General features: G+C 38.9%; 3 protein-coding genes across 7 annotated transcripts in view; 2 read left to right on the forward strand and 1 right to left on the reverse strand.

Moving 5' to 3' along the window:
- LOC122846008 (sphingosine-1-phosphate phosphatase 1-like) overlaps nt 1–1,629 on the forward strand; it is an 11,750-nt gene extending 10,121 nt beyond the window's left edge. Inside the window, exon 3 of the mRNA XM_044142649.1 lies at nt 1,078–1,629. Within this exon, the coding sequence (XP_043998584.1) occupies nt 1,078–1,629 (552 nt within the window). The remainder of the gene's footprint in view (nt 1–1,077) is intronic.
- Nucleotides 1,630–14,223: 12,594 nt separating this feature from the next.
- LOC122846009 (serine/threonine-protein phosphatase 2A 56 kDa regulatory subunit epsilon isoform) lies at nt 14,224–49,558 on the forward strand. Of its 5 annotated transcripts, none has more exons than XM_044142650.1 (14): nt 14,224–14,868; nt 25,610–25,773; nt 36,290–36,486; nt 37,968–38,069; nt 38,420–38,512; nt 38,624–38,754; nt 39,443–39,502; nt 42,751–42,859; nt 43,333–43,386; nt 44,216–44,266; nt 44,346–44,465; nt 44,547–44,674; nt 45,602–45,703; nt 47,126–49,558. In XM_044142650.1, exons 1-14 carry the CDS (start codon nt 14,840–14,842, stop codon nt 47,223–47,225), a joined length of 1,440 nt encoding a protein of 479 aa, XP_043998585.1. In that variant the 5' UTR covers nt 14,224–14,839; the 3' UTR covers nt 47,226–49,558. The 5 variants fall into 5 exon arrangements, with proteins under 5 accessions (XP_043998585.1, XP_043998586.1, XP_043998588.1 ...); XM_044142651.1 differs by having other exon boundaries at nt 25,613–25,773; XM_044142653.1 differs by having other exon boundaries at nt 14,224–14,749.
- Nucleotides 48,685–57,214, reverse strand: LOC122846011 (snRNA-activating protein complex subunit 1-like). Its single transcript, XM_044142655.1, has 10 exons — nt 56,826–57,214; nt 56,447–56,597; nt 56,216–56,356; nt 56,032–56,136; nt 55,496–55,654; nt 54,691–54,744; nt 54,142–54,204; nt 53,714–53,852; nt 53,377–53,448; nt 48,685–53,295 (listed from the first exon to the last, which is right to left on the reverse strand). The coding sequence occupies exons 1-10, from the start codon at nt 56,954–56,956 to the stop codon at nt 53,219–53,221; spliced, it is 1,092 nt and encodes a 363-aa protein (XP_043998590.1). The 5' UTR covers nt 56,957–57,214; the 3' UTR covers nt 48,685–53,218.
- Between the last annotated feature and the right edge of the window lie 3,734 nt (nt 57,215–60,948).

Below are 60,948 nucleotides of genomic sequence, written 5' to 3' on the forward strand. Positions count from 1 at the left end.
TCGTGGGAAGTCCGGTGGGTGGCGACGGAGCAGCTTGGGCCCGTGATGGTGGTAGACCCCTTGGAGGAGGTCCTGCAGGCGACGATGGAGCAGCTTGGGTCTAGGAAGGCGGACTGGAGGCCGCCGGGACTTGGTAGAGGGCTTGAAGGGGGCCCTGGAAGGCAGAGACTCAGAGGGAGCACTGGGGGTTGAGGCCACTAGGGGTCAACTAGGGGCCATAGGGAGAGGGCGACGAAGAGCCACAGGGACAGGGGGAGCACCCACTAACAGGGTTGGACCATGTCAGAAGCCTTGCCGCCTGTCAATCAGGTGCTAGCCTGGCCAACAGGAACCCCATGATCATAGGAACTGTGGCTGGAAGTGCGGAGACAGCGGCGGCTGAAGGCGGAGAGGCTGCAGCGGCGACAAGAGGCAAAGATCCTGCAGCACCGGCAAGAGGAGTAGTGTCTTCAGGAGCAGCCAGAGGTGTGGTGGGCGCAGGAGACGTAGCCAGAGCTGCGGCTGGAGGTGGTGCTGGTCCCGGAGATTCTGGAGCTGGGTTGATGGAGCGGAAGAATGGGATGTCTGGCTTAGGAGGCTTAGGATCTGCTAATGGAAAATGAATCTGGCCCGGGCGGACTGGGACCGAACTGGTTAGAGGCGGTGTAGTAGAAAACCGCCGTTGACTCATATTTTAACCACCTCTGATTCTCTAAGAACTCGGACACATTAAAGAAAATACATGTGCTACAAGTTCTTTGATAGCTGTAAAAGCTATCGAAGAAGCTACTACTAATGTTGGCTTTTTAGTCCAACAGAAAATGATTTATTAAATTACCTCCTTTAATGTACCAAAGCACATGTTTCTAAGTTTGGTCTGACTCTTATGAAAACCATAAAAGATGCATTACAGTAGCTGTTTATGCAGTTATAAGCTGAAAATGTTGGAAGGTCATTTTATGATTTGGAGGATTTTAGTAGAAGTTCTAATCAAGGGAAAATTTTCAGATTCCCATTCCAGTATGTTTTCTCTGCCTCATGGAGAAAGCAGCCATGCTGTGGATTCACAGATTCTGTTTCTGTGCTTCTACCCTGCAGGACGTCATCGCTGGTATCCTGTACAGCATTCTCATCCTCTTCTTCTTTCTTCCTGCGTTGGACATGATTGACAACTTCAACCTGAGCTGCCGCTACGCTCCGCTGGTCATCGTTTTCATCCCCCTGGCCCTGGCCCTCTTCTCATTCACCCTGGACACCTGGAGCACTTCTCGAGGTGACACAGCTCAGATCCTGGGTGTGGGTGCTGGTGTGGCCCTGGCGTCTCATGTAAACCAGCTCCTAGGTTTGATGCCAGACCTGACGGCTGATCAGCTACCTCTCATGGTGCCTACTGTAAGTGGCGGCCTGGTGTGTGGAGCTATGCTGCGGTTGGTTTTGGGAGTGATAGTCCTCGTGGCAATACGGACCCTGATGAAGGCCGTCACCATCCCACTGGTGTGCTGGCTGTTCAAGGTGCCCAGCTCAGACGTGAGGAAGGCCCGTCAGCATGTGGAGGTAGAACTCCCATACCGCTACATTGTTTATGGGACCATGGGCTTTAGTGTGCTCTTCCTGGTTCCACTGCTCTTCACCTATGTAGAGAACTCATAAAAGGATGTAACTTCAGTGCACGGTCAGTCTCCAGTCAGGAATTGGAGAACCAGCATTTCAATACTGTTTTGGCATCTCCATGTAAACCAGACTTTTTCTTCTTCAACAGAAAGTTAGGGCCAGAACTGACTGAGATGCATTAAAGCCTGAACACTGAGTTCCTTCCTCACTTTCTTTACCTTTATGCTCTTTTTTCCAACAGACTCAGGTTAGCTCTGGAGCAGGATGAGGGCGAGGGAGTATTTCCTTTAAGTGGCACTGTCTTTTATAAGATTAACCTTTGGAAAGACAGACCTATGTATGTTTGTGTTTTTTACACTAAATATCCACACTGTTGCCTTTTTAAAGACATAGTTCAAGAATTTTAATGTGAGGTTTTACTAAAAGGTTATAAGCAAGTAATATCTAACCTGTAATAGATTGCCTCTGATTATGCCTTTACCTAGTGCTTTCACAGTCATATTGACCATTCAAACTGCTTCAACATTACAGTCACAGTCTCCTTGCAGCGCTCCCACATTAACACACCCAACTCTGGATCAGTAGGTAACTTGGGGTGAAGTGCTTCCTCCTACGGTCCAGGTGGGGGAACTGTCTTCAAATACAAGCATACAGTCCTAACCTTAGCCACTATGATTAGATCAAAGGCAGACCATGCATCTTAGCCACATTTATTTTAACACCTTGTATAATCAAGCAAGAATGCTTTCGGCATTCTCACTTCCTAAGATTGTGTTTCTCTTTATTATTATTTATCAATGTTCCATACATTTTTCTGCACTCAACTAATTCTGCACTTAACTATTTCTGCCATTGTTTATATACATTCTGCTTCTTCTGGAGCATTGTGCTATGACTTTTGGTAATTTCAACTATAATATTTTTGAAATACAATTACAATTTCTTTGCAGATTTTAACCGCATTGAAATGCATTAGATTTCTTCAGAATGTCACAAAATTCAGCAAAAACATTTGCACTTTTATGGGTCACAACTTCTGCCTTAAAAGCTCCTTTCAATATTAAGCAAGACACAATATATTAACATGTCTTCAGATGATCTACCTTTCTGATACCGCTTATGCTTTTTCTAAAATTCCAATTTAAGTTTTATGCAGATTTTTGGCCATTGACAGGACTTGGTCAAAAGGGGGGATTTTTCTGCCATAATCCAAGAGCACATATTTTCATTCTGAAAGCAATATTTCATGTCTTTTGTTCGCAAAACCTGTAACACTTTTGCTTACATTTTCATTTTGAAAGCAGAACTTAATGTCTTTCTTAAAACTTGTAATGGTTGTACTCAAAACATTTCCATGCTCTCACACTTAGTCTCTGCTCAGATCTCCGCTTGCAAAACTCTGTTCGCTAGGTGGAATTTTCCTGCCATAATCCTAGAGCACACATATGCAGTCTGAAAACAGGTTTTTGTGTCTTTTGTTCTCAAAACTTTTAATACTTTTGCTTACATTCTGCTACTGATCGCTAACAGTTACTGATCTTAGGCAGGATTTTGTTCACCCAACCAAAGACAACATAGTCACGACATGATATCTATCATGTCTTTACTCCACTGCATTCAAAGCTTTGCATTACACTTGGTGATGTTTGGCTTGGCTGCAGCTGGTTACCATGGAAGCCCATTCCATGAAGCTTTCTGCCCACCCTTCTTGAGCTAATCTGAAGGCCACGTGAAGTTTGTGGCTGACTCTGCAGAAAGTTGGTGACCTCTTCGCACTACGTGCTTCAGTATCCGCTGAACCTGCTCCATCGGTCTACGTGGCCTACAGCTTGGTGGCTGAGTTGCTGTTGTTCCCAAACACTTCCATTTTCTTATAATTCAGCGCACAGTTGACTGTGAAATATTTAGGTGTGAGGAAATTTCACCACTGGATTTGTTGCACAGGTGACATCCTATCACAGTTCCACACTGGAGTTCATTAAGCTCCTAAGAGCGAACCATTCTGTTTGTAAAAACAGTCTGCATGCCTAGGTGCTTCATTTTATACACCTGTGGCTATGGAAGTGATTGGAACTCCTGACTCCCATAATTTGGATGGTGGAGCAAATGCTTTTGGTAATATAGTGTATGTACTGCAGGGATTGTGAGTTTGATCCCAGACCATGTTAGTTTTTGTTTGGTTTGTTTAGATTGTGCTTCAGAATATTTTAAACAAACCAAACAAAAGCCATCATGCTCAGTTTTTTGTTAAACCAGAGCATGGGTAGCACAATCTAAACAGATGTTCACTATATTTAGACTTCTGATAATGCTGTAAAAATAGTGAAAGTTTTTTTTATTCTTTAGAACAACTTTATGAAAATATAACCCTAGTTTTACCTAACATATCTTGTGAAAATGTCAAACGTTTTAACATATCTTCAACCATAAAATGCTAAGTTTATAACTTTCTTGTCACAATCATTTTTAAAAGCCCAGATTAGTTTTACTGGAGTCTGAGGCTAATGAACAGTCTGAAGGGTACATACTGTAAGTTTAATCAGTCTCTGTTTAACATCCTTATAATTATAGATTTTTGTTAACATGAATTGCTTTACTAGTTTTTAGATGGTAGAATTCTGCTTGACTAGCATTTAGCTTCACCCTTTGGGTCCAGATACTGTAGATTTACACTAAATTAAACCCCAAAAAATCATCTACCACAGGTAAGATACTGACTGTTAACAGAACCTCACATTAAAAATACTGAACTGTCCCTTTAATACCCCCCAACTCTGTAAAGCTAAATTATCCCTGAAGGTTATTTTATAAAGATGTTAAAATTAGTATTTCTTTAAATGAAACAAAGGCACTTTTAGAAAACTTCCTCATGAATTTCACATGCAATAAAATCCAATTGAAAAGTAAAAATAACAGATTAAAAACAAATGAGAAAATGACCTTCTCAGACAGGAGAAGCTAAAACTATTTTGTTAATCCACTGAATGTTCAGATGTGGTTCTTTGTTCCAAAGAGTTTCCTTTAACACCTTCTACTCCTTTGACTGAAAACGTTCATAATTGTTTAAGCCCCAACACCTTTTGTGTAGTGTGTTTAAAGATGGTGATCTTGTTTGTCTTACAGAACCTCACATTAAAAATTCTGAACTGTCCCTGGTATATATGAAACTGATATATTTAGGGTTCCCTTTAATTGCACATGTGCAGTGGAATCCACCATACAAACTACTGAAGGGCTTTTCTTATTGTTTTGACTTTTATAGACAACAACCTTCCAGTTTATCACTCTGAGGGAAACTATTACTTCACCTCCAGCACAGTAAAATGTTTCTCCTTAGCAGTTCACTCCTTCGCCAAGTTTTCCCTCGCTTCATTCTTGTGCATAACCACTTTGTCCCTTCCTTCTTCTACTACGTCTCCTTAAACTAATTATTTTCTAACTAAGTTAGAAAATAACTTAGTAAAAATGTTAGTTTAGAAAATAAACTGACATTTTCATATCAGTTTATTTAGCTTAGACACTTCTCCTGAATTTAAATTCAGTTATGTGTATAATTCAACTGGACACACTCATGAGCCGCCAGGTTTTCTGAAGAGACGTAGGAGGCTCTGAAAATAAATTTTAGATTCCATATTTTAGGGATACCCCATTAGGGACAAGGGTGAACAGAAAATGGATGGATGGATATTTTAGGGACATACAGAAAAATTGACCAATATGTAAAAAATATTTACGGTAGTGTTTGAAAGTTTGACTAAAACCAAAATGAATACAGCAAACTAAATTCTGCCTAAAAAAATAAAAATAATTACGTCTTGCTGATAGATCACCTGTATTTGAGTGATCCAGTAGGTCTGTCAAAGTGACCAATTTAGCAGTTAGGGTACGTTTTTTGACACATTGCTCCTTTTGTACCTCAAAAAGTAGGTATGAATGGCACAGTAGTACAATAGTATTAAACGGCGAAGGGGTGAGCTGAGCAGCTCTTGCGGAAAAGGTTTGGAAAGTCTCTGTTTTCATATTTGGCATTTTGATGATTGCTTTTTGCTTTTTCCTGTTAGTGTGAACCCTCATGTCCTGTCTAGATCATTTGTGATGAAATACATATCCTGCTTGTATTGAAGATTGGTTCTGCCATAGCTTGAATATAACCTTATATTTCAAATATGAAGAGGGAGATTTGTACAAAAATATTACTGTATATAAGTCTATTGATGGGACTGCAACCCAAAAGAGTGAAATTTTTGTACGGCCACAGTCAGTTCAACGTGAAAATGTAACCTATGCATACAGGACTTGAGTATGCCACACTGCAAGCTCAGACATATTAGTCAATCAATAAATGGAATCCAAGTTCCAGGAATTTATCTTCCTGTTAGTGTCAGAATCTAAGATAATGGAGAGAAGGAGAAGGAGACAGCAACACATAGCTGAAAAAGGAGGACAAAAACCAGATAGGGTACCTTGCAACATTTCCATTTTCCCAGGTAACATCAGACTGATATCTGTCAAAGGTCATCTTTGTTTGAGAAACAACAGAATTGGTGTATTTGTCACACTGAACAACCACTAATATTGGCTTTACAACCTGACTTTTCTTCTAATGTCATTTATTTGAAAGTTTGTCAAAAAGGCACACGTGGTATAAGCCTGACTTTAATAAACAGTTTCTCAGAGCACATTTAGCTAACGGGTTGTCTGCTGGTTGGCTAACTGCTAATTGGCTGCTGGTGCAGGAAGCTGGGCTAGTTAGCCCCCTGATATCAGCTTGTGGTATTCTGTGAAGAGCAGAGCAGCAAAAAGGCTGAATATTCTGGACAAAATGAATGTGAAACATCAGCTAATTTTATGAGTGTTGATTCAAAGTTTTACTTAACTGTGTTTAAGTTAAAAAAAATTATAGACGACATTGTTATAACTTTAATAATCTGTGTTATTTTAGCAGCAGAAAGAATATTTGTTGGGTATGTATGTGGATTGCAAGCAATCAGTCAGCAATCAATATCTGCAAGCAGTCATTATTTAATTGTAAAGTGATTGTATACAATGTCCTTTCATAACAAGAGCAGCAATTGACCACTTAAGTGTTAATTATGTGTTTCCATGTTCCAAAGGTTGCATACATATTTTTATATGAATCTGTAAAATTTCAGAAAGTGTCCTACAATCAATTGCTCATTGTCTTTGTTTATTGTAAATGTTATTTTTTAATGAAATTATTTAGTTATCAAGGCAGAGCCCAAAACATTTCTTAGATATACTGAGCAGATTGTCATACAGAATTTTTTTAATAATCTATGTCCTCAATTTTAAAATCTTATTATAATGTTTGATCTTTTATTCTGCATTGCACTGTTTAATTTGTTCTTAAATCAGTAAAACATTCCTGTCATTGAATGGCATTTTGGGTTTTCCCTGTACATTTATGAGGCTCCCAGATAAACATGTCATGGGTTGATTCTGTTTTATTTTTATTTTTTTCAATAAAAATTTTTGAAAAATAAAAATATGTTTTTCCTAGCCTCATTACATACCTTCCAGTTTAAGAAAACATCCAGAGCAACCAGAGGGCTAAAGAGTTCCCAGCAGAATGTTTCCATGTCTGTGTCCTTTGTGTTCCAACCAACATCGTATTATAAAACTGTGCTATAGTTATATAAATGTTTGTTACAAATAGTTTAGTTTAGAAAATTCTGTTGCTATAATAATGTTTGAAATAATTTACTTAAAACGTGTTCTAACACATCGGTTTATGGTGATGATCAGATGTACCTACCTCCATTTAATATTTTTGGCTACAAATAACAAAATAATAATCTTTACCATCATTATAGAAACATAAAACAAAAATTACATGCGCTATAACAAAATTGGGTGATAAATGGCACAAGGTGGCATTTAAAGCCCATATAGGTATTGGGTATGAACTGTTCTTCAGTCTGTTTGTCCCTGTTTTAATGCTCCTGTATCTGCAGCCAGATGGCAGCAGTTGGAATAAATTGTATCAAGGATGTGAAGAGGCTTTTAAAATGTTCCCGGTTTTCCTGAGACAGTGGGATCTATGGAGTTCTTCAAGAGATGGCAGAGAGCAGCCAATGGTCTTCTGGGCAGATTTTATGATTCTCCGAAGAGTCTTCCTCTGTGCTACTGTGCAGCTGGAGAACCACACACAGAGACAATACCAGATGATGCTTTCAAAAGAGTATCAATAAAAGGACACCAGCAGGTTTTGAGAAATATTGTTTCTCCTGAGGACTCTCAGAAAATAGAGTCTCTGCTGGGCCTTCTTTGCCAGTTCTGCTGTGTTTACATCACAGGCCAGATTATCCATGGTACAAACTCCCAGGAAACAGAAGTTTGACACCCTCTCCACCTTGTCTCTTCAGATGTATAGTGGCTGAATGTCTCCTTCTAAAATCCAGTATGATATCCTTGGTCTTGGCTGTGTTTTGGATCAAGTTGTTATCTGCACCACACTGTAAGTTGCTCCCCCTTGTTCCTGTAGGCAGATTCATCACCCACTACAGTTATGTCGTCTGCAAATTTCAACAAGGGTGCCATTTTTGTGGACTTATACATAATCATGTGTATGGTGTGGCAGCATCATCCTCTGGATATTTATGGAGCTAAATACAGAACAATCCTGGAGGAAAACCTATTAGAAACTAGAGACTGGCATGGAGGTTCTCCTTCCAGGAAAACAATGACCCTAAGCATACAGAGAAGGCTATAATAGAATGAAACATTGTACTATAGAATAAAAGCATATTTATACATTAGAATGGTCAAATTAAAATAATCAAAAATAATAGATATTTTTCCATCTTTTTCTTTCTTATAGCACCTGCTATCTTTCAGGCTGAAGAAAAAGCAGATCGTGATGCAAAAATAGTTGGCATCTGTTCGTGGGTCAATTTGACCCGGGGAGTGTTTAATCATGCAACAGTGTCAGAAACCAAAAAATTCCTGCAAAACATTTTTGTATCTGATTATTAACTCCAATACTAACCATTTCAATCAATATTTGCGCAATGATGTTTTTTTATTTCTCAGAAAATAAGGCTCAATGACGACAATTTACTCATTTACTCATTTGGACATAAAAAATGGAATTTACATTATTTTATGTCCACTGAAAAAAAGCTAGACACAAAAAGCAATAATTTCCTTGAAATTAATCTTTGGTAATTTTTTTTTATATTACAATTTATTTAATTTTTGTCAATGGGTGATCTTTATAATTGAACTTCAGGCACACATACTGTTTAGGGTCAAATTGACCCACTGATTGAAATCAGGACATATTAGTCATGCAGAGAGTATATTTTTTATTGTTTTACCCTTCCAGGGGGTCTGCGAGTCAAACCCACAGCTGCCGCTTCGAGGACTCAAGGCCTCCAAACGTGGGTCGCACTATCCCCTACGTCACCACGGCACGCCTCATGCAGAGAGTATTTATGTTTCCCCCCCCCCTTCTGCTTAGTGTCAGAGTGGGTGGAGTTTGTCCATGGGAACAAAAAAGATTCCCGTCAAAAGTTATATTTACACCTGCTTTCTCGCAATTTCCTAGTGAAGTAAAGGGAATAGTGAGAAAGTGCGTTTGCGTGTATCTGCGTGTGCATGTATGTGTGTGGTGTGTTCTGTTTGTGTGTTTTTGGTGAAATATGGCTCATTCACCTTGTGTTACTAACCTTCTTTGCTCTCCTTTTTCCTGAGACTTACCTTAAAGGTCACTCCTGATGAAACTCTGGATTCTGTTGCAGTTCATTCCCCAGCTGACTCAGTCCCCTGCAAACTTCCAGCCAATTCAAAGTCAAGACCTAAATCCAACAGAGAATCTGTGGCGAGACTTGAAAACTAATGTTCACACTCTACATCCACTTAGACTGAGCTTGAACTATTGTGCAAAGAATAATAGGCCAAATAGACACTATAATTCAGCTGTACATTTAAAGTGAACATATTGAGCAAATGTTTATTGCAAAGCTCCCTGTAAATAAAAAAAATCAATATAAATACAATTTTAAAAAATGTATGTGAGGCATGAAGCTGTTGTGGGATCTGGTTGTTCTGCATTTGAAGCTGCTGAATCTTTTCCCAGATGGCAGCAGGAAGAACAAGCCATACTGAGGGTGGCTGAGCCCTGGACAGGCAGCAACTGAACGGTGTCCAGGATGGAAGGAAACTCAGTCCTGATGATTCTCTCATCTGTCCTCGCCACTGTCTTTACATTGCCAGTCAGAGGTGATAAGGTGGTATATGCCCCAAACCAGACTGAGATATCGCTGTCTGTTGTCTCTCTGACAAAAGGGATGAGGATGGGAGAGAGGAAGTTTGATCTTCTCATCTGATATAAAAAGTGCCGACATTGCAGAGCTCTCTTGACAGGCCAGAGATTTGGAGTGATCAAGTTAAAGTGTCAGTGATCTGTATCCTCAGAAATTTAATGCTGCTGACCTACTCCACTGCAGCATCATTGATGAGGAGGGGGAACTTCATGCTTATCGCATGTCCCCTATCCAGTGTTTGGTCCTCAAGGCACACTGCTTTGCATGTTTTAGGTATTTCCTTGCTTCAGTCCAGCTGATTTCAATTGATAACTGATTAACAGCCGTTTGTTGAACTGGAATCAGTTGAATCAGGCACATTAAAGCAGGGAAACCACTAAAGCATGTAGGACAGTGTGCCTTGAGGACCAGGATTGTGAAACACTGTCCTAATCAATGGACTGTGTTGTGTGACACCAGTATCTCCACCCTAACCAGCGTGGTACGGTACATGCTTTAAGCATGTATGCTGAAGTATTCCTGATTCTCTGAAGACCAGGTTCATACTTGCAGCTCCTTCATCTTATAGAACCAAGGACTTTCCTGGAGAAAGATTACAAAGCCAACTGTTCCATTCATTCTGGATATGTCATTTGCTGTATAATTAAGATAAAATGCTCCCCATCTCCCCCCCGATTATGTTTACTTCAGATTCATTGAGAAAATAGAACAGTCGTAAACTTGAATCTAAACCACCCCATGCATAGTTTGTTTTATACCAAGACTGAAAGAAGTTCAAAGTTATTATTATAAAGTAAAATGTACCGTACTCACTTTGTTACTATGTCATATTTTATTAAGTCCTACTTTGAGATCATTTACAGTTACTTTCCCAGTTTTAGGGTCACAAACTGAAATGTATGTGAACTGTTCTTCATAAAACTGTACAGCAGGTGCTGTTCTGTTAGCATTTTTGGACCATCATGCATGACTGAAGGGTGCTGAAGCAGTTCTTTGGTGAATATGATGTTGCCGGGAATAGAGTCAGCTGCTCTACAGTAACGTAGATAAGGCTCCAGATCTTCCGGATGACTATCCTTCTTGGACTCCATATTGGTGTTAGTGATTCTGCAGGTGCAGCATAGCCACCTTGCTCTTCTTGAAGGAGGATTTAATGGTACTTTCCCGCTTTACAGTGGTTTAGTGGACCAGTTCCCCTCTCGCTACTGATTACTTTCAAACTAACAAACAAATAAAAAAAGAGCAATGCGACTTGGATGTAACGTGTAATGCTTTATAGAAATGTAGTGAAGTAGAAAGTACAGATACATACTGTAAAATTTAGTAAGTATTATGCAGACTCACTTGTGGAAAGTATCCATGATTGAATCTTCTTAAGTAAAGTACAGATACATGAGAAATGTACATAAGTACAATAACATCCCACCACTGATCAAAGTAGGCAGCAAAATCCTTATACCTGGTTAATCTGCAGTTGGTGAGGATCTGGTCACCATAGTGATGCCTCCCTTCACTATGGACTCAGAGCCTAGGAGTGTCTGACAAGATTTATGTCTCTGATTTGGGCACCGCAGCCTTCCAAAGTAATGAAACACAACCCAAGCTGTTGCAAATAATACAGACATTTGCTGCAGTGTACTTCTTTGTCTCTCTGCATGTTCCATCTGTAGGCTTGGCTTCTCAATGGAAACCTCAAAGCAGTCTAGAATCTATGGAACTTAGACATTAGGAACATTTGTTCCTAATGTCAATTGAGATTGTCTTGAAGAGGTTCTTCCTTTGCAGCTTGGCAGACATTCTGGTTTCTTCATGCTGTACAGATTAGCGACTGTCAAACTTGTGCTTTGTTTCAAATGTAGTGTGAAACAATACAAATCTGTTGGATGGGATGTTTGCTTTACAGACTTGACATCTGTAAATCAAACATCTACACCTGTGTAATATTTCGATTTAATCTCATCTCCATTTCTTATGGTGTCACTGGGATGTGCAGGGTCCAGTTGTCTGTGCAGTCTTCATCCCAACCATGTTTTTTTTTTTTTCTTGACTCTGGATTAAACCATCTCTGACACCCAATATCTTGTATACTCAGAATTCAGCTTAATTCAGTTCAGCCTAAACTGTATATTAGCTTCTAACACAAGTGAAACCCAGAGTGCTGAAAAAGCACATCCTTGAGTTTAGTGCTCATGTTGAGTGGTAAGCAATAAGCAGTGTTGGGTAAGTTACTTTAAAAATGTAATCCGTTACAGTTACAAGTTACCTTGTTTAAAATGTAATTGTAGTGTAACTTTTTTGATTACTTTTAAAAAGTAATGTAACTAATTACTTTTGATTACTTTTTGATTACTTTGAGATTTTAATGAGTATTGACCCATGTTCAACATTTAATTTTTGAGAACTGAGTGGGAACCTTAAAAGAGCACTAAGCTGAGAGGAAATTGATGACAGGCAATCACAGGAGGTCCACAAGAAGAGATGCCAGCACCAGGCATGTAAGATTTTCTCAGACTCTTCTCATCGGGCCATACTGGAGGCAGTTGACCAAAATCCCGGACGATTTTTAAATTTCCCCCCGGACATTTTTTTAGGTCTGAAAAGTAGGACATGTCCGGGAAAAAGAGGACGTCTGGTCACCCTATGTTGCATACAATGTCTCATGGGAAAGAATAGATTCCAACGTTTGTCATGCATCAAATATTCGTAAAACATTTTTATATTCACAGATGTAAATGTAAAGCAGTGCATAAATGTTACAGAAGAGGGTACTATTGTTTTATGTAATTGCTGGTATTATCACAATTCCGAGATGTTTGTCCTATCGGGGACACCGTAGTGCAGGGGATTTTTGCGGGCGAGCTGCTGTATTCCTTACAGTGTGTTTACTGCCTGTAGGTAAGCAGCAGCTCCGCTAGCCCGGTGTAAAATATACATTGCGTTGGTATGGCGATCGTTTTTTCTGTTTGTTCAGTGTGCCAGTTGGCTGCAGATTGCATCTTGTTTTGATGAGGTTTGATTGTTTTGTAAAGGGAAAATTGTTAAATCCTGACAGTCTGTTTACTGCCTGTGGATGAAATAAAGGCGCTAAAGTCTCCCCTCCACGAAGAGCCCTGTGTCCGATTCCTCTCCTGCACCGAACACACCCCACTTTTACGAAAAGAAACACAACGCAGAGCCCATAGGGTGTCTTCCACCAGCACAGGATGGAACATCAGAGTGGCATTGCGGCTGTGATAGAGACAAGGAGCCGTAGCGGGAAACGGCGATAAAGAGCGCAAAGCAATAAAAATATCATTACATATTTCGCAAAGGTTTTTGTTTATATTTTTAAAAAAAATGTAACTAAACTTGTAATTCTTAATATTTTCGGAAGTAACTGTAACTGGATTACATATTTTCTCATTGTAACTGTAACGAATTACAGTTACTCTTATTTTGTAATTAAATTACGTAACGTCGTTACATGTAATCCGTTACTACCCAACACTGGCAATAAGTCAGTCTTAAATAAGTTGTTGATGGTTTTGTTTGTCATCAGAAGTACTTTGTACAGAATTCTGACTTTTACAGAAAGCCACAGTCACAAAAGGACCTAAATAGAACTTTTTGGACCTAACCCCAACCCAGCTATAATTGCATTGTAGAAATTGAGTTTACAGGTTAAAAATGCATACACTAGGTTAAAACTGCGTCAGCTGATGAGGCGACTCATTTTTGAAATACAGTCAAAGGAGGCAATTTTGGAGACAAGTTTAATAGATTTGTCATAGGAAATCAATTAATATGGTAACTCCAAGATTACTAGTAGAAGCTATTATAAAACCTTCACATGTAAGCACTACTTAATAAAGTTATCAAATAGAAAATCAGTCAGTTTGTTTTCCTTAAATCTTGTTTTCTTATCTATGAAGGGGTGTCCACATTTTTTGCTTGTATATAACAGCTGAAGCCAAGTGGTTACAATGGATTTCATTTCAGTGAGGCAGAATTTAGAGGTTTTAATACAAACGCACGCCACACTTTTCAGATCTTTGGTGTTAAAAAAGGAGAAACAAAATATAAATGTTCTTCCACTCTACAATTATGCATTTTTTATATTGTCACATAAAATTCTTACAATTTTTTGTCATTTGTGACTTGATTAAAAATGAATAAGTTTGACAAATATTAATGAATAGTTTTGCGGGACATGTATAAGCGACCTTATGCAGAGCGGTTGACTATTCGCTCTCTCCACACTCCTTTCAGCCCCGGTCTTTTTCGTGTCCCTTCTCCTCCACCTAACCAGCGGGATTCGGAGATTCTCTCCCTCTTCCTTTATTGGCAAGCTCGTTGGACCAATCATAAGATTGGACACTGCGCAGTGTAGCCAATCGTCGTCGTCTGCTGTCCTACACCCGTCTAGCACGTTCATGTGCATTTATGTAATGTGTGCCATGGTTTGGACCCAGTAGTGTTGACAATAGGCTGAGAAGAAACAACCCTGAATCGACAACGAGCAACGGAAAACACGACAATTTCAGGGTGTTGTTTGAGACGTAGAGTTCAACCGGTAACGGGAATGTTTTAGCGTTAATCTAATCGTTGCGTAGACCCGTGTTTTATTCTTATCGGTAGTTAAAGGATTTTCCAGTTGGATGGAAAACTGCTTGTGGGTTTGGCTGTTTTAGGCCGAGATTTTGCTGCTGGGGAGAGGCTGTTTGCACCGAGCTGGAGGCAGCCGCACAGTTAGCCTGACAGTTATCCCGACACAGGACAAGTCTCCGCCACAGTCTTCACTGCAAGCTGTGGAGGATCAAGACGAAGTAGAACGACGGAAGAGGTTCCAACCAGTCTTGCTCAGGTCGGGACTCGGGTCAGGACTCGGAACGGTGTGTGTCTTCCAGCCCGGTCACTCTGTCAGTGTGTGAGCTGTAGCTAACATTTGCATCATTAGCTCTGTCCCTGTATTTACATCCGGGATGATGGGTGATCGCCCGAGCCCGCCCAGGTAATGTTATCTCACCAACACACATTTATATTCAGATTTGATATAGTTCCTGTTTTGAGCCTGTCCGTTGTGTTCCTTTAGCTGGCTTCTCACAAAGCTAGCTGCCGCTGCTCGCGTTTAAAACTACAACTACACGCTCAACTTCGGCTAGCTCCCGGTAGCTGGCGTGCTAACTGTGGCTAATGACCTAAGATATCTTTTTATTAAGCGAGCCTTTTCATTAATATGCTACTCTGTATGAATATGTAAAACATTAAAATGTGGCTCTGCTCTGGTCCACGTTAAAGCAGTTTACGGGCACTTATGTGATTCTCTGTGCAAGGTAAATTTTAAGCTAACGTTCATAGCGAGCTAACACTTCGCTAATGCGCTGTCAAGTTTGCTCCTGCAGGCCCAACACGGCCAAACTGACGCCTGGTATCTAACGGCTTAATTTCTGACCCCGTATACAACACGAAGTACTTTGCTGTTCCAGCTCTAGATGGAAGATGTACATTCTTGCTGCTGTTTGGATCGGTTTTACGTTACATTTTGGGCTTTCCCGTAAGGCTGTTCTCGGAACAACATTCTGTTATCTGACCAAGTCCTCAAGCTGCATTGTTCAAAGGTTCAAGCATAATTTCTAGATGAGATCAAGACACCAGAACTTCTAGTTTTAAGCATTTTAGCAACATTTTCGAGAGGTAGTTTTTTATTATTATGATTTCTATACGAGCAATTTCATGTGGAAGAACAATGAATGGAAGTTTGAAGGATACAGAGATTTACTGATTAACAAGCTGAAATTTTTTTTCTGAAATTTGTTGTTAATTTTACATTGAAATTTGTAAATAGTTATCAAGATTCACCGTTTTAAATTTTTCCACACATCACCATGAACAATTGAAAAACCTTTGATTAAAAAAAATGCCAGTTAGCTGTCTTTTACATGCCACATTAGACCAAACCTCAGTTACAGTGCTACAAAAAAGTATTTTCTCTCTTAGAACTTTTATGTTTTTATTTTCCATAAGGAAATCTTAACTAGTAAACAGGATCCATGCAAACCCTGGCCTAAGTTAAAATGTAAAAGTTGTGGGACACCTGTGGCTCAGTTGGAAGAGTAGTCGGGACCAAAATTTAGTGATCTTGATTCTAGCTTCTTTCATCACTTGTCAGTGTGCTCTTGGTTAAAACACGTGTAACTTGCTGAACTGTGTATGCTGTATGATTCTGAGGCAGGCAACAGAATTGTGAGTGTAAGCAAAAGCAAAACATTGCTCCATCTGTCTAGGAAAAAACACAATGAAAGTTCAGTTTATAATTTTTTTTAGTGGAATCATGATTTAGCTGATCAGCTGTATACGTTGCAAAAAACACAAAATCTTACTAAGTATTTTTGGTTTGTTTTTAGTGCACATATGTTGGCACCCTTGAATTAAGACAAAACTAACTTGCAAGTAACTTTTCAGAAAGCTATCAGAGCTTGTTTTAAGTAAAAATGAAAAAAAATAAATAAATTGATGAAGTACTAATTTCACTGACAGATTATATAATTTCTAATAAGATATTTTCTAGGGATGCTCCAATCAGATTTTTTGCTGCTGATTACAATCACTGCCAATCACTTGGATTGGTTGTTGTTTTTTTCTTTTGCTTTAAGTGTAAATGCTACTATCTGATCTGGCAAAATCAAAAAATGATTTGGTAATAAATTCACCTATTTTAGGCTTAGAACATGCAAAATACTTACAGGAACAATACAGCAGCTATTCAGTCAAAAGGACATCTGAAAAACCTGGAATAAGTAATCAGTCTTTAACAGTAAGGTTCACGTACCCAAAATTCTACATGAGTCAAATAAATCTCAATACTACCTGTATAAAATAATGTTGAGTAAAAAAGGAAATATTCATTCAAAGTCAAATGCAGGTTGCATCAAAATAATTACTACATCAAAACTTCCTGAGAACATTGCTAGCTGATGAATGTTGATTCTGATTGTCTGTTTCTGACTGAGTGGAGTAATTCTGCAGAATGAGGAGACTGATTATTTTCAGAAATTATCTGTCTTATGTTAGAACATAGCGAAAGTTTTAATGTGTATCTAAAATCTTTTGTTTAATTTAATGCTGCAGCTTTAAGTAGATGTTTGGTGTGAGAGTTCACTGCCGGATGTAGCTTGAATGGAACTCCATCTGTGAAATATTACTACATGTAGAGGTGGTCCCACTGTGAGAGCAGAAGCAGCGTCTTACACTGCTAGCTTGTTGACTTAAATCATTTTCTGGGTTATTTGTTTAGCTTTTTGACAGTCATTCTAATCTGGGTGAATGTTAATAGATGTGCGCAGCTTTACCTGCTGACTGACCGATCCAAATGTTTGGGTTTTTTTGTTTGTTTTTTTTTCCTGCAGTGAGCCTCAATATACCCATACTCTGTCAAGTGGTATTTTTTTAAAATGTCATATTAGATTCGGTGTGTTGATGCAGGTGTGAGGTAATTTTCCGCCGGAACACACAAACTTCCCCCATTTACTCTCAGAGCGTTAGGATTTGCTGCTGTGCGCTTGTGCAGTGTAAAAGAAAGGGGGCACACGCAGACTGCGAAGTGAGATATAGGCGATTTGTTTTGTAATCGGCAACAAGAGACTGTGATTGGCGATCACCTATCATACATTTTTTATGATGATTTTTCAGAGCCAATCATAATTGGCTCTGAAATCGGCTAATTATGATCGGTGGCCGATTGACTGGCTCACCTCTAATATTTTCCCAATCTTGGAAGCAAAATAATCAGTCAGTGGAACTAGTACTTTTTCATCAATATTGAGTAATTTTTGACTTAAAACAAGCTCCAATATCAAAATGTTACCTGTAAGCTAGCCTGGTAAAAAACAGCCCTTCCTACACATTGCCTCTTCCAGAGGGTCTGGGCTCTACGCTTCTGAGAAATGATTGGTTCCTGGAAGAGTGGACTGTGTTGAGGTTTTAAATCTTACACAATTGTTTATGTTTGCCTGTGATGTATGTAATGCGCCAGTTTGCCACTATGAAGCTTACTGGAAGTTGCCTACGCTGTAAACAACCATCCTCCACTGTGAAGAGAGAAGAGCAAATTCAAACGAGACGGCTGTCGATGTTCATTCAGTATCTGGAAGTGTGGCCAACATGAAGTGAACATCTCCTGTGGTGGATCTGGTCTTTGAGCGTAGGCCTTTGTTCACTTCCTCTGCTGCCATTTCTAAAATAATATAATATAATATAATTGATAATATAATGTGGGAACACATTTTCAAGTATCAATAAACTTAAAATTAATGAACATTTATCATTGAAACTGAAAGAAATTTTAAATACCCCAAATAAACAAAACAGGGCAAATTGAAAAGTGTCAACTGTCACCCAGTTCTTGGAAGAGAAAAAAAGAGAAAATATTTCATGCAAATAGAAGTTTTAATTTAGCATTTGATAAATTGATTTATTGCTTACTGTGACAGGATTGAGTCTGGTCTAGGTTGGATCTGGTCTGGTCTGGGTCTGGGCCGTCTCATGTGGTGGATCTGGCCTATGAGAGCATGTCTGAAAGCAGATGCTGTTTATTTGTTGGGTGCTGCAGAAGCCTTTAACCTGACTCACAGTTAAGTTCAGATTTGATGTCAAGACTGTAGCTTCTCAAATAATCTGATGTGAACTTTGGCTCTTGTGATAGAAACCAGGCTATCGGACTGTGGACCCTGCAGTGCACTATATTGGCTGTATTCCCATTCTGGTTCCTTTTTATTTCCTCGTTGTGCCCCCAAGCCCCACCCCCAACCCACCTACCAGTTGTTTTATTGGTCAGTGTGTGTATAACATGTAATAGACACCATAATAATTGATATAGACAGTCTACAGTGGGAACACCTTTTGCCCCTGACTGCTAGACTTCAAACTTCAGAGGGTTGAGTTGTTCCTGTAGAGGGATTGCTAAGGGGCGTGGTCTCTTCACCCTTAAAATCTAAAGTTTAGTCATTCTTTTTTTGGGGGGTTTCACTTGGAAACAAAGTGGAGGAGCTACACTGGTAAATCCATCCACAAATGTGTTGGGTTTTTTTTCTCAATTGATTTTCTATTTAATTCCATAGTGGCTAAGTAATGTGTAGTTTGAACTTTTGCTCTATTAGTTTTGAATTATTTGATTAATTACAACCATGTCACAACCATTGCGTCAAGCATATCTACATTAACACTAGTACAAGTCTATGCATCCATACATGTACATACTTGCATACACATAAACATATATACATACACACAGAATTAAACGTATATTAAAGAAAAAGTAAAAATAACCTGTTGTAAATAATTATTTATATATATATATATATATAAATAAATCAGAATGCACACACTTCTAAAAATAAAAAGTAAGAATATACCCAATGTGTACATATCTATCCATACATGTATATTTACACACAGGCATATTTAGATATTTAACATTTAACAGCAAATGTTAGGCATGCCTCTTTAGCCATTAACTGGTGCTTGATGACAGTCAGTATATGTTATATAAGTTTTCTTCTAACAGAAGGAAAATAGTGTATTTCTAATTTAAAATATTAGTAGGATCAAAATATTAAAATTGTTATGTCTAGTATATTGTGGAAATTAAAATCCCTAACGGTATTGGTTAATTTGACGTCTATGGACTGGTATAATGTCTTGTAGTGTTATTAACTTAAAAAAAAAGCTTTATGATGCCACTGAAAAAGAAAAGTAGTGATTTTTTTGAAGTCATGTCAGGACTCCCTTATAAAACAGATTTTTGATTTCAATGAGTTTTCATCCTGGTAAAATAAAAAAAAATCACATTGATCATTGCAGTTCTAATAATGCGTTGTGCCTGACAGTTGGTGGGGGAGGGTGGGCATGCTACTACTTGCTTCGAACAGCTAGAATAAACAAGAGCCATATCAGAGGTTGTGCTAGATTTTTTCATTCCCCGTCATTTTGACCGACAGCATTGAAAAATAAACACCGGTCATTATTTTTACCTGTCAAATTGTAATCCTATTAACATATGTTATTTAGCCGCATTTTTATGCGGTTTAGTAAATATTCACCTAGTTGAACCATGAATCGAGATCCCATCACACATAAAGCAGATAAACACATCTAACTTTTTTTGGTAGTGACCAAAACCACCAACCCCAATAACTTATAATAAATTAAATGAAACGACTCCACTTAAATTACAATCACTTCACCTGCTGCGGTCTGAACTCACAGCTTCACAAGTTCCTCCTGGTCTTCATCTGCAGAGTAATCTGCACCATTTCATCAGTCATTTGGATCTGTCTGATCCAAACCGATCAATTGAACTCTGTAAACTTTTTACCCTGCGCGGTCGGGCGTGCGCTTTTATGAGGATCTTTTTGAGCGGTTTCGCTTCTCCGAAACGGACAGATGTTGCATCTCCTGAGCATTCCCGGGAGGAATGCTCAGTTCTCGAGTTTTGGAGAAGCTTCATTTGTATTTTTAATGGCCAAAGTACTAATTTAGAGGGTAATTTAGAATTCATTTCATTCAATGAAAAGTTTGTTTCTGAGTGAAAGGGAGACCACGTCTCAGAATAATAATATAACAGTGAAAAATAAAAATAAAAATGCTTAAAAGAAGCAGCAAGGATCTCCTTCAACAGTCTTTAAAGGTACATCTTTAAAAAAAATAGAATGTCATAAAGTTCAGCATTTCATCACTCACTTCAGAAAGCAAAACTCATATATTCACAAGAGTGAAATATTTAAATGTTTTTTGATAATTGTTTAAAGATGACAGAAACCCAAATTTGGTGACTCAAATGATTTTGAAGGGGTTAAATATTGTAAAGTCATGGTGTCACATCCTAATCAGCTGATTACCTTTAAACACCTGCAGAGGTTTACTGACAAACTGATGCTCTGTCAGGGTCAACAGGAAGACCAGAAAACGGTCATTGATGCTAGTTGTCACTCAACTTGTCATTCAACAAGTGACCGAAAAAAGTTGAATGGAAGGAAACAGTTGATAGGAAAAGTGTATCAGCAAAAGGAATTACTGCTGCCTGAGAGGATTGTTAAACAGAATCCATGTTCTGTTGTTCTGTTGGCATCTCTAACCCATCAAAGTATTGTCAAATTCAAGAAATGTTGAATTTTTAAAGATGCATTTTGGGAAACGGAATCTTATAAAATGAGCCCACAATTCTGAAACATGTCTTCTACAAGTAACCCTTAAAAACATTGAAGAAAATGCTCTATGATTCTGTTTTAGAAATTGGCTCATAGGCTAAAACCTGCAGTTTCAGCCTATGAGCAGAAGTGATGCCAAGATGTACGATGGAAACGGAATAAATGTTGTGTTTAGGTCATCCAAAATACCTTAGCTTGCTTGCATGGGTTTTGTCATCCAAGATATTTACTTTGACTTGTCAGGAGCCAGGTTCTGTTTAACCTGTAACAGGGTGGATTAGCACTGCCTGTGTAATTTAAAAGAAAAAGTGCTTCTGGTTCTGCTCTTGGTTGCCTAACCCTGCCAAAGTCTGCTACTTGAAGCCCTATATGATATTGCATTCTTTAAAGATGCAATATCTTTGGTTGAATTTTTTTTTTTTTTCATTGGTTAAATCTGATCAGAATGAAGTGTTTTACAATGTAGATGCATTTTTTTCAGAAGTATCTTTTAAAATGTGAAATGTGTACTATTTTTAGCTTTTCATTCAATTCAGAATATTACATTAAATAAGGAAACAACAATATTTGTGTAGCAGCCAGAACATTCAAAGTTATTTGATAAGTGTTTAAAATCTCTCAAAGTGTCATATAAAATGTAATTAAGAAAAAAAAAGAGGAGCTTGCATGTGTTGCACATGATAGTGAACACATGCGAAGGCAAGTGATTTATATATAACAGAGCCCTATCAAACAGGCATTTTTTGAACAGAGAGGTTTGTAATTATTATCACAGGTTGACCTAAAGTGTGAGGAAATAAATCTAAAGAAAAATAAATCCAGAAAATCACATTCTATGACTACTAAATTTATTAGAAATGTATTTCTTAAATATTTGATACTAAGCAGTAGGGCGTTGTAATTTTAACGATTCCGCGATATTCATCAATATATTTTTTTTCTCAAAATGTATCAATTTTTCATTTGCGAGTTTTAATACATTAAATCATATTTTGAGTTTTATGTCAAATCCACATGAATTAAATGAGAGCTATCACAGATGACATTTTTTACTCAGTTGCACATAGGGCTGTAGCGATACAATAATCTCACAATGTGATATATTTTGCTCATGATACAATATATATCACAATATTCAGCAAACGATACAGTTTGTTACAATGCAATACATTTTTAAGATTTTCTGAAAGGTTTTAGAGGGAAAATGATTTTGGTGACATTTTGTGACTGTTCCATTGACTTGAGTTGAATTAATTGAACTGATGGTGTAATATTGGCATAATAAATGTTGTTTTTTGTTGTATATTTGTTACACATTTGCTTTGTTTAAATGTTAATTGTGTTGTTTTGTGTATTTGGTTATGAAGCAAAGGAACCTTTTTGTCTTATTCACTTGTATTAGATACTGTAATTTATTTCATTTCATTATTTAGTTAATTCTAACTGGTTGTTTAATTATATGTAATTCTTAATGCACAAGTTGCAATTTGCAACTTGTGTATTAAAACTAACATGGAAGAGTCAGAAAATGTCACCAAAATCACTCTGTCCCTCTAAAACAGGGGTGGGCACTCCTGGTGCTCAAAGCCTGTGTCCTGTAACTCTTAGATGTCTCCCTGGTCCAACACACCTGAATCCAACAGCTGAATCACCTCCCAAGTGCAGTCAGGTTCTCCAGAGTCCTGCTAATGACTTCATTATTGAACTCAGGTGTGTTGAAATAGAGATGCATCTAAAGGTTGCAGGAGATGGGCCCTCCAGGACCAGGAGTACCCATAAAATCTAAAAAGTGTATTGAATCATATCGGTTGCTGAATATTGTGAGCAGAATATCGCATAGTGTATTGTGAGATTAGTGTATCACTACAGCCCTACTAACCAGCTGTAATTCTGGCTTTCTGACTGGTCGGAAGTCCTGCTCTCTTTTAAAAGGACACTTGTCCTCACACTCAAACAATTAGACCAAAGAACTGTCTAAGGTTGCCACGGACAACACTGTGGTCCTCCAGCTGAATGGGTTTCAGGTGAATAGCTTGGTGAGAAAACGGCAGCTGTTGGTGCGACTATTAGAAAATGGAAGAAATTCCAAATGACTGCAGTCTACATCAGACTGGGCTCCATGCTTGATCTAGCCTCAACGAATCAATAATCATGAAAGTTGAAGGATCAGCCCAGAAGTACATGAGACCTGACGTAACCTTGGAAACTACAGTCTCAAAGTTTACCAAAGGAACACACCTGCAGCATCTGAAGGTCCTAATAAAGGCAGCAGATGTTCAGGTCACAATGTGATTTTATTCTTTTTTTTTTTTTTTTTTTGTGGATTTTTTTCAGATTTTTAAAGTTTCTGAAAAACCTGAAAAGTGTAGTAATCAGTAGCTAATGACTACACCTCAGTAATTGGGTCCTGAGGTGTAGCTATTATTACAGGGCTTTGGAAACCTGGTGGATTGGTGTATCAAAACCTCATTTTGGAGGAGAAACTCCAGCTTTACAAACGGCCAAATGCACTGGACTGGAGCTTCTGATGAGTTAGGTCAGCTGAGAGCAAGGGAACTGAGCTATGTGCACTGGACATTACTGAGCTGTTCAATTTGAGTCCTAAATAAGATCGTCTCCTGTCACGTTGTCCTTATACAGTTTCAATTCAATTTATTTATTTAAAATAAAGTTCACAACAAACGTTGTCTCAAGGCACTTTACAAAAAACAATAAAGTGCTGTACAAGCGCAGGCCATCTACCATTTACTGTGCTAAATATTTTTTAAACTTTTGTTTTATGTGTGTCATAATAAATTCCAAATAATGATGATTAAAAACCCACAAGACCATGTTCGGGAGTGTTAGCTTTACTATTTTCTCTAGTTTGCTCACTGAGAGCATCAACAAATTAAAAAGTATGATTAAATGTGTGTAGTTTAGTGATGAATATTACAGGTGACTAGTATCCTAAAGAGATGCATCATAAATGGGCATATATTTGTTTGAGGCCATGACAGCTGTATTATGCAGTCACAGACATAGTAGCCTAATAAAGACGTAATACACAGTTATCACTTATTATCACAATAGTAGGACAAAAAAAACTTCAAGTCTATATTCTGCACCTGTATTGTATTGTATACCATTCCAAATCATTCCACCATGTTTGATGTATTTTCATGTGCTCAGCCAGTGATGCTTTTTTGCATTTTCTTGTGCTTGCCATTCAGTTTTAGTTTTCTAATGACATGAGGACAGAAATACCATTTTGGCTGCTGCAGGTTCCATTCTGTCTGTGACCTTTGTGCTGAGATCTTAGCGTAGGAAGAGCTGTGCAAAGTGCAACTGAAGTGTCAGTTAAGTTTTATAGTATTCAAAGAAAGTTCATAAAGCACCATAACTATGGTTTCTGTAAGGTATGGTTAACACTTGTTTAACTGTAAATCATTAAGTCAAATCAAAGTTTTGTTTTTGAACTCTCGAGATCTAGTTCACCCATATTGGAGCAGCATAAGGCATTCATTTTATGAAATGTGATATCGGCCTATTTCTTAATATAGTGTTTTGGTGGGGACTAACTGGTCATCAGTCTAGGAAGTGGAGTTTTTTATTTGATTGTCTTCTCTTCACATCACATGTTTCCTTGGAGTTTGCAGCACCTTCAGTCAGTGAGCAACAGTAAAGGTCATTGACTTTTTACGTCTTAGTCAGTCTATATTTGTAATTTGCTACTAACATTTTTCAACATATTTTGAAAACATTAGATTTATTTTACATTTGAACAAAACACAAGTTGTTCTAGATTTAAAAATCTGTAGCTTTAGGACCTCTGGCAACATCACCTTACTGCATTTCAGTAACACAATTTGACCTTTTTTTGCAGCTTAGTGAGTCTTGTCAACATGCATCTGTAAGGCGTGTTCAGCGTGTGTGTTCTTGATAACGTTCATGTCAGGAAAGGCTTATTTCTTTTACCAAAACGGCAACCAACAGTCGCCCTCACACAGCTCATTAATCACTCAAAGAACATAAAACGGATGAAATGCATTCCCTCTGTAGAGTGATGAGCTCCTGTATATGTGACGGCTGCTGCTCCTCTGGACTAAAAGGACTCGGCTGGGCTCCACCTTAGCGGTTTTCCGTGCCTTATTGCCCTTTTATTTATTTTTATTTTTTATGAATGTTGTTGGGGGAAGGAGTCAGTCTGTTCATGAAATCGATTAACTCCACCGCACATTTTACAGCAGGTAATGCCAGATTCAATCTTTTCACATTTCTAGATTCCTCTCTGGAGAAAAGCTTTGGGCCCTAATGTCAAACTGACTTTTCATTGTATTTTTTTTGGATTAAAACTGGCACCTAGCTGTAGTTTAACATATTGTAAATGTTTGCCTTGATCTACTTACGGCAAGTTGTTGCTGTGCTTTGGAAAAGTTACTTTCTGTCGATGAAAGTAAAGATGAAATGTGAATGAGAATATAATAGGAACACTCTTTATTGTCCTGCAAAGGGAAAATTCAGGTGCAACATCAAATATGTAACCTCCCGCCCCCATGTTTCTCCCAGCAGGGCTATGTCCTCGGCACCCACCTCATCGCCGTCGGTGGACAAAGTGGACGGATTTTCTCGGAAGTCTGTAAGGAAGGCCAAGCAGAAGCGATCACAGAGTTCGTCCCAGTTCCGCTCTCAAGGCAAACCCATCGAGCTCACGCCTTTGCCACTGCTCAAAGGTGAGACTGACCATGTGTCAATGTTAAGCTGAAACAGGATATTAATTGCAGCAAATTCTTCATTTATCTAGAGCTAGCTATTAAAACCAAGTTCTTCTGTTTAGAATTGCTTGTAAAAATAGCTCTAAGAAGGCCTGCTGTAAATGGCTTTCTATGTCTTCTCGGATATATTCTGATTGAAGTCATCAGTGACCTCACTGAACATTGTTACACATTCTTATCGAAAGTCATTTAAGGACTAATGACTTAGATGATTTAATCCACACATGGACTGTAAAAAGTGTCCACTGGTAATCTTTCCAGAAGGAAAATCTTTTCTGTTTCTTTTATAGTCCCAAACCTCCAGCAGTGTGAGACTTTTATCTCCCATCTTTCTCTGAAAGTGTGTTGTGCCACTGCAATAACTGACATAATCCGATTGTTGGGAGTCGGAACTCTGGAAACCAAAATGTTGTACCAATCTCATGTGGTGTCATCAAAGTTGTTGGGAATCAGAATTTGCCTCGATATTTGGCTTTTGTAATTATTAATTGTATCCAATAATTAATTATTAAATCATTAATAAAATAAGATATTGATGGAATTGGGGCACCATCCCGTATCTCTGGAGTCACATGGCTAACTTAGTCTGTCATGAAGCAATAAATTCAGACCACTGGCAGAAGAAACTCTTCATACAACAAGGAATGATCACTGACACACTTATTTCTAATCAAGTCTGAGAACAAAATAGCCAAACTTTACAGATTAATTATTCTGTTAATGTCCTCTTTCCTGAGCTACTGGCAGGCAATTTAACTACACACAAAAACAAAAAGGAATACACTAATTAAACAAGAAAACATAGAAAAAGAAAATCAGATTTACAAAACTTTAAAGGCATTACAACAGTTTTATAGAACAGAGTAGCATCACACTTTAGGAAGGAAGTATCGAGTCCAAAGAAAATGGTGAGGAGGTTAGGTCACTGTCCAGAATCAGACCTGCCCACCACGTTGAGACAATAGGTCATAAAACTCAATTCACTCTTGAGTCTTAGTGGGGGTGGGTGATCTCGCCCACCTCCACTATGACCTACTTTGATATCACAGTAAATTTTTAAGTAAGTCAATAAAGATATCACAGACTATAGTCTACATTCTTTTTCTTTTTTGTGAAGGGGCATTTTTTTTTTTTTTTACTTTATAAAGTCACTATATTTAAAAAAATTAATGCAAAATCACACAATGTTTAATGAGTCAAAGAAAATGCAGAATACATAAATGAAAATTTAAGCTAACAAAAAACTGCCTGAAATCAGGTGTCCAATGGAAATACTTAATTAAATATACAAATTAAACAAATGGTTGTGGTTAAACAGAACATTAGTTTTACTAGATGTTAATGTGGTTTCCCCTCATGTTTCTTTTTTAAAATGCAAACATTGTGTGCAAAACTAAAAATCTTTTTTAATGCAAAATAAAATCTTTGTCTTAATTGAGAATGCTTGACACCAAAATATGTCATAAAAACGCTGCAAACAGTACAAGCTTTAGCACATTTCTTAATTATCTGGAACTTTATTCATTTTCATTTCTTTCATCTGTCCTGGACATCTCAATGAGGTAGTGACCGTCAGTCACTGTTTGATTTAGTTTTCTGATAAATTTTTAAAGAAATATCTTGATTCAAGACATGGAGCAATAAGGACTTTCAGCTCTCGCTTCCACTGATTTGTTTAAATGTTCAGGAGTTAGCAGAACTGACTAGCTGCAGCTGCCTAGTTTCTTCTCTGTTTCTCCATCTTATCCTTGCGCCTCCAGTCAACCAAAACTGACAAAACAGTCAGGAAATATTTCTCCTGTTTCATTTATCCCGGTGGTCCTGAGCCTCATGCTAAGCTTTGAGTTATTTGTTTTTAGATCTGTGTTTCAGAAAGTCTTTTTGTCGTGGCGGATTGATTCATTCTTTGCGCTGAAGGGAGAGGTGAGCAGATGCTGAACTGATCTTTATGTAATTGGGTAACTGTGAGTATGGGAGCTGCAGCTGCAGAAATCTGCTACTTCTGTTGAATTCAGTTGAGTTCAGACTGTAAACCAGCTGACTAGCTCCTGCTTTTGTTTCATGACTACAGTACAGACCAAAGGTTTGGACACACTTTCTAATTGAGACCAATTAGAAAGTGTGTCCAAACATTTGCATAAAATCTATTTTCCTGTGCAAGTTTTTTTTTTTTTTTTTTTTTTTTTTTTTAACCAGTATTATCATGAATAATATGAAATGGCCAAGCCCTAGGTCATAGCAATGTTCCAAAAATTGCTGAAACTGAAAAAAAGTTGTACACTTCTGGCAGGCATAAAGTTAGCTGGCTTTCTAGAAGTTCTCTAGTGAACATTTGAAGGTTTTGAAATAAATTTGCTTTCAGGCCAGCAGGTTAGAAGAAAAATGTTCTGAGCTGTTGTGTCTCTGTGGGAGGCCAAAGGTAAAGATGAGACTTTGGGATTCAGGTTTTGCTTTTCTAGTGGGGATCAGATCTTATCTGATTTTTTTTTTTAATGGGGGAGTTTTGGCAGTGATGCCTCCACCAGCACAAGGAATGCTTAGGAATTAGTTCTAATCCGTTTGTGAATTAAAAGTGAAATCAAATGTGATGTGTATGGAAATCTTTGTGACTGCTGTGGTGTAAAATAAACAAAGCTTGATCACAATGGAATAGCGATAGAATATAATTTCAAAATAGTCAAGCAGGATTCCGAGTTCTCATTCCTCATCAGCATATTGCTTCTGATGCTCCACATAATCTGACTGTGCTCTAGGCTTGAAGCAATGTAATTACAATAATAAATCCAATGAGGAGCCGTGGATTGCCGTCAATAAACAGTTTAATATGGGGCAAAGTGCTCATTTCCCAGCAGCAGAGTCTGCGTTTTCCATTCTACCTTTTATTTACTTTGAGTTATCATAAGCTGACCTGCTCATCGTTTATGGTCTGCCCTGTGTTCTCTACTCATATCTGTTACGACAGTTGTCAGTTGCGCATACCTTTAACAAAAGGAAGAATCGTGGAACTGATTTGCTAATTTTATGATGATTGATTGGATAAATAGTTAGGTCATTTAATGTGACTACTTGCATCATATGTGGTTATTTAAGGGGATGTAAGTGAAATGTAAAACAAAAACTCCAACTTATAACGCCTTTCAAAAGTATTCTATCTGAAGACATGTCCTTTATTCCACAAGGAGTGTAAATATTGTAACTGATACAGATTTCTTCAGAGTTGTTGATCCTGATGCTGTAGGCCAGACCTCCTGTAGAGGTCAGTGTTACAGCGAGTCCGAAGAATCCACTAACTGAAGAAACTCTGACGCGGCTGATACTGAGTTTTGTTGTTAATGTTCTTATTTTATGAAACATTAAGTAAAGAACAACAATCTCCAGATATTCCAGAACAGAACCAGCCTTTTTATCAAGTTGTTTAGGAGAGGGGCAGGATGGCAGGATGCTGAGTTTGTTCCTGAACTGAACGGCACATGTGGTAATGTGTATGAGCTTGTCTTTTTACTTTTTATTTTTACGACTTTTTCATTTTTTCTACATAATTTTATTTTTCAATGTTACAAGAAACTAATTTCTCAATTAGTTTCTAATTTTTCTTATCCGTTGAGATGCTTTTTTTTTTTTTTTTTTACTGTGCTGGGCACAACAACTTGGCTGCATTGTTTACAGCAGGAATCAGCTGATTGGATGGAGCTGGCCAGTCACAGAATTCCCCTTGGATATCTGGAGAACACCTTGTGGTTGCAGAAAAGGACACAGAGGAGAGCAATAAGAAAGAAAAACAAGGATTTATGGAGAAGAGGAGATACAAGCTATTTCTCCTCTCTTTTACCATGGGAACGTAAGATCAATAATTAACAAGTTGGAGGAATTAACAGGGCTGGTCAGGAGACTGAGTGAGTACTGGTGTTTTTACGGAGACATTCTTGATGCCAGAGTCTCCATCGAGGGCTAGCAGACTGTTCTGGGCCAACAGGGATTACACCGGGAGTAGTCAGCTCAAAGAAGGGGGCTTGCTGTTCTAGTAAACGACCAAAGGGAGAAGCGTGGACTTAAGTTTACCATAAAATAAACCAAAGTTTGCTGCTACAAAATAAACCTTTTACCCCCATGCAGTGTGCTGTCAAAATATTGCCAAGATGAGCTACGGTCTCTCCGCACTCATCATCTGAGAAACGGCTTTGATCAGTACAAAGTTCTCAAAAAATGTGAACTCTATTCAAGTGACTAAAACCCTTTGCTCATCTAAAATAGGGGTTTTCATCTTTCATCTAAAGGGCCCAGCATTGTCAGACGGAAGTCCCACTGCACAGACGTTTCACAGCCCATAAGACTGAGCGAACAAAGTGCCCCCTCCTGTGGCAGTAACGTCATGACGTTCTTTGTGTGATGTACAACAGAATTAGTAACCATGGCAGAGAGGCACAATTATGAGTTCTCAAGTTCGGAGGAGGAGGTAATCATGATTGTCAGACTGAAAAATCTCATTTTGTTTTCTCCTCATCATAAAAAACAAAAAGAAAAAAGGGAAGGCTTTGTTGAGCAGTTTTCCCACTTCATTGGTCCAGAACTGAGTGTTGCATCTTCACGGCCTCGGACAACTGTTCCTTAGAGTCTGCCCTCTGACTGAAAAACATGTTCTGTCCTACCTTGCACAAGTAGTCAGTACAGCAGGTCATGGAAGCTGAGTAGTGCTGCTTTCTACTTAAATACGCATGAAATTCTGACCAACCACACAGTAGGTTCACATGGAACCGGGGATGAAAAGTTCACCAGTGGTATTGTGACAAGAAGGTCCAAAGGACATGAGGCTGAGAAGAAAATGACGTGATTTTCGTCACACAGCTGCAACAGTGAGAACAGATCTTGGCAGTTCGGCTCAACCAGGCAGAGCCGTTAAGGCCACGCCTTCTCTGTTGTGGGCCCATATTGTTGTTCGGCTGGTGTTATCAGGATTTCCCCACAGATTTATTGTCTACACGCTGGTATTCATGTAGGAGGGCAGATTTGTCTCCCAATTCAGTGTGCAACCAGCTTTAAAAAATGAGGAGCTAAAATAGGTGCACAATGCTGCCCAGCCTAGCTTCTCTCTGGGGCTTCTCTCCAGCTCTGTGTGGCCAATGAAGACCACCGACATGCTGCCGTCTTCCCCACCATGTCCGTCCTCCCTTCAAGAGAAACACGATCCATGTGGTGTCTCTTTACATTTTTCCAACTCCACTCGCCACAAACAAGTCATCAGAGGAGACTGGATTATTTAAGCCTCTTGTCCATATTTTGCACAAATTAATTCCCACAGTCACATTCATGACTGTCTGTTTCAGCTGTTGGTTCCTACTTGAGGAAGGAAATCTGATTAAGTGAGTTACAGTTTTCATTGAAGGAGTCTTGTGAACATGTAGCTGCCAGCATAGCATGGTGTGTTAAAGTTAGCCTCTGCTGTCAGGAGCTGTCTTCTACCAGACAACCCTGTCTGTCTCTTATGTGTGCAAAGGTGAACTTGAAAAGAACTAATGGAAAGCAGCTGCTTTTTATAAGCATTTAGAAGTAAAGAGCTGGCTTAAGTCTGAGTAGTGCATTTGATCATCATTTCTGTCTGGGAATGTTTGGGTTTGGAGCAGAGCATGTGTAACAAGACTGTCATCTTCATCTTGTAAGCAACTAAAAGTTAGCTAAAATTTTGGGTACCGTAGTTATAACCCAGATATATTAATTCATTGCTTCTTTAATCACCGTTACAGTAAGAATGTTTAAGTTCCTGAAATAGGCTTGTTGTTTGCTCAACCACTTAAAATCAATGCTTTCCTCCTACAGTAAGCTCTACTAGCTTATTCATCACAGTGTAAATTTAACTAAAATTTGACTCAAAAGATTTAAAGATAAATCCTGCTGTCTGAGATTATGTTTGATAACTTAAACATCTGAGTCACACACCAGAGTTGACAGACCTTGCTAAAGTTATTTGGCAAGTTGAACATGAAAAGGTTACCTTGAGTTGTTTATGTATTGGCTTTGGTCTGTAATAAAAACTCTTAAAGGGATCTTAAAATTTTACACAAATTACTTTTGTGTATTTCTCACTTGTCAGAGATGTAATCACAAGCCTATTTTTGAGACATTTCCTTAGAAATGATCATCCCAAAATAAATTCAGCACATCTAAGCAGCTGCAAAGTTTGCTTGAATGATTTAAGGGTCTAATAAAGGTCCCGCTCACACACAGGTTACCCCAGAGGAGTAACACTCAGTACGTTTCTTATGAGGTCAGAGTAAACTACACACAATGGAAAATGAAAGCTAATCTTTTGTCTCAAAATTTAGTACACATTAAATTATTCTTTTTAAAAAAAATAATGTAGCAACCCAAAACTTGTACTTAGAAGTGCACAAACTGCCCATTAACTACGGCAATATGATGCTGAAAAAAGTCCCTTTCACATGAGTTCCACAAACACTGAAGCACAAACTCTCCATTATGGATCATTTTGTCCTTCCAGACAGAATTCCCGGATCATGGACTTTGAGGTTTTAGCTCATAGACCTGGGATTGTGGAATCAAAGGGCTGAGACTTAAAATTAGCAACCTTCATTAGAATAGGATAGAAACAGTCTTTATCGTTCTGCTAGGGACAAACTGGTGTAACAGCAGCAACAGATATAAAGGTTCACATAGAAAGTCCTTAGTTTTAAAAATGACATATTAAAAAAAGGACTGATTATAATAATATGCTGTACAAGGCTATAATAGAAAATACTGTGCAGTTATTAGAAATAGGTGTATCGGACAGGCAATCAAAGGGGTGTGCAATTAAGATGGATCCCAATTTAAAATGTACATAATTTGCATGTGTATTGATGGAACATCAAAAAATAAAATCACATACTATATGATACATTTGCAAGTTCCGTGTTCCAATACTCCCCCACACTGTGCAGAAACATATTTTATAAATACAAGTAAATTTCCAATGTTAAGTTGTCAGAAATGTAAAAATATTGTGGGTTATTATGTTACTGGAAGCTATTGTTAACAATGCTTAAACACACATCTATAGTGTTGAAAACAATAAACCAAAACATACTATTAAAATAAATATACATTTTTGCACATCTATTAAATCCCAATTAGGTAATCAGTCAGTGGAAACACTGCTGAACAAATACTGGCCACATGTAGAGCCGACCCAAAGCATAAATGAATTAAGCAGCTGCTTAACGCCCCCCTGACCTTAAGGGGCCACATAAAGGTTAGCATTTTAACACAGACCACAGATATAGAATTTTAAGGTTGGCTAATTAAACTAGAACCCCCCTCTATCAGATTCCATTAAATCTGTGTTGAAATGCTGTTAGTGGTGCTGATGTTAACAGGAATTCTGCTCGGGCCTCATACAACCTTGTACTGACTTGTGCATTTACACTATCCGGTATTCCAATCACTTCCATGGCCACAAGTGTGTAAATCGAAGCACACAGACATGCAAACTGTTTTTACAAACATTTGTAAAAGAATGGTTCGCTCTCAGGAGCTCAGTGAATTCCAGTGTGGAACTGTGATAGGATGCCACCTGTGCAACAAATACAGTCATGAAATTTTCTCACTCCTAAATATTGCACAATCAACTGTCAGATGTACTCTAAAAAATGGAAGTGTTTGGGGAGGAGATGCAGTAGTATATACCCATGCAAGTTGGTAACGTATGAGCAGGGGGATGATGTAACCAATGTGAGAGCAGAGGGGCCACAATATGGGACATTTACAGGAAAATAATTATATGGCAGCACAGCGGTAAAGGGGGTAAAAAACGCTGTAGTCTCCTAGCCAAAGTCTGAGACTTGACAGGTATGACACTGTTTTTGCTTGTTTTCCATTGTCAGCTGTATTTTCACCAATGGTCTGACAAAGAGCTTTCTTTCTCAGTGTTGTGGAAACCTTGTACAACATGCCATAAAACAGTTCCTGGGAGGCTCGGGTTAATTTGTATTTCTGTGTAACTTTGTAGCGAGACCAGTAAATAAGAGATTTTTTAACTAGTTTTTATTGGATGTCAAAATCTTATATCTCATATTCTTTTCCTTTTTGAAAACTATTGATCAGGAGGTAGAAGTTCATCCTCTAGTTGCTGTGTCCTCGGGCAAGACACTTCACACACCTTCCCTGCTGGTGGTGGACAGAGAATCCTCCAGTGCATGTCAGCCTCACATCTGTCAGCCTGTCCAAGGGCAGCAGTGGCTTCTATCCAGTAGCTTGCCACCATCAGTGTGTGAATATATGCTTTGGGGTCTTGATGGACTGCTAGACTAGTACAGGCCATTTCTCATTTAAACTAATATGTCTGGTAAAGATCAGAAAGGACCAAAATGTCCAGTGTCATCTTAGCGGAAGGAACATGTCTGTGTTTTCCCTTTTACTAGTAATTACATGAATTCCAATCTCTTTCCAATAAAATGGCAACACTGCTGGTGTTTTGCTAGGAACACACTGGAGCAGTTGGTGAGTGAGCTGCAGTAAAGGGCAGGTACCTCTGACTTGGGGATTTCCGCAATGTGAGATGTGCAGCTGTCTTAGCACCTGCAGCTGGAATGCCAGAGGCTATATTCCAGTGGACATTTCCAGATGATCATTGCACCTCTATTACAAAACAGATTTTGCATTTAAAAATATTTAGTTTTCAAGGTGCTGTCTGTCTTAAAGAGGTGCCTGTGTTACGCCCCTTAGGAGTAAGAACTCTGTAGGGGAATAATGAAAACACGGACACAATGTTACTACTTTCGTCTCCAGTGTTGTAATGGTAATATTTCAAAACAGTTTCAGACATTACACTGTCACATATTGAGTAAACATTACACACATTCCGGTTATGCCAACACAGTAAAACAAACCTAACACACAAGACGCAGCTATCATTGCACCTCTATTCCAAAACAGATTTTGCATTTAAAAATATTTAGTTTTCAAGGTGCTGTCTGTCTTAAAGAGGTGCCTGTTCTCACTAGAACTATGGAAATGGTTCTGTAGCTCAGACACTAGACTTTAAAATATTTTTGTTTAAAGGAGGGTTGGGGGGCTTATGTAAAATTGACTTTTTAGAGCTTTTCATCATGTTATGTTATTCCTAAAACATGCCCGAAGTGTTGCTTTTTTCCTGTATGTGTGAGGAATCCTTTAATCTCCCATGGCAACCATTCAGGGGTGCCTTAAGGCTTGCTCTCTCAAAGCACATTTCCTTCAAAATATATAAGGCACTTTGACTTGCCTTGTTGCTGAATGAGATCTGGTTGTTATTGTGGATAACTCACCAAGGAGTGCATGAACAATGGGCCGTGTTATGAAGACTTTTTGTAATTGTCACTTTGCTAGGACTAACAGTTAGGGCTAGTAATTTGGGAGTTAATTTATTATTTACACAGTTATTAATGTTCCAAGGATATGATAATGGTTAGGCCCTCTTCCTTGTCAGTCAGCCTCTTGCTGTGATTAACAAGCAAAAGCAGCTGCTGTGATTGCTCTGATTGTTTGGTGAAGCAGTTTTTCTACCACAAAATTAATGTTTACCTTTCAATTTTGTATGAAATCAACTCTGAGAATATTTCTGTTATTTCTTTTAGTGAAGAAAACTCGTTTTTTTTTTTCTTCGTTTGTTTGTTTTGTTTTTGAAAACCAGAAAACTCTCATCGAGTCAAAAACCTCCCCCTGGAAACTATTCTGGCACTTTTATTTTTTGGACCTTATTATGATGCAAGAGTAGCCACAACAGTGATCGCTTGAAGACCAAACCACAATTGAAGAAAAACTGAATTAATTTCAAAACCTTTTTTAGACCAGAACATTGTATCTTTGCAGCATCTCTGAGACAAGGCAGCAATGCTTAGCTTAATGCACAGCCTATCAGTGAAAACACATCATATAAGTTGCATGGTGGTGGAGGTTTGATGATCTGGGACCTGGTCACTTTGCTCTGAATTCCAAATTGTTCTAGAGTCAAATCTGAGATCGTCGGTCTTCTGATTCTTTTATCAATAAATTTCAAGTTTTTGTCATTCATAGGAAGTTGAATTTAAAGAGTATTTAGTGTTTCATCCAAATCTTTTTGTCATTTTTGTCTCATTTTAAGTTTGTTCCAAGATCATGAAGCGACAGATCTGGAAGTGTTGGAAAATTTTGAATTGAATTCTTTGCTGTCTTCAGTTCTTTGATTAATGTAAGGTTAAACGACCTGTAGCCAGGCGACTGCTCCACTTCAGCTGTTACGAACACTGCAGCAGGTTCACACACTTGTTCAGCTGCAACTGTGATGTAGAAACAATCACAGCTTCTTGACAGTTTGGTGGCATTTAAAACAAAGTTGTGAAGTCTTCTCCTTGTTTGTTGTTTAGTGGGTTGAAAGACCCTCATTCTTTGCCTTTTCTGCTTGTACACTTCATTCCCTGTTTCTTTAGTTTCGTCTCACTGTTGCCTTTTGTGTTTGTGCTTGCAGACGTTCCAGTACCAGAGCAGCCGGAACTGTTCTTAAAGAAGCTCCAACAGTGTTGTACTGTCTTTGACTTCATGGACACGCTGTCGGACCTCAAGATGAAAGAGTATAAGCGTTCAACGCTCAACGAGTTGGTGGATTATGTGACTATCAGCCGTGGCTACCTGACAGAACAGGCCTATCCAGAAGTTGTCAAAATGGTAAGAAGGTCAAACACACACTTCTGCTTAGTACTGGGCCACCTAAAAGCACTCATGCCTTTGAGTTTCACATTTTTCCTAGAACTCTTTCTTAGTGTTCCTTTCAGTAGCAGATTTCCTATAAAGTAGCGGCTGGATAACAAGCACTGCTTCAACAACGTCATCCTGCATGCAAGGTTTCTATTTTTCTGTGGAGAACTGATTAAAGGAAAATTTTAAGCTTCTAAAACAAATAAATACTTAAATGATGGTCAAAATATAGAAATTTGAACTTGTATTTTGGTACGTAAATTAGTAGATTAGTAGGCTAAGCGGTCGTAATAATAAAGACAGAAAAGCAAAACTAAAATGAGTCTTCTGTTTTGTCCTTATGTGGAGAACAAAACAGACAAAAGAGCATTTATTTTTTTTACACTAATTTCTACCAGAGAGAAAGTTTCTTAAAAAAAAAAAAAAAAGGTTTGTGCACCCTAGAGTAAGATTATGAGACTACTGTTTGAGTGATACTCATTCAGAAAGATAGAGATCTACTGATTATTTTTTACTTCTGTTATGTCAGACATGAGAAGGCGAGTTCTCTTCTTCTCTGGCAAAATTTTCTCCAAAGCAAACTGCCATCACAGCGCATTTGCAAACCCCAGCTGGCTTTTGGATGAACAAAAATTGTGACAGTGTCTGTGCAAATATTTGTCTACTTTTAATTCTCTAAAAGATGGGTACTTTTCATCCCGTGTATGAAATCAGATTTTATTTCCATTAAAACTTAAGCCACTAACCCTAGATTATTGTAGCTCCACTTCCCCATGTTTTACATGTATGTTCATTATGAACTGTGCCACACTACTACTTACCTGAAACACCCAGATTTGTTGATGTTCTTGGTCCTGACTTCTCAGTGCATCTCCACACTTGGTCCAATGGCCCCACGGCTCCCCTGTTCTGGCACCATTGTATTAGGTACACAACACACTTTGTGTGTTTTAGTTGGAGATAGAATAATGAGAAGAATTATAATCTCTCTTAATTTTCATCAGAACTCTTGCTGCAGTGCGGAAGGCTTTTAATTGTTTTTTGTTAGCTTCTTGATAGTAAAGAATTCTAGTAGTCCAGCACTGAGGTAACGCATGAATAGACTAATTTTTTAGCATCGCTTCTGGACAGGACGCTATTTCTAATTTTGGCAATATTTCAAAGATGGAAGAAGGAAATCCTAGAAACTTGTTTAATATGAGATTTAAATGACATCTTGGTCAAAAATAACACCGAGATTTATAACACTGGAGACGGTGTTCCCAAGTAGCCTTAGAATGTGAAGATTTATCATTAAATGAAAAAGGTGAAATGTTTCAGACAGGTGAGTTCTAAGCCAGCCTGTCTTTCATTCCTACATAATTCCAAGGAGAACATTGCGATCACCTGGATCAGGATGATTCTTTTCTCATCTAAGAATGCTTTCTATGCTTTCTGTTTGTCTACTCCAGGTGTCTCATAACATATTCCGGACCCTTCCGCCCAGTGACAGCAATGAGTTTGACCCTGAGGAGGATGAGCCCACACTTGAGGCGTCTTGGCCACATTTACAGGTAAAAGATATTCATTGTCAAACATCCATCCATCGATCCATTTTCTGTTCACCCTTGTCCCTAATGGGGTCAGGAGGGTTGCTGGTGCCCATCTCCAGCTGCGTTCCGGGTTCACCCTGGACAGGTCGCCAGTCTGTCACAGGGCAACACAGAGACATACAGGACAAACAACCATTCACACACACACTCACACCTATGGAGAATTTAGAGAGACCAATTAACATGTAGAAAGATCCCGGGCCGGGAATCGAACCCAGGACCTTCTTGCTGCAAGGCAACAGCTCAGAACCTGCTTAGATATGCTATGTGTAATGAGTAGTAATCTTTACTTTCTTTCAAATCTTTTTCAGTTGGTTTATGAGTTCTTCATTCGGTTCTTGGAGAGTCAGGAATTCCAGCCCAGCATTGCCAAAAAGTACATAGACCAGAAGTTTGTCCTACAGGTGAGTTCCTGCTGCTGATTGTCCTACTTCTCGTCTCATTACCACTGCTTACCAGTTGCTTCAGTGTCCTTTCTTCTTCACCACATCACTGCTTTTATTCCCCCCAATCAGCTTTTGGAGTTGTTTGACAGCGAGGACCCTCGAGAAAGAGACTATCTGAAGACAGTCTTGCATAGAATCTACGGGAAATTCCTGGGGCTGAGGGCTTTTATACGAAAACAGATCAATAATATTTTTTTACGGTGAGTTTTTCTTGATACATTTCTTTACTTCTAACATTCTCATCTGTCTCTGATTATTTTATAATGGGACATTTTCAGTTTAAAAATATGCACTGCAGCTTTTTTTGTTGTTGTTAAATAAATTAACACATCTGCAGGGCTGAATACATCATTGTCTAGATTTCTACTCAAAACCAGCAGAGCTCCAGGATTATCAGTCTGAGCAATCTGAAGGATAATGAACCCTCAATATGTTCTCTGAACACATGTTCCCTCAGAATCCTTCAATTACCAATGTTCTCAATCAGTTCTAAAGTGTTCCACAATTGCACAGCTACTTTTATACTTGTGATTGTCTACACACCTTGATCACCTTAAGAATAATCAAACCTGACCTGTTTGGATTTAATCTGCTGATTTGACTCCATTTTCTTTAACATACATTTCAGCAAACAGACTTATGCGACCCATAAGTCTGTTTAGGAAAACTCTAGGAAATGTACTATTTATATGGGAGTGAGATTTTTCCCATCCTTTTACTTTGGTTTTATTTATTTTGTGTCGTATTGTCTGAGGATAACTTTGGTTCAGTTTCATCGTTCATCAAAGTTTGTTACTGTGCGCAAAAAAGTTTCATAACATGTAAAAAGTTTATACATGAGGCCCTTGATGTTTACATGTTTGCGGTGTTTTACTCTCCTTTCTCTAGTTTTGTTTATGAGACGGAGCACTTCAATGGAGTGGCTGAGTTGCTGGAGATCTTGGGAAGGTATGTGGGAATCTGCAGTAAAGGTGGTTCTCTAAGTGTACCAAACGCCTACATCAACTTTTTTTTGACAGATAAACTGTCATTTCATGTATGTTTAATTATATGTTCCCTGTTCAACCACACACCCACTGAAAAAAAAACTCTTAATTGGCAGCGACACCAGCGACCAAAGTCAATTATTTGCCACAGGCGACATCAACTCTTGCCTGAAACTGTTGCCTAAGGATAAGCCAACACTAATGTCATTAGTGCCAACTAGTTTGGTGCGTTGTCAGTTTGCCGGAACTGTCAGATTCTGTCATTTTTTCTGATCCTTTGCCTGATCCGACTAGTGATGACATATTTAGCCTGATGCTCATTCAACGGCTGGTTATCTAGGGGGTATCCTGAAAACAATGTGGGCTGCATTGATAATGAAAGACTGACCTGAACAGTACAAATAATGAAATACAGCTCTTTCTCAACATAAAAATAGAACTATTAAATATGGCTTATTGAACATCTCTCTTCAATGACTTTGCCAGTTAATGACTTGATCTGTGATAATCAGATTGATTAGTTATGTTTTACAGAGACCTGGCTGCAGCAGAAGGATGATGTTAGCATAAATGAGTTTAAATTTTAACATTCGTTGAAGTACAGGGTCAAGGTGGAGGGATATTACCATTCAGATTTATTGATCAGTTATTCCTAAATACACTTCTTTTGAACTTGTAACTTTCCTCATCCTAGTTGCAAAACACTGTAACCACAATTTGTAAATCGTATAGTTTAAAAAAAAAAAAAAAAAAATCTGATTTAGTGGTAAATACTGCTAAGATATTGGGGAACGTAACATTCATGTTGACACTGAGAGTGATGGCCTAAATGTAGCTTTTAATGCTATTCTAGACTCAATTGGCTTTACCCAAAGAATTGGAGGTCCTGCCCACTCTTGTCGCTTTACTTTAGACCTTGTGCTGACATATGGCATTGAGTGTGAAGAAATAACAGTATTTCTTCATAACTCTGTGCTATTTGAACATTTTTAATTACCTTTGATTTTATTTTAACTGAGTATTTCAAATCTGAGAGAAACTTTTATTGTATCTTTAAAGGGTCTATTTTTAATTTCCTTCCTTCTCAAATTTATGATCTTGTTCATAGTGTTACTTCCTCATGTAGCATTAGACAATGTAGTGTCCTTGAAAAATGGTAAGTATCCTCAGGAAATTAGCTCCTTGGTTTAATTCAAACTTAATTCTTTCAAGTTTTGAAATTAAGAGCAATTTTGCATCCCATAACAGAAGATGGAGACAATACGTTGACCTTTAAAAGTATAAAATATGTATGTTACCACCTTGCATTATAAAAAGAACAATAACATAATTAAGCTTTTATAAGTGGTATTTGAAACTGAAAATAAAAATAGGTCTTTAAAAACACCTATTTTTTGTAGCCCAACTTCTCTTGTAAAATCAAACTTCAAAATCGCTAGTATTTATAACTATATACTATTTAGCCATTTATTTTCAAGTTTTAGATGGTCTCATGTTTTAGGAAATTTTAATCAAACTCTCAAATCAAATTTTATTTGTGTAGCACATTTCAGTATCAAGCCATGCTTTTAGACATGTGTGATACATCTTAGAAACACAAAAATACAAAGTCATAGAAACGCAGTCAACATTTAGTGTGATTAAGACCAGAGGAAGTAAAAGTACTCTAGACTGAAACCCAGGCACAGCCAGGCTGCTGGGACCAACAGACCAACATGGCTGACCTTTAGCATTGCAAGCAGGTCTCCAGTGTTTCACTCCTGTCGCTCATCAGCAGGCCCATCGCTGCAGCTTCTGATCTGAGCCTTCATGCTGCTGAGATTTGGAACCAAGCTGTTCACACTACTTAAACACACATCCATCCTCACCTAAGCTAAAGTTCACTCTGCCCTTTAAGGAACTTTTATTGCCTTTCTTGTTAATGAGTAATCAGAACCTCCATGCATCATGTTTGTTCTGGAACTGTAGCACAAAACCATACACACACACTCGCACACACACACACATACATTTGCATGGCTATCTTTGTGGGGACTTTCCATTGACTTCCGTTCATTTGTACAGCCTAAATGGGTATAATATACCTATTATATACCTAACACTAATCCTAATCAAAACTTAATTCACACCTTAGTGCTAAATCTAACCCTTGCCCAAAAATAGCTTTTCCCTTTGTGGGGACTAGGCTTCTGCCCCACAAGGTGCAGTGGGTCCCCACAAGGTGCAGTGGGTCCCCACAAGGTGCAGTGGGTCCCCACAACGTAGTATGTGTCAGAAAAATGGTTCCCACAAGTATTACAAACACACACACACACAGCTTCAGACTCTCCCTTCATCTACGTTGATTTAGAGGAGAAATGTTTTGAAGTAAATATGGAAGATTAAATGGTAAGAATTGACGACTAGAACCGGTGCCAGCAGATGTTTATGGCAGCAGCAGCTGGAGTCCAACAGAATAAATGCTATATCAAGTTGTTACATTGAGTCTATGATGACTATCAGTATGTAATACTAAATCAAAAGGGGGGAGTGAGAACTGCCTCATAATCTGAGTTGAGGCATGGTGGCTGATTGAGAGTGGGGGGAAAAGTCTGAAAAGATTTTTCATTTCTGATGATAAAATAGTTAAATGTTGATTAAAAAACTCGTAAATTACGTAAAACTAATCAACTAAGCTGAATAAAGGATTGTTGTGCCTCAATCTCAGCCTGTAGTTTGACTTCTTGGAAGAGGTTACATGGAAACTATTTTTCTTTAAAATGACAGGCTCCAACTAGTTTCAAACTGTTTTCAGACAGATGGGTACCTGAAATTGTTTCTGTCAAACTATTCTTGCACCGATCCATCTTGGTATTTCATTGTCACACATCTTAGAATTTTGAGAAAAACAGATTATTTATCTTTATTTCATATGTAAAGTTTAAGAATTGAATGAATGAGTATTATGTTTGTACTTAGCTCAGCTTAGCCCGTATCATCCAGAGAGACATTGTTAGAAATTTATTTGGTAAATACAGTTTCATTTTCGGACTTTACAGTTTTAGACTATAAACAGATTTAGTTCAAGTTTTTAATTTTCCAAATGTGATCTTTTTAAATATTCATATTACCTCTGCTCATTACTGACTTTTTGCGTTATGAGCTGCTAACGTAGCTTATCTTTGTTTCAGTGTTTAATGGTACTTTTTGTCTCGTCTCTCTTTCTGCCAGTATAATCAATGGTTTTGCTTTGCCACTGAAAGCAGAACATAAGCAGTTTCTGGTTAAAGTTTTGATCCCCCTTCATACTGTCAGGAGTCTGTCCCTCTTCCATGCACAGGTAATGTCTTTCTGGAACATTTAACCTTAGTTATCTTTTCTTGTCAGTTTGACACTGATTGGACTTTTTTATTGTGCTGCTTTAAATTTTAGGATTTAAAATCATTTTTAATTTTAACTGAACTCTGATCAACCATGTGTTTGTTCAAGTGATATTCTATTAAAGATATCATTGGATATTATTGAACTTATTTGATGCCTCTTCAGGGGGAAGCACCAGTTTTGAAACTTGAAATGTTTTGTTTTTAAACACTTCATTTTAGGTTTTGTTTAAATAACGAGGTTTTGTTTCTGGAGGTGGAGTGGATTACAATTGTACAAAGTTGGAAAACAAATAGCTTCTGAATCTTTGATTTTCTGGTCTCTTGAATAGTTGTAGGTTTTATCAAACCAAGCTGATGATTTAAGCTCTGTAATCTACCTAACTAGTTTGAAATAACTTGTATTAAAGCTTGAACTCTTCTCTTTTTACAGTTGGCTTATTGCATTGTACAGTTCTTAGAGAAAGACCCGACATTAACAGAACCAGTAAGTATCACTACACTTCTTGTTGAATATCTGAAATAAATATACAGCTGGCTTCACACCAGATATTCACTATGCTTCTATCATTGCTAAATAGATCACTAATGTTCCAATAATAAAGAATAGTGGGGCTATGGATGACTAAAGCTACCTGGGGTTTTCATCCATCCTGACACTTTCCCAGTGATCCTCTTCAGCTTACTGTAGCCATCCTACAGGATTCTTGAACAACACAACATTCATCATTCCCACTAACCCGGTTCAGCCGGCTGTAATTAAACTCTAATTTGCTTGTGTAGAAAGTCTGGTTTGTTTGAGGAAGTCTGAATATACAATCAAACTTTGATGCAGAACAAAAAAGTGAACCTAAAACATTGGTTTCGGTTGAAGTGAACTCTGGTACAATTCAAATGTATGTGAATGCCAAGCAGACCAGAAACTGCGCCAGAAACAGGAAGTGAACTCCAGCGCTGTCAGGCGGCTCCTCACCACCTCTCACCCCATCCTGCCCCGCCCTGGTGGGAGGCCCACCTTTTCCTGCTTGACGATCAGTCTCAGACGTGGAGGAGCTGACTTGACTGAGTTTTGTCGGCTTGATGGAACCCAAAGAACTGAACATTCTGCAAAAATAAAAGCTGACACTCTTAGATGAGTCTCTGAGGTTACCATTGAGAATAGCTGCTGCTTCAGATATTCTGGGCCCTGCTTCTTGTTGACTTTCCTAAAACTACTCTCAAAGTTGTGTAGCTACACACACACACACACACTGCATTTAGAATAACAAAGAGCTGAAACTCAGGTACGTTTCCATGTTCTCTGCCTCCCTCCTCAGGTCATCAGAGGCTTACTGAAGTTCTGGCCAAAAACATGCAGTCAAAAAGAGGTAAGGCTGCTGAAGAAAAGGACGACTACCTCTATACACTTTGCTCAGTCAATAAGCAATGCTCTCTGTGGTGGTTCAGGTGATGTTTCTGGGAGAGCTGGAGGAAATTCTGGATGTGATTGAGCCCACACAGTTTGTAAAGATCCAGGAGCCACTATTCAAACAGATCTCCAGATGCGTTTCCAGCCCACATTTCCAGGTTAGTGATATCCCGTAGAAACCTGACTGGGCTGTTTAGATCTAGAGATGATTGTGTGTGTGCGCACGTGCTTCCCTGCAGGTCGCAGAGCGAGCTTTGTACTACTGGAACAACGAATATATCATGAGTCTGATTGAGGAGAACTCCAGCGTCATCCTGCCCATCATGTTTGCCAGCCTGTACAGGATCTCGAAAGAGCACTGGAACCCGTGAGTCGCCTGGCACACCTCACATGAACATAAACAAACGGTCTGTTTTTTTTCTTTTTCTTCTTCTTTCAATTACAAACCCCACCAGTACAAACAAATTACATAAAATATGTAATTTATTCTTGGCTCTATGAAAATCAATTTACTGACGATAAGTTTATCGTACATATGTACGTATACAGACTAATTTAACATAACAAAGCATGGACACCTTAACAGAGCTGGAGTGCAATAAGTTCACTTGTAGTAATTACTAACAGCAAACTTTAGCTACACAACCCTCACATTCTTGCAATCATTTCCTATGTTGAACATTTCCATGTTTTGGCTGTAACTCCCCCACTAAAATATCTCAAAATGTGTTCATTATTAATTCCACGGGGCATCACCATTCCTGTTATCGTCTCCTTTTGTCTGGGAATCTACTGTATTTTACCTCTCCCACAATGCTCCAGTATTAGTATTTTCCCTTAAATATCCCCCCTCTTCTCCCTCCCCGCTCACGTTGCTTGCGTTACCCCCACCTTTCATAATAGCTTCTGTCCCTCCCCGCCTTTACGGTAGTAACACCCTTCTGTGACGTTACTGTGTGGTAATTAACATATCAGTTAGTTTGACACATTTTTCTGAATGGGCTTCCATGCTTTTAGCTTTATTTTAAGATCAAGCCAACAACTGATCACTTGGCTAGAATCTAACTGAAGGGCAAAAATGTAGATCATTTATATAAATTGTATTTTTTGGGTTTGCTTTTTTAAGACTACAGTTGAGTGTTTTAGTACCAACTGAGACTTCAGCGAGTCTGTGATGGAACGCCCCCATCGGGGCAGACCCTGCTCTAGCATAGAAATTATGCATTGACCTTTTGTGCTTATTTCTCTAATGTGGAAAAGTCTATTCTGAAGCTTGTCTGTCATTCTGTCCCAGGGCCATCGTAGCGCTGGTGTACAATGTCCTAAAGGCCTTCATGGAAATGAACAGTACCTTATTCGATGAGCTCACCGCCACCTACAAGTCAGACCGTCAGCGGTAAGAGCCCAGAATCCTACCATGCAGCAGAAGCATGCAGAAAACTCCCAGTCAGACTGAAGCAACATTTTGGTTTCGGTTATGCACCCACACTGCTAAAGTAGTCACAGCTTCACGCTCCATCTTTTCTGCATTTTATGACATTCTAAGGACAAACTCGTCACTAGAAGTGTGTTTGACGGACCAACACAGTGTTTCATAACTGTGAAGTGGAAGGAAAATATGTGGTCTTCATAAATAACAGTTAGGTGTGGTGGTTAGTTAGGTGTGGTGTCCCTCCCTGACTGTGGTAACCCCAGTTAAAATTCTGTGCAACTCATCTGCTTCAGACTTGTGTACATATATACATTGTTGTTCTACTATATTATAGACTGTAAGTGAATGATTTACATGAGAAAAGGAAGAATTTAAAAGTATGGTATGTCCACTTTAAGTTTCCCTTGTAATCAAAGTATTTTTTAATTTAAATTGATTTTTCATCCAGTGTAACACAATTTAAGCTGCTTTGCACAGAAATCCGGTGTTGAACTGCTGGACTGGTTCTACACCACATGGAACCAGACTCCATACCAAGGTTATTAGGAAGACCATGAGTCATTTGCTATACAGACTACTTTGTGAGACTGACTCAGACTCATAAAATATTGAAGTTTGTGGTTGGAATGTGACAAAATGTTCGAGGAGTGCGCGAACTTTTGGATTAATTTGGGTTTTGTATTCCAAAACTCAAATTATTCCAGTCCAGGAATCTTCAGAGGCCTCATGTATAAAGCTTGTGTATGCACAAAAATGTGCAGTGCCATATTTTACTCACAAGTCGGCATGTATAAAAATGAAGGTGAAACGTGAAAGTTTGTGTAAATATATGCAAACTTTTGACCTGCCATGAAAATGTGCGGCAGCCACACAAACTTTTTCTGTGGCCAATATCAAATGACAAAGCATCAAAACTCACCTAGTGGCACTGAAATCTGACTACATTCAGTGTTTTGAGACCAAGAAGCAACAAACCCGATGGTTTTCATGATTAAAATTTTATTGTTTAAGCCCAAACAATGAAACTGATCAACATTTATCTTGAGACCTAACATGCACACAAAATAAAGAAAATAAATATAAAACGATGTGAAAACTTCACTCAAATGTAAATAGTACATTTCCTCAGTTTTTCCCTCATAAAGATGTAATTAGTCTGTGCACTGAAGTGCATGAAGTACATCTGTGGGGCAATTTCATTCTCACTGAAAAAGAAAACGGGTGTTTGTCTTTAAATGCTGGCTGAATGTGCTACCTTTCAAGCAGTCTTGGTGTACTCTAATACAAGGCCCCAGGACTTTTCTAGACATGTCCACTTGTTGTGTGTATATGTGTGTGTGTGTGTGTGTGTGTGTGTGTGAGCTCACACCTATTGTTCTGTTTTAGTGAGAAGAAGAAGGAGAAGGAGCGTGAGGAGCTGTGGAAGAAGCTGGAGGACCTGGAGCTGAAGCGGGGCCTTAGGAGTGACGGGATCATCCCCACTTAACAGAGACAGAGCCCTGCTCCCCGTTCATCCCACTCCCACTCCCTTCCACTTCAGCCATGTCTGCCCAGAGCTCGTGATACAGGCTGTGGTCTCTGGACTTCCACAGCACCGCTGGTTTCTTAATCCTTTTATTATGATTTTTGTTCTGTTTTGTTTCCTCTTGTGTTCGTGCGACTTAGTTTACTGTAGATTCATCACGTCTGTTTTCATTATTTCAGCAGCACTGTAAATAATTATTTTCCCCCTAATGTTATTGCAAAGAGATAAAAAAAAAAAAAGAGCAACGATAATAAAAAGGAAAAAACTGAAATGACTTGTGTGTGAGGGGAATCTAAACAAAAGAAAAAAACGGAAAGCATCAAAAAGCCGTTAGGTTCCTGGATTTTTCTTCACCCCACTCCTCCTTTTCAGCACATCCCACATGTAACTTTCATTTTCGCTCTTCTTGTCGGTGTCCTCTCCTGTCTGCGCTGTCTGGATCGACTAGATTCAGCGTCGCCCTCCAAAAGTGTGGTCTGTCGCCTGTTGGCAGGTTGTCCGTCCTGCAGGAACAGACCCACTCTGTAGACGGGGCCCTTCTAAAAAGCCCTCTGAGTGTGTTTACATGCATGGTCAGGAACGTCACAGGAAAAGCTAAAAGATGTCTGGGTTATGTTTAGTTAACATGTAGACTTTCCTTTTGTTTTAGAGGAAAATTTCTGTATTTGGAGATCCTGATGTGAGGATGTTTATTTTAACAGCTCCAGCACAGAATAGAAATGCAGCAGGTTCGTTAATGCAGTCAGTTTGGAATCCTCTTCATTTCTGCATGAATGCACGAGTCTGCAAGCTGTTGTTGGTCGATACATTTATGTACTGAAAACCGTAGAAATTTTGGCTTTAATGCATTTAATGAAGGGGGAGACTAATTCTTTAGCATTTGACCCTCTGATCACCAGTCGTGAAAATTCTTGCTGATTGGTGCAACTGATAAACAGCCTCTGATTTTACTGATCATTGGTGAACAGCAGCAATCAAAGACAGAATGATCATTTCCTGTCGATGCTTGATTCACTTCCTGTTGAAGTTGGTGCTCAGCGGTCTTCAGTTAGATTCAGGGTTAATTGTTTTTCCTTTGCTTTAGTGCCATCTAGTGGTGGGAACAGCAGAAATAGAAAAAAAATCAAAAACACTTTTAAAGTATGAATTCTAGTTTTTAAGAAAAGCCTCCACCAGAGATGTGAGTGTTTAAGCCACTGTTCTGTTTTTTATTGTTTGTATAGTGTGTAGCGTGTTTGACCAGTTTCAGTTCATGATCATTTCTCGCTCTGTGGACTGCATGTAAACACACTCTCATTCCCTCCGTCAGAAATCTATCGGTCTCTTCATCCCTCAGTTCTTCCAGCTGTAGGAGACATGTTGGTAGCGGTCTGGTACTGGTACCAGTCTGCCGTAACTAACACACCAAGATATAAACGGGAAGGAATTGTAAAGTGCACCAAACTCCTCTTCCTCCTTTTGCCACTGGGGGCGCTGCGTTGACTTCACAGTATTACTGCAGATTAAAGACAACCCTGTACATTATTTAATGCAGTACCCTGATATTCCTGTATCTTGTAGTAATTTAGCTTTTTTTTTTTTTTTTTTCTTTTCTTTTTTTTTTTTTTTGCTTAGGAATTGTGGAGAGGATTATCCAGTATATAAAGAGGTATTATGGAACAAGACTTCCTACTATACATGTTAGTGTTTCCCCTTTTGGTATGTTCATTTTTTGTCTCACTTTCTCCCTCTGCTCTTGGTTTTTATCTTTTCAATATTTTTTGTTCATTAGAGATATATGTATATGTATATCTTTTTTTTTTTTTTAGGGGGAAGGGGCGAGAGTTTGAGTGGGGCAGCTAGACATGAGCTCAGAGCTCGGGGTGGGCTGGGATGGGGTTAAATGTGGTGAGGAAGCTTGGAGGAGATTGTGTTTAACTGTTGGGACCTGAGAGTGATCCGCCCCAACACGACCCCTTCCTCTCTTACAGAATTGATGTGTGGTGTAGAATGGCCCAGATGTAATATGATTTAAAATCTGAAAAAAAAAGATCAAAAGGGTTGGAAGAATACAAATGTTTAATTATTTTAAAAAAAATAAAGAGATATTAAATTAAATCTGTTTTGTGATACAGACTGGAATGCTGTTCTGTAGTTTTTTCTTTTCTCCAGTTTTAAAGAGTTTGATTTTCCTGAGTTATGATGTGGTTCCAGATCATTTGCCATTGTACAGCAGATTTCTTTGTCCATGGTTTTGTATGGGGAAAGCCCATAAAGAAAACACTGACAACATAAATTAAAAGAAAAAGGGGGAATGGTGTTCATTTGATTATTTTTTTCCTTAGAAATAAATCTATTATTGATGTTCTTCACATACTTAGAAAAATTGAGAAAATAATTCATGTTAAATTTGGGAAGAGTTTATTTAAAGAGCTGGAAATTTCCCAGGCAAAAATTTAGCAAGATGGCAGGTTTTTTGTTGTAATGTTCTTATACTAAGGAAACATCTTCATCTGTCACTGTAATTTCAATTAATGCCATACATTCAGTTCATAAAGGGAAACCCTGTTGACTCCTCACAGTGCAATATATTTGAAATTTATTTCTGACTTTGATTATGGTTTACTGCTAAGATACTTTAGAAAAACAGGTATTTGATATACTACTGTTTTTTAAATTATTCTGTCTAAAAACTGTATTAAACACCTAAAAACTGACATCTAAAAAATTATTTTGCTCTATATAATAAACTATTTGATATAATAGAAAAATAGAAATTAATGTTTTGCATAGAAACCTCTGTTTACAACGCCATACCTCTGTTTCCTGTCCAGGGTTGAACACGCTGGTCTAATATGATATTCTAATTTTCTGTTACGCTGAATTCTGCAATCAAAATTGGAGTTTAAGCAGAAATGTCAGGCAGGAAAATCTGTTCACCTCTATTTACTCAGTTCTTGTTTGGGCCTAATGCTCCAATACACCGTAGCATGGAGGTGATCAGCCTGTGGTTCTGCGTAGGTGGAACCTACGCCGAAAAATGCATACGCCATATTTTACGCACAAGTCGGCATGTATAAAAATGAACGTGGTGTTAAAGTTTGCGTAAATATACGCAAACTTTTGACCTGCCGTGAAAATGTGCGGCAGCCACCCAAACCTTTTCTATGGACAATGTCAAACTGCAAAGCGTCAAAACTCGCCTAAACGCACAGTGTTTTTTAGACCAAGAAGCATCAAACCCGATGGTTTTTTTTAATGATTTTAATATTTTATTGTTTAAACGACAAAACTGAAACGCATTTGTCTTCATACAATAACCTAACACGCACACAAAATAAAGAAAGCCAAAATAAAAGGATGTGAAAACCTCACTCGAATGTAAAAAAAATAAAAAATAAATCTGTTTTTTCTCATTTCATTCCGACTAAAAAGGAAAAAGCGGGGTTGGATCAGCAGATTAACTCCAAACAGTTCAGGCTTGATTATTTTTAAGATGATCAAGGTGTGTATGCAATCAGACGTCTATAAGTAGCTGCGCAAAGCTGTGTAATTGAGGAGCGCTTTAGCTCTGATGGAGAACATCGTCAATGGAAGGATTCAGAGGGAGCGATTGTTCAGAGATCATATTGATCTGCTGGGAAATGTTGATGATGGTTTATTATTGTTTAGATTAATCCAGACTGATCATCCTGGAGCTCTGAGCAAAACTTAAAGAAGGAGCCGTGCGGTACCGGTACCGGTGCAACGGCAGTCATCCTTCAGTGGAGCCGTGCCCACTTTGTGAATGCGCCTTTATTAACAGAAAGTATCTCTATTCTGTAAATGTACAACTTATGCACATAATTTCTCTATGTAGAATAAACGTCCACATTCCTCACTCAAATGACTGACACGCTCTTTAAATCCCGGCTGAATGCGCTACTGTTCAAACAGGGATTTGCACTTGGATCTCTTTGCTTTCTCTCTCTTTTTTAATTTGTAATGTTTTCTTTAAAATTATTTATTTTTTGTTTATTTTATATACATTTACATATACAATGTATTATACATTTGTATTTATGGATGGCGACAGGGCAGCCCAGCAGATGCGCTCCATTTCCCGCAAATTGGGAGGTATAACGGAAAAGTGCGCACGGCAAACATCGGAATTTTTTTTTTTGTGGGCCTCACTTTTCTAAATTTATCCGTATGCCACGTTTTGGTGTGCAAACTGCGCACTCTTTTATACATGAGGCCCCAGGTGCGCAATTTCTGTCCATATGTAGTCGCTCGTCTACTATTGACACACGCATCATGTAATTTTTATTTTCTTCATTTTGTGAGCGTGTTAGGTTATTGTCTGGGGATAAATGTTTAATTTCATCGTTTGCTTTTAAACAATAAAATATTAACATTATGAAAAACCACTGGGTTTGATGCTTCTTGGTCTAAAATACACTGATTGGAGTCAAATTCCAGTGTATTTAGGCGAGTTTTGACACTTTGTAGATTGTTATTGTCCACAGAAAAAGTTTACTTAAGGTCAAAAGTTTGCATATTTACATACATTTTCACGCCACGTGAATTTTTATACATACAGACTTGTGCGTAGGTTACACAGTGGAGCAGTTAGTAGCTCTGTTGCCTTGGGTCCTGGGTTTGATTTATGGAGTTTTCATGTTCTCTCCGGGTTCTCCGGCTTCCTCCCACAGTCCAAAAACATGACTGTCAGGTTAATTGGCCTCTCTAAATTCTCCCTGTGTGTGAGTGTGTGTGTGGATGGTTGTTTGTCCTGTCTCTCTCTGTGTTGCCGTCCAGGGTGATCACACCTCTAGCCCGAAACGTTAGCCTGGAGATAGGCACCAGCACCCCTCCCGACCTCATTAGGGACAAGGGTGTATAAAAAATGGATGGATGGACTAGTGCATAAAATATGGTGCCACATATATTTTGTGGGTACGCACAATTTAATCATGCTTTCCCCCAGGCTTTACAAACACAGTTCTAAAACCACTGACTTAAAAAAATAAATAAATCACTATATGCAGAATTACAGGCCACTCTCCAACCTCCCATCCATCAACAAAATGATTGAAAAAGCTGTTTCAACAATTAAACAGCTTCCTAACAATAAACAACCGTGTTTCAGTCTGGTTTCCATGCTCACCACAGTACCTAGACTGGTCTAGTCAAAGAGTTCACTAATATGAACTGTGGAAGAACCACAGCGCAGCATTTGACATTAACTCTGATCCAGTACTGAACTGGTTCTAGTCTGACATAAAGAAAAGGTAACGTCTCATCAAAGCCGACAGATATCACATATGGGGCACCCCAAGGTTCAGTCCTAGAAACTTTCTTGTTCAATATCTATGCTTACTGTTAAAACTGTTAAACTGTTTAAACTGTTAAACTGTTAAAACCCAGTTTAGGTTTTAACAGGAAATAAGAATAACTGCGGAGATGATACACAGATTTCCATTATGAATTCATTGAACCCGTGCTTTCTGGTTCTCTTTATCTCTTCATTACAGTCCACACACAGAAACACTAATAATACAAATGTATTAAGCTGACAGACCTTACAAAAGTTAAAAAGCTTGTTTTTTCAGAGCAGCAGCAGAGGTGTGTCCAACGGTCAGGCATGAGGAAAAGGAGAGACTCCATCCCCATAGGGAAACTTCCTGTATCGAACAATTTTGATTGGTTCTTTCAAATTCTCCATCCAATCAAAGCTCATATATTCCAAACAGCCAATCCTGTATTCTGGACCCGATGTGTGTCTGGTACCCTGGTCCTTATGTGATTGTTCCTGTTCCAACTCAGCAGAGCAGTTCTGTTGGGTCATCCGAGTTCAGCCTTGAACAGGGGCCACATCTACAACATGGTGCCTTAGGCCCAACTCTGAACCACTGCTGCAAGCCTCCAGCCAGTTAACATGGAAGAAATGTTCTCCTTTTGAACAGTCAAACTTTTAAAACCAGATCAAAACATCAGTGAGATGTTGAGATTGTTTGTGACTCCAGATGTTCATTCAAAGACTTGAATCTTCTTTCATTCTTAATTTTTTCTGAAATGACAAAAAAGGAAAGTAAGAGGGCAGAACTAAGAGTGAGTCGACAGCAGATTTAAAACACATGATGTTGTTGACCTTGTAAAGCGGGTTCCAGGGTAACCAGATGGTTTATCAGGGTGGTCCTTGCAGCTTCTCTCCCCAGGTCGCCTGGGAAACGCAACCAGAGAGGATTAGTTCAGTCCAATGTGAGGTAAAAAACCTTCACTAGATGTGTAAGCAGCTATGATGGGTTCAGAGGTCAGATCTGGATCATCGCTGTGTTTTTAGGCTATGTGACCCTGAATGTCCTGGACGACACTGTGCATTAGCAAAACATGCTTCTTGTTTCAAACATGTTGACAGAAGCCTTAGATTCAAAGTTTTCTGCTCAACTTTCAAACCTTCATTTTATTTTGAAAGTTAACAGACTCACCTGACATGTGGATCTGCTCTTTAGTTCTGTTTTTGAGAGATGGCTTTTTCACTCTGGAATGGCGTAGCTTCAGGAAGGATTTGTCTTCCTCTGCAGGTAAATCGATCTCCACCTGACGATGGCGCCGTGACTTTACAGCCTGAAAATAGCATCAGATTTTCTGATTCTTCTTCTTTGTCTTTAAATACTTCTAATTAAAAAAGGCTACAGAAGAGGAATAGATACTAAAAACTATTGACTCAGTAAATATGTTGCATTTTATGTCATAATCTGTGACACAGAAAAAGACATTACAGACATTATAGATGAAATCATCTATAAAACGTTGAGCTGCTGTTAAGTTTCAGCAAAGGCTAGACAAACTTTATACATTAAAAACATCCTTTATTGAGACATTAGTCAGTATAAGAATACTGAACAGTACACACCTCTGATGCTTCTTCATAAGCCTTAGATTTGATGGCTGCCAGTAGCGAGGCTCTGTTGGAACACTGAGGACACAAAACAACCAGTTACTGAGGGTTAAAAAGCCTGACCTGCTCATTCTGATTTTGGCCGATTCCAATATGTTTTGTCTGCTATGTTGTTCAATATAGGAAGTTGCTGAGTTGGCAGGGTGACTGCTGTTAACTACAAACACACAGCCATGACCTGGTGGGCCAGTCAGTCAGTCAAACCTCTCACTGCAGAGCAGAAGAGCACTGTGGCAGATTTTTAGACCTTTGCTGACACAGATAAGATCAGTGGATACGATCAGCTTCACATGTAAGTATCGGCTGATCACCAATCTCCCAAAATTAAGGAAACTGGAGTTGATTTATTGGTGCAACTCTACTAATTAGCTGTTAATTTGAGTAATAAAACCAAAAACATTTGACGTCTCCTCCTCAGGGCTCCTTTAACAGCATCCAACATGTATATTAAACTCATTCTTCAAACGTTAGAAGAGTGAAAAATAACCCAGTTTAAAAACATACCTCCTGCTGAGGTGAAATTCTCTCCTGGCTGGGCTGGTCTTCATTGACTGTGTCCTTTCAAGACAAAAGGCAGCAACCATTTGAGTAAAAACAGTCTTGTTCAGCTGTTGGCAGTTCTCTTTAAAGCATCTATCAATGGAGGGTGAAGTTATGTTGAACAACAACAGATCAATTTTAGGAGACATGCATCATACAATTCACTTTCATTCTGGGACTCCTCTGGCTCCTCCTAGTGCTAACTAGAAACAACCAATCAAAGTCAGGAGGAGGGTCTTAGTGCTGTCAGTCACGCCCATCGTTTTTATAAAAGAACTACCATTTTAATTTTATTTTAGGTTTTAAAATAAAGATAGGTTAAGATCTATCAATAGGATGTTGATATTTGTGGAAGATTAAAAAAAGGCATGTATTCTTAATCTCCTCATTGAAAACGCAATGAACAATATTCAATGAAAAAAATAACTGCCATTAGTATTATGTCTATATTTAAATACAATAGTTGGTTCTTTATCCTTCACAGTATTAAGAGCTACCATGAAAGGAGCTTCAGGTTGCAGATATAATAAAACAGAAGACTGAATGTGTCAGATACATAATCATACAAAAAGAAACGAATTACAATGTTTGCTGAAATGAGAAACAGTAAAAGTTAGATAAAGAAAACCATTTTCTATCAAACAATACAATGGCTTTATCTTAAAGCTTTACTGACATATTAGTCAATGAAATGTTTAATGATTTCAATAAGATTTGGGTATAATAAGCGCTAATAGGGGTTAGAAGTGATTAAATGTGGAAAGCTCACCCTGTTCTGCTTCCAGTTGTAGAATTCCATCACAGCGCTGCAGAGCTCCGACACGATTCCATCACGGACCAGGTTGACAGAAGCAGCAGCTGCTGTGGACATCTGGGAGCTGATGGACGCCTTCGTATTTTTGTACAGCTCATGGATATTTGACATTTCCTGCAAGGGTCAAATCAAAACCATTTAAGCAAAATTGATCTTTGGAGGTGAGGCAGAGTACAGCAGGCCTATTTCCAAAGCAACCGGTGTTAGCTAAGAGTTTTCTCAAGATGTTTCAACACCTGTCCAGAATCCTGGCTGGGCAGTAACTTACACTTGGGAACTGCGCTTTTTAAGCAAGAAGAATAAGGGTGAAGAATGCCATTTTTGTCAAAAGGGAAAAGCCCAAAAACTGGACTGAGGGGTGAAACAACCCTGTTCTGAATCCCATTATGAATCCACTGACCAAGCACACACTCTACTCTACTCTAACCGAGCCAGATGGGGGCAGGCAGGTCCTTAACTTATTGGATGGTGATTGGTTACTCTGAACTCACCTCAGTCAGCTGATTATTTATCAGTTCCTGAGGGCGACATGGTCGTTCCATGAACTCATCACACAGCTCTGGCTTCTCCTCAGTCCTCTTTCTGCTGTAATGAAGCTGAATGGAGACAAAGAAGAGAGTCGGGCGTAAAAGAAACCTTTTCCTTGTCAACCAGGGTTTGTGTCAGACCGCTCACCAGAGTGGGCATTGCAGTGAAGAGGAAAGCTTTGCAAGTCATAAGCTGTTGTAAGATGTAGGCAGCATCGAGATGTTGAGCCTCCAATGATTCCTTCTCAAAGTTTCTCACATCCTCCCAGTCCTTCAGGGCCACACGGATCTGCAGCCAGAGACAAACCAACAGGGCAACATGATGAAAAAAGGAGTAGACTGCAGTTTAAACAGAGGGGATGTGTACTGTAGTCCCGACCTGTTCTGGATGTGAGGTGGTCTGGCAGTGGTAGAAGCTGTACAGCAGGTAGAGACCACCCACACGGATCTGGAAGCTGAACGGGGGCAGGAAGTAGCAGTAAGCTACGTCCAGGACCAGACGGCAGAAGGCTCGCTTGTTGTGGCTCTGTCTGTCATTGGGACAAAAAACAAATACTGACCGTAAGGTCCCTGACAACTAAAAAGGGAGCAGAAAGCTTGGAAGGCAACTTCCTGTCAAAATATTAATTTTTATCAACTTAACTACATTAATAACAGAATGTGACAACTTCCAGAAAGTTTCACTAAATGCTTATTGAGGTTTTGGGACAGCAACTTCGATGTAAACGGTTTTAACAACATTAAAGTGTTTTCTATACCTGAAGATCTGAACGAACTTCATCTCCTTCCAAATGTTGGAGAAAACCTCAAATCTGACCGACTGTGTTTGTTGGAAGCGGCTGAGCAACGCCTCACAGTCTGATTTCACAGGCTTCCGGTAGGACTCCATCTCACACTGGATTCAACAACCAGGAGCAGCAAGAGCCGATATTAACGAGCAAAAAGTTAGTCCGTCATAGATTTGCAACCGGATATTCTCTCCGGTTGCAAATATTCTTCTTTTCTATAATGTATTGGAATTATTGCCGCTACCGGACCTTCTTGTTTGTGCCTTCTTTTTCCTTCTTCTTCTTCTTCTTCTCCTCTATTATGCTGCATCGTAAACAACTTCAAGCTTCATACCGCCACCTACTGTACAACACTGCCACACATCCATTCAATTCTATTTTGTATTAAGATAATGCTTTCCTTAATCTACGTATCTTCTGTTTCCTTCAGTGCCCAATCTTCTTTCAATACTCCATATCTGTCTTATTATTCTATTTTTCTCAGTCGCTTCCTTTCCTATATTTTACAATTCATCAGTGAATGTTCTACATTTTCTTTCTCTCCACATCCTTTGCATTTATAATTTTCGCCTTGTAAATGAGGCATATGGTGTCCTTTAAACTAGTATGGCCTCCCCTTAATATAATCGTTATTTCTATCACTAATATTTTTAACCAACTTTGACTTTTTTATTTTGTATAAATAGCTACATCCCTTTCTTACCTTTGTTCTAACGTTTTGTCATAGCCTATCTCTATTTCTTTACTCTTAATTACTGATTTCCCATCCCTTTTCCCAAAATGAGTTTTTGTTGCCCCCTCTAAAGCCTGTAGTGACTATTTGTCCAAAAACTCAAAAATCGTAATCATGATCGAAACAAAAAGTGCATTCAACTCAAATAGTTACGCAGTCCAAAAGCTCAAAAAGGGTCAAAATCCAGTTTTGTTTGCTTGCTTTATTTTATTGTTCAGACAAAAGATCTTACAGGTTTCATAGGATTCTGCTACTGCTCTTTCCCAGCCACCGAGTGGTGACGACTGGACACCTTTATCCACGGCGCACAGGAATTTGACAGTCCTTCGCACTTTATTTGTCAAGAGACAGTTCATGTCGGAGACGCCTCTGGCCATTGCGCCTCCTAAACGAGCCAGCGCCTGCTCTCCATCTTCATCCACCACTCCTGTGAACAGAACCTTGTAGATTTGGCTCCTGGATCGTACACGGCTTACTATAGCTGGAGACGTGAGGAGCGCGGCGTCTTAGCCACGGGGGAGGAGTTTGAGGAAACCCGCCGCTTCCGGGAAGGAGTCATGGCCAAGATCTGATTCAATCTCGTTTCCAGTCGGTTCACATGAAAGACATCATCACCTGCAGCGGCGCTACCTTCCTGACAAAGGTGCCCGCGGCCCACAAGCCTCAGACCGTAGTGATTTTCTGTGAGGAGGACCTGCGGCTGTGTGGCCCCGCCGTGTCTGCGTCTCTTCCTGTAGTCACTGCTGAGTTTATTCTCACTGGAATCCTGCAGCAGAGTCGATTTGCAAACTCATGCACGTTCTCCCTCTTCCACCAACCCGCAACCTGCTGAGGGCAGGTCCCCCACCTTCTAAGAGAAAATACTGCAGAGTTTCCGGTTCTTCTTCTGCAGAACTGTTCTACTCCTGTTCATGTTTCAGAAGGAGAAGTTGAACAAATGGAAACTCAGGCCTTCATAAGCCTCACTTCACATCCACGTAGATGTGCTGTACCCTTCCTCCTTAAGACCAGCACTAACGGTTTCTTGCTCTGTCAGGAAAATGAAGATTACGCTGTGGCTGAGACCCACGCTTTCATTCTTCAGACAAGAAATTGCCACAAAGGCTTTAATCCAAACCGAGCCTCCGTTCTTTAGTCCTCTGCTGTCAAACAATAGGACTGGTCCAAAAGAGATGATTCTTCCCAGCTGGGACTGTCTGACAGCAGCTACCTGCTGTCAGAGAGAACACAAGTTTACGCCGCAGTCGCTGATGGAGTAAACATGAAGGATACTCAGGATTATGAGGAAAGTGCAGAGAATGACTCAAACCTGGAGGCCACGCAACCCTACGAAGTGGAACCTCCCAGATCTTCAGAAATGTCTAAAAAAAGAAACCAGTGTTGACTTGACTATGGAAGCAACTCGGGCTTATATCCCAGAACCTTATGATGAAGGTGAAGGACTAAACTCTGCCAGGACTGGTGTGGCTTCATCTGCTACCGTGTGGCTTCATCTGCTACCGTGTGGCTTCATCTGCTACCGTGTGGCTTCATCTGCTACCGTGTGGCTTCATCTGCTACCGTGTGGCTTCATCTGCTACCGTGTGGCTTCATCTGCTACCGTGTGGCTTCATCTGCTACGGCTGAAACACAGCCAATGTTCTCTTCTGCGGAGGATAATGAGACAGATCCTTAGAACCTGTTAAGAATGAAACGGAGAAGCACGTCACCGATTTTGAATCAGTAGCGGAAACACAGTCCGTGTTTACAAGTGACAACAAGGAGCGCGGTGATGAAGAGTTGTCAGCAGAGTCCATGAAGTCCGCACAGGAGCAGAAACATCCTCTTACGTCTTCAGCTTTATGCCTCGCTGAAACCCAACCCGTGTATCTGAGCGACAATGAGGAGGGCGGCGACGACGATAAGTTGTCAGCGGAGTCCCTTCAAAAGTGGAGACCCATCTAAACTGATGCAGACACAGATGTTGATAAATCTGTTGCTCACCAAGCCGCAGAGGAGGGCAAATCATATGACCACCCACGTACATAATGAGCTACTTAAGACCTATTTATACCGTGAAACACCTACGTCCCAGACTGAAATTAATTAACTAATTTAGTGAATCACTAGCCAAAACCCTATTCTAAATAACAAATTAAAGAAAGATTCTAATTAGAAAATAAGCAAAAAATATAAATAAACTAAATAATAGATTTAACTGAAAATGGAGAAATAACTTTTAGCTCATTATTCTGGCTTTTCATGGCCTTTTCCTTCTTTGTGTGCTGGTACCAACAGAACCAAACATCAGTGCCACCCCTGTGTAACCTAAATAAACTGCCGAATTTCCTTTTTTTTCTCCCCTCCAGGGAAGGGGCTCTAGAGTCCCTTATTAAGCAGGCTGACAAAAAAAAGGGGAAGCAGAGGGGGGAAGACATGCGGTAAATGTCGATGAGTCAGGGAATCGAACCCGTGACGGCCGGGGCCCAAACGTGGGTTGCGCTATCCCCTAGCCACCACAGAACACCCACTGTGCCGAATTTCTAATACTAAATCTTTCCTGTATTTCATTGTTCCTTTCTATTACTGAAATGGAATATGTATACACATACACACATCAGCTGTATGTGATGTACACATCACATACAGCTGTGTATGTGATGTGTACATACACAGCTGGATGTACACATCACAGCTTTGTACATCCAGCTGTGTATGTACACAGCTTTGGAACCTGTGTACATCACCACCCTGTCTGGTCGAACCTCCTCTACTCACTGTGAGCTTATTATGACTGCCACCGTCTCAGCTGTAAAAACAAACAGTTTGGAAATGTATTTTAAACTCTGGAATAAACGTTAGGATTTCCACACATCTCTTTGTGCTCTTAGAGTACGGAAGAGGATTAGGGCCACTGAAAAAAAAAAAAATTATGGCCCAGAAAAAAAAAAAATCTCAGAATTTTCATGTAAAAAAAAAAAAAAAAAAAAAATCCGGGGCCCGGAAAAAAAAAAAAAAAAAAAAAAATTCCGTGGCCCAGAAAAAAAAAAATATCAGAAAACAGAATTCTGACTGATGGACGCCAGCAAGCGACCAGCTTCAGAACCACGGACGCGAGTTGTGGCAGACAGCTAACGTTCTGGGGAAAATGTCTGATTTAAGTGACTTTTTACGTGCCAGAGGAGTCCCCGAATCTTCTATTGCACTAATGGAAGAACAAAAGGTGAGTAAATCAAATGAGATAGTTTGGTGTCTAAAGCCGAACGGTTATGGCTAGTTGTTAGCATATTTGTTAGCTTACGTGGTTAAAGGAATAAACTGATTTACAAAGTTAAATCACACAGATGAACAAAGGATGTAACAGCTGTTGATTGCTGGAAT

The sequence above is a fragment of the Gambusia affinis genome, linkage group LG16 (assembly GCF_019740435.1).
Source record: "Gambusia affinis linkage group LG16, SWU_Gaff_1.0, whole genome shotgun sequence".
Lineage (NCBI taxonomy): Eukaryota > Metazoa > Chordata > Actinopteri > Cyprinodontiformes > Poeciliidae > Gambusia > Gambusia affinis.

Coding starts and splice junctions, on each gene's coding strand:
- LOC122846011 (XM_044142655.1), bottom strand. CDS start 56,956: ATGGAGTCCTACCGGAAGCCTGTGAAATCAGACTGTGAGGCGTTGCTC. Junction 54,745..55,495: donor ACAACTGGAAGCAGAACAGG/GTGAGCTTTCCA, acceptor TTGTCTTGAAAG/GACACAGTCAATGAAGACCA. Junction 54,205..54,690: donor GAATTTCACCTCAGCAGGAG/GTATGTTTTTAA, acceptor TTGTGTCCTCAG/TGTTCCAACAGAGCCTCGCT.
- LOC122846009 (XM_044142650.1), top strand. CDS start 14,840: ATGATGGGTGATCGCCCGAGCCCGCCCAG. Junction 36,487..37,967: donor ATCCAGAAGTTGTCAAAATG/GTAAGAAGGTCA, acceptor TGTCTACTCCAG/GTGTCTCATAACATATTCCG. Junction 45,704..47,125: donor TACAAGTCAGACCGTCAGCG/GTAAGAGCCCAG, acceptor GTTCTGTTTTAG/TGAGAAGAAGAAGGAGAAGG.